We start from the raw sequence: 72,089 nt of genomic DNA, 5'->3' as shown, positions 1-72,089 counted from the left end.
CATAAGCAAGAGATGGTAATTATTTTAATGATTCCAAAGATATAATAGATTAAAAAATCTGCTTTTTAGAAGTCTTAACTTAGGAAACACATAAAGCCATTGTGATGTGTTTAGATAGTTGCATTCTTTCTAATTAGTTCTCAATATGACAGTTGTGTTATTTGTAAACTTTTTTGTGCAATTAACTGCATTTGTTCATGTAATCAGCATCTGTTTGGTGTAGGAATGGGAATCCTGAACTTTAAATACCACTCAGGGATTTTCTAAACAGTTGGATTTTTGTCTAATATGTTCACCAGAAATGACTCTGAAAAGAGACTCCTGCCCAACTCCTCTCACTCTGTGCCAGCCCTCCTCAGTGATATTTGTTGAGAATTCAGCAATGATGTTGGTATTTAATGATATCTCAATGAAGTACTGAAAAAATGGAAGTAGCTGACGGGGGATAAAGGTAGGAACCTGCTGTTGTGGTAGTTTTGGACATCTTTTTCTATCAGCATTCTTGGTCCTTGCCATCCCTTTGCCTAAGAATATGTCTTCCGATTTTGGGAGAGTCCTGTCTTTTTCCAAAGTCCCTCCAAAGCCCACACTTTATTCCTTTATTTATTTATTTTGTTATTGTTGTTTTTAGTGCCAGGACCACAGCTTGAACTCAGCTGATGTCTCACTAATCTGAACCACGACACCAGTCTGTCTTTTTCTTGTTAAGTGGAGATAGATCTAAACAGAATTTTCTGCCTGGCTGGCTTTAAACGTCCATCCTCCAGGTCTCAGCCTCCTGAGTAGCTGATTATAGTTGTGGGCCACCAGCACCATCTTACATACTTTCAATGCAACTTCTCCTCATCTCAATGCCAGTCACCAAATGCAAAGCCTCAGGCAAGTACTCTACCACGGAGTTATACCCCTAGCCTAATACTGGGCCACACTCCTGCCCAATATATACTTAATTCTGTGGAAATTATTTGGTAGTGATCTTCCACCATTGTTTTCCTTTGTTTATGATGGTACTGGGGTTTGAGCTCAGCTCACTCAAACTTAGAAAGCAGGCACTCTACCACTGAGCCATGCCTTGGGCCCTGCTTTCCCTTGACTGTTTTCAGGGAGAGTATGGTTTCCTGCCTGGATGCATGCCTGAACTACAATTACCGATTTCAGTCTTCCTGTCATTGTTAGGATCACAGACACTTGCCACTGTGTCCAGCCTCTCTGTTGAGATGGGATCTCCTAAAATTTTCTGCCCAGGCTGGGCTGGAACTGAGATCCTCTTAATTTTGGACTCTCACATTAGTGTAGGAGGATAAGCACATACTAATGTAACAGGCTATGGCTGAGAAGGGATCTCACAAACTGTGCTGCCAAGGCTGACCTCAAATTATAATCCTCCATTCTCAACCTCTCAAATAGCTAGGTTTATAGGCATGAGCCACAGCAGTGACCTGCCTCATTTTGTTCACAACACTTACCAAAAAAAAAGTTTATTAACACTCAAACATAATACATTGTATATCTGAACATTGTAAATTAAATGTATATATTGGAATATTATTTACATTCTAAGTATACACTAAATAATTTTTAGAACAGAATGAGATAAATATAAGTGAAAAAATTTCTGCATGCTATTGGATCATTTTGTCAATATTTTGTGATATAGGTATGTCATTATGTTTTCAGATTAATTTCTTGCACCCAGTAGGATTTAGTTGGATGACAGCCTACGACTCAGGTTTTAGATTTTTTTCATATTAGGATATAGTTAAATGTTGCTTAAATGAGTTACGTTGGTAAGCATGGTATTAATGAGATCACCTTCACAATCCATCTTATACTTGGGATTGCTAAGTCATTTTAATTCTTTCTCTTAAATGCCAAGGGAGAGGCACAAATGAGCTATGATACATTCCTCCCCCCAATCCCGGGGATTTTGGGGGACAATGGTCAGACAAAGCAGTAATAATTTGCCCTTTGAAGCTATAGACTGCTGATTAAGAAATATATAGATTCTAAAGGCTAAAACATTAGGCTGGTCTCAAAGTGAGTGAATGGATAGGACTTAGGTGTGTAAAGAGAGAAGGAATATTTCCTGACAGTTTGTTTGGCTGTCTTGATTATAGTTTGCTCTTGACTTACCCATATGTTTGCATGTTTCTTCAGTGAGGTGTTCTGTTTTCCCATCATCAAGATAACATTTTCCTTAGCACCCTTCCAACATTAATCCTTTCTCCCGCTGATTTAAACATCACCTTGTCTCACTTGGATCATGGATTATTGCCTCAATTTTACTTACTTTTTTGTTCCTAGATTAGTGCTGACCAGTTCTCCATTCAGCCACTAAAATGATCTTCCTTTGATTTAAATTTGATCTTACTTGTCTCTGTTCTAAAAATCATTCAGTAGTTCCTCATCTCTTTGGTAGAAACTTTGAAATCTTACTTGAGTGTAAAGTCCCAGTCTTTGCTGGATCCTACTTTGTTGCTTTTTTCCTTTGTTTACATTAAATGCTGTGACCATACTAAACTTCCTGCTATGCTTTCACCCCCTAATCTTGGCACTCATTTTCTCTTCCTGAAACTCTTCCCATAACTTGAATTCCATTTTTTTTTTTTTTTGGGGAATATACAAATATCCTTTATTGGTGAAGAAATAGACTGCTTTCATCCATACAATGGAATGCTATTTGACAATAAGAAAAGTAAAATATTGATACATGCAACAACATGGATAAAACTCCATTGTGTTACATAGAATATGCCACACTCAAAAGGCTACATGGTGTGATCCTGCAAGTAGGGCCTGAGGCTACAGGGACAGGAAATAATTCTGGAAAGGGATGGAAATGTTCTATATTTTGATTGTGGTGGTGACTACAAAACTATGTTTTTATCAAAATCTATAGAACTATACACTAAAAATGGTGAATTCTAGGTCATTCTCATTTTAGAGATGACTTGCTTTCAGTATATTGAAAATGTATTTTTTCCTAAGAAACTTTCCTATCATTTTAATAAAAAGATGAGCTCTAAGAATGCTGGGGGAGGGGAGAGAAATAAATTTTATTTTATACAAACTATACCTCAAGAAACCTGGATATTACAGAATCTTATTGGTGAGCAGGTCATGGTTGTCATATTTATAATCTCAGCATCTGGGAGGCTAAGGCAAGAGGATCATGAGTTTGAGACCTGGACTACATACTGAGCCAACAGAACAAGTTCACTGGTAATCACAATTCTCAAAAGCAGAGACATGAGCCAGCTGCTAGAGGCTCATACTTGTAATCCTAGCTATTCAGGAGGCTGAGATCTGAAGATCATGATTTAAAGCCAACCCGGACAGGAAAGTTCATATCTCCAATTAACCACCAGAAAACCAGAAGTGGAAAACCGGAAGTGGAGCTGTGGCTCAAGTGGTAGAGTGCTAGCTTTGAGCAAGAGAGCTGAGGGACAGCACCCAGACTCCGAGTTGAGGCCCCAAGACTGACCAAAAAAAAGAAAGGCACATGTTGTCACTGCCTTATTGATCCTTGAGGTCTGCTCCTCTGCTGAGCTTCTCAGAAGTTGGCTCCTGTGGACAGGGGGAGACAGCTGGACATGGGGAGGTAGAGGGAAGGCTCCAATCTGCCCAGTGGGCCTGAAGCTGGGTACTCTCATCCACAAGCCTGGACTTGGACTATCCAAGTCCCAGAATTCTGGGGGCAGTCCCAGAATTAGGTAGTTGTACTCTTTTGGCCTCCTCTCCTTCAGTGTGATGTCTGGATGTGGTGCCACACAGCTCACCCATGAGCACAACAGTGACCTCTATACAGATAACTGCTTTGTAGCACGAATTATCTCAGTGTGTACTTTCAAATTTAATTGAAGTCATTCAATCTATAGACTTTTGTTTTGCTAGTAATTTTTGTGCCTTCTTCCATTCTCCCTTCTCATCTAAAAGGAACTATTACTGTTTCTCACATTTATCACACTCAAAACGTCTTTCTTGGAAAATCTTTTTGATATGAATAAAGTATCTTTCAGATCCATCATTCAATAGGGACTTGTCTCCACCAGGAGTTACCTGGTGTTGAATAAGGGCTGAACCCCCACTAACAGCCTTTGCACATTCTTGGCATTTATAAGGTTTGTCCCCAGCATTGGTTTTCTGATGCATAGTGGGCTGGGTAGGGCTGAACGTTTTCCCACATTCATTACATCCCAGGGTCTTCCAACCAGTGTGAACTGTCCAGTGCAAAACAAGGTTTTCACCACGGCTGAACGCCCTGCCACATCTCTCTCTAGTAGATGGATGGCTGGAGTCATGAGCGAAAGCTGGGTTGCATTTTCCTCCAAGAGGAATCTTCCCTGTGTGAACCCGCTGATGCTGAGTTAGGGTTGACCTGCGGCTGAAGGCTTTCCCACAGCTTCCACATTCATAGGGCTTCTCTCCAGTGTGGACACGTTGATGTAGGGTGAGCTGGGAGCTCTGGCTGAAGGCTTTCCCACACTCAGTGCACTGATAGGGCTTCTCCCCTGTGTGCACTCTGCGGTGCTGTACAAGTGTAGAACTCCGGCTGAAGGCTTTGCCACACTCATTGCAAACATAAGGCTTCTCTCCAGTGTGAATTCTCACATGTTCAGTAAGGTGAGAGTTGAAGCCAAAGGCTCTGCCACATTCACTACACACATAGGGCTTCTCTCCCGTATGAACCCTGTGATGGAGGAAAAGGCTAGAGCTCTGACTGAAGGCCTTCCCACACTGATTGCATTTGTGGGGCTTCTCTCCTGTGTGGATCCTCTGATGTTGAATAAGGCTGGAGCTGCGACTGAAGGCCTTCCCACACCAAGTGCATGCATGGGGCTTCTCGCCTGTGTGAATTCTCTGGTGCTGAGTCAGCTGAGGGCTCTGGCTGAAGGCTCTGCCACAGTCGTTACACTTGTAAGGTTTCTGTCCTGTGTGTATCACACGATGCTGAATAAGAGATGAGCTGCGACTGAAGGCTTTCCCGCATTGGTTACACCCAAAAGGTCTTTCTCCAGTGTGAATTCTCTGGTGCAGACGAAGGTGGGAGTTGAGTCCAAAGGTTTTCCCACAGTCATTACACTTAAATGGTTTATTCCCAGTGTGAACTTGACGGTGCATATTAAGGCCTGAGCTGTGAGTAAAGGCTCGTCCGCAGCGACCACATACATAAGGCTTTTCCCCGGTGTGGCCTCTCCGATGGCGCTTCAAGTCTGACTTATATTTGAAGGCTTTGCTGCATATGCCACATTTAAAGGCTCTGTCCTCTATTTTATTTCCTTGAAGTCTAACAATACTTTGGTTTGGTTTCAAGTGTCCATCAGACATATCACACACCTCAGGTCTCTGTTCTGTAGGTTGCTCCTCTCTAAAAGCTCTCCTGTGAAGACAGGATTTCTTCACGTTCTGCTCAGCAGAGCATCCCTGCTTCCTTTCTGTCTGACACTCATGGCCCTGAGCTTCCTGGGACTCAGGTGCCTGTAAATTAGGTTTTGAGCATCTGGATATAAATTCTGGAGTTTTTAATTCTTCAGAGTATTTCTGGCTTAGAATGGATAGCTCCTTCTTGGTCCCAATCTCAGAATCTGTCTGGCAGGTTCTCAAGACCTCTGGTTCTTCAGCCCCCAGAAGATCCAGGACCCATAGTTCCTCCCCTTGCTCCAGTTGGGAGATCAGCTCTGGCTTAGGGATCGAGAATCCCAGCGAGGCCATGTTCCCGTAGTTCTCCAGCATCACGTCCCTGTACAGCGCTCGCTGCTGGGGCCCCAGCTGCTGCCCCTCGGCCTGGGAGAAGTACACGGCCACATCCTGGAAGGTCAGCGGCATCTCTCCCTTAGTCCCGCCCTCCCAAAAGGACCCGCAGGCGCACCGGCCGCCGACCCGCCGGGGGCGGGGCCAGAGCTGAATTCCATTTTTTTAATTCTTTTTCTTTTCTTTTTTTTTCTGGTCCTGGGGCTTGAACTCAGGGCCTGGGTTCTGTCCCTGAGCCTCTTTGTGCTGAAGGCTAGTGCTCTACCATTTGTGCCACAGTGTCACTTCTGTCTCTTTCTGTTTGTGTGGTACTGAACAATCAAACCCAGGGCTTCATGCATGCTAGGCAAACACTCTACTACTAAGCCACATTCCCAGCCCTGAATTCCATTTTCTTTATACAATATCTGCTTCATACTCTCTATTCATTCTTCTGTAATGTGATGCAAAGAGCATTGAGAGTGGAGGCCAAGGTTTAACTCCTAACCTTTGCTAAGAAATCTTGTGGAAATTCTTGACCTCTTCCAGCCTTCATTATCTTTATTGCCAAAGTGTGATAATGCCCACCTCTCTTATAAGCCCATTAAGAACATCTATCGACATACTATGCACAAAAAAATTCTATAAGCATGTCAGCCAAAGATGTTTGGTATGGCAACGTGGGTGATGACAACAAGAATGATCCACCCAAGGAAGCATTTAGCTTCACTGCTCTGGTGACCTTCCTGGACCATCCAGGCCAAATCAGTGCTAACTATGCCTCTGTCCTGGATTGTCATTCAGCTTAAATTGCTTGCAAGTTTACTGAGTGGAAAGAGAAACTTGAACAGAGATCTTGTAAGAAGTTGGAAGCTAGTCCTAAATTCCTGAAGTCTAGTGATGCTGTCATGGTTCATATGGTTCCAGCAAGCCTGTGTATGTGGAGAGCTTCTCTGACCATCCTCCTTTGGGTCATCTTGCTGTTTGTGATAGGAGACAGTTGCTGTGTGTGGCATCAAAGCTGTGGACAAGAAGTCTGCTGGAGCTGGCAAGGCCACAAAGTCTGCCCAGAAATCTCAGAATGCCGAGTGATTATTATTATCCCTAACGCCTGTAGCTTCAGCTTAACCAGTGGTGGAAGAAAAGTCTCAGAAATGTTTGTCTTAATTGGACATTTAAGTTTAATAGTGAAAGGCTGGATAATGATAACAATGCATCATAAAAACTTGAGAAGGAAAGGAAAAAATTCTATAAGCACTCATATTCCATGCTCATTAAATTGTTATGCATACTTCTGCTGCCTTCACTCCTCTTCCTTCTCACCTTTCTTGTGATCCTCAGCAGTTTTTCTGGAATGTTTTTCATGTAAAACTTTATTTTTTTCAGGGGATGAAGATTTTTCTGAAGAGATAACAGAGATGTTTTTCCCAACACATCTCCTGCAAACCAGACAAACTGGCCAGGGTAAGTTATTACTTCTTGGTGATTTTGATTCATTTATTTGTGACACTTCAGTGAATAAAAACTGAGATAGTAACCATTTATGATATGGAAGTAAGAGCCTTGGGCAAAGCCTTGCTCTTTGTTGTTGACTTGTGAGCTATGTGCATATTCAAGGTCAGAATGGGCAGGGAGGTTCTATATCCAGAGAAATATTTAATACAACATATATTCCATTGCCTGCTCATGCACAGGACATGGGATGCTTTTTTCTTTTATGCCTATCTTTCCCAGGCTCAGGAGACATTTTGTAAACCAGTAAGCCCCAGGCACACAATGCTCTCTGGACAGAGGGAACTGATATAATCAGGATGTCCTGTTTGCTCCTAAGTCCTAGGGTAAGGACCCTAATACTTGATCTTTTTGGTTGTTGTTGTTATTAGAAAATAAATTTTGTTATGGAATGTCTTGGGTAGAAGAAAGACATTCCTCAAGCAACAAAGTAGCAGAATTGCAAGTTCCAGGCTGGCCTGTGCTAGCAGGGTTTTACCTCAAAAAGAAAAAAAAAACATAAATACATGAATGTAAGAAAGAAAGAGTACAGTTTTCTGTGAGTATATAATGTCAGAGAGTTTCCTGGAAACAGTAGCCTCTAAAATGGGATGATTTTTTTCTTGATAGGGAAATAGTAATAAATTTATTATTATAACCACAATTCAGTGACATTCATTACATTTCCAGTATTGTAGAACCATCACCTTTATCTTATCCCAAACATATCCATCACCCTCAACAAAAATTTTGGGCCATTAAACCATTCATGCCTCTTGCCTTCCCTCAACCCACAGTAGCCCTGAGTTATTTTCTGTGTCTGTGAACTTACTCTTGGTACTTTATTGTTGTAGTCTGAATGTTTGGATTTCCATAATTTTTCATATAGTAACACTTGATCTTTTATTCTTATCCCCTAATGTTTGCATTCTCCATGAAACCCTCTCAGAACACTCCTCGGAAACTCATCTTCTGCAGTTCAAGTGCATCTCTTCACTATTCAATCTAGTATGGTTTAAAAATGGTCAAATTTAAGAAAAGTCATAAAAAGAATATAAACAGTATTTGTGTGCTTTTTATGAAAATTCACTATAGTTAACATTTTCCTTAATTCGCTTAATCACTTATTTGCGTGTATGTTCTCTTTGTGGACATACATTTGAGATTAACTTGTATATATCGTAGTCCTCTATTCCTACATATTTTAATCTTGCTCTCCTCAGGATAAAAATGTCCCGTTATTACATAGCCACAGTAATTACCGGCTTCAGTAAATTAATCACAATGCCATACTTTTGCTTAATCTTTGTCTATATTTCAGTCTTGCCAATTGGCTCAATTCTGTCCCTGTCATTTTTTTTCTCCAGTCCTAATACCAGTACATGATCATGAATTATATATAGTTGTGTATACTTGATCTCCTTTAGTCTATAATAATTTCTTGGCTTTTCCTTATCTTTATAACATTACTATTTTTGAACAACACAAGCACCTGCTTCCCTTTAGTAGCTAGGATGACAGGTATGAGTGACTGCTGACTGGCAAATGTAGAGTTCTTGAGGGTTAAATGTGTTATTTGTTTTTGTTTTTTACAAAGTATGAGGCTCATTGTAAAAAATGCTCAGTGTTGATGACCCCATATAAACTAGCTTATTATCCCAAATATACATGTAGATGTTCAATAAGCAGATATGTCTCTATATTTTTATTCTAGTTAATTTGCTAGGTGCTAGGGAAGTAATAATGAGAAGGACATAGAAAAATCACAAGAATAAAAGAAATCATGTTAATAAATATTTTTGAGGTCAATAATTCTCAATGTGGTCCCTATGTGGCAATTCTCGGAAGGCAGTTTTCAAATAATTGAAATTGTTGGCACTGAGATACAGGATATAGCTGGGGCATTGGCCTGGTTGTCTGCACACTAAGGATGTAGGCAAAAGTGCACTGGAGCATGTGGTTCTGGAAATAATTTTTTAATATTTTTGTTTACATTTTTTACCTTTTTTCTCCAGGTTAGCAGGCTTCATACCTTGAGCCACAGCTTAATTACTCACTTTCTTTTTTTCTTTGTTCCTTTTTGCCGGCCTTGGGGCTTAAACTCTTCTGACTGGGCCCTGTCCCTGAGCTTCTTTTGCTCACCACTTCAGCCACAGCACCACTTCCAGCTTTTTCTGAGTAGTTTATTATGTTTCTCGGACTTTCCTTCCTTGCATCAAACTGTGATCCACAGAACTCAGCCTCCTGAGTATGAGTAGCTAGGATTACTGGTGTGACCCTTTGGTACCTGGCTAGGCTTTTCTTAGTTTTGGTTCTGGACCTAGGGCTTGAACACAGGGCCTGGTCAGTGTTGTTTAGTTTTTGTTTTTGATTTAAAGCTGATAGTCTATTTGAGCCAAAGCTCACTTTCTGCCTTTCTGTTGTTGTTTTTATTCTTTGTGTTAATCCCAGGGCTTCAAAGTGGCCTGGCCAGTCTCCAGTCTCCATGCTTTCTCCCCCTCCGCCCCCCCCCTCTAAGTTAGCAGGCACTACATCTTTAGCCAGTGCACAACTCTTCCTTTTTATTTTTGGTGGTTGTTTTTATTTCTTTGTATTTGGCTTTTATTTATTTATTTATTTATTTTGGCTGGTCATGGGGCTTGAACTCAGGGCCTGGGTGCTGTCCCTCAGCATTTCAGCTCCAGGTCCTCTACCATTTGAGCCACAACACCAATTCCAGCTTTTTTTTCTGCTTATGTGATGTTGAGAAATCGAACCAGGACCTCATGCATCCAAGGCAAGCAAGCACTCTACCACTGAGCCACCTTCCCAGCCCTGGTTTTTATTTTTTTTTATGGTGATCCTAGGGCTTGACCTGCCAGTCTTCTTGAGGTGTTGGGCTTTTCCCTCCTTCTAGGATGGAAGTTTTACAATTTGAGCCATAACTCATCTTTTTTTTTTGGTGGGGGGATGGTTAATATTGTAAGGTCCACTCCTGGATGGCAAGCAGACTCCACCCTCCTCACAGCAAAGTCTCCACCCAGTACCTGCATTACCTAGGCAACTGGGACACCTGGAAGAGGTCACATCTGCATCCACTGAGGTCACATCTGAATTTGATGTGGCCACACCTTTCTCCTCCCATACCCTAGATAAGGCCTAGCCCAGGCCCAGACGCCCTCTCTCTGCTCTCTGCTCTCTCTGCTCTCTCTCCTCTCTTTCCTCTCTCTCTGCTCTGTCTCATCTCTCTTCTCTCTCTGCTCTTTTCTAGCTCTTTCCTCTCTTTCCTCTCTTTCCCAGCTCTCTCTCATTCCAAGGCCTTTCCCAGCCATGCGGAGTGCCAACCTTGCCTGGTCCCAGCAGGTCTACTGAATAAACCTACCCCTTACCTGAATACCACGTGCATTGTGCTGTTCTTACTCAGCTATCTCTTTTTTAAAACCTAACAAATATGAGATAAGTGTTCTATGGCTCTAACTACTCAGGAGGCTGAGATCTGAGGACCTCAGTTGGAAGCCAGCCCAGACAGAAAAGTCCTTGTGAGACTCTTATGTCCAATTAACCACTCAAAACCCAGACGTGGCGCTATGGCACAAATGGTAGAGCACAAGGCTTGAGTACAAGAGGCTCAAGGACAGCACACAAGTCCTGAGTTCAAGCCCCACAACTGTCAAAAAATACAGAAAGGAAAAAAGTACTACAGGAAGCCAAGATGACTATATAGAGTCTTGAAAGTTGAGAGCCAAGGTTCAAAGCCATCCTAGGCATGAAAATCAATGAGGCGTTTTTCACCAATTAACCAGGAACAGGTAGGAAGCAGTAGAGCTCTACCCTTGAGTAAAACTCAAGTTTAAGCCCAGGAATAGCATAAATGAAAAGAATTCTCATTTACTTTCCTGCCCAGGCTGGATTCAAACCACAAATGCTCAGATTTCAGCCATTTGAGCAGGTAGGATTATAGGTGTGAACCATATTTTTAAAATCTTGAATTGGCTCTAATATTTTTGCCCTTCTTTTCACTTAATTTATTATTCTTTTTCTCTTTTTCGTAAGTTCGGGTCATCTAGCTTATTATTAGGGCTGGCCGCTGTTTCTGAGGTTTTTGTTTTGAAGTTTTTTTTGTGGATTTTTGTCCTGACCTGCAGGACGTCAACCAGGGCAATGAACCTAAGCGAGAAGGAATGAAGGGACAAGAGACACGAAGAATGACAGCAAGACAGGGATCCTGATCAAGCTGCAAATTTTTATTTTTCACACAGGGGTATTTATATGCTTGGAATAAGGAAGCTTTTTCATTGGCTATAGCAGCTGCAGGATGTTTGCATAGGGCAGGGTGAAAGGGTGGTCATTAGCAGCTGCAGGATGTTTGCATAAGGCAGGATGAAAGGGTTGGATTTCTGAGAGTGGTTCTGTAAACTCAGCCACAAGATGTTCTGGTGAGATAGTCAAGCCTATCTTCATGTTGAGAGACTCCTTTTGGCTCCTGACAGATTTTTTTTTTTTTGAGCTTGTTATAGTACTTGAACTCCAGGCCTGGTCATTATTCCTAATTTTTTCTCAAGACTAGTAGGCTTCCCACCTCAAGACAGTTCAAATTGTGGCTCTATATGTATTTTTCTTTCTTTCTGCATTTATTTTAGGTGCTGCTCTTATGGCTTGTACTCAGGACTTGGGCATTTTTGCCGAGTTTTTGTTGTTGTTGTATTTTTTTTTTCTTCATTGCTGGTCCTAGGTCTTGAACATAGGGCCTTCACTTTTGCTAGTCATAAAATCAGGGCAGAGTCACTGTGTCTGAGGTTTTTCCCTTTTCTTTCTCAAGACTAGCAGTCTCCATGGCTTGAGCCACAGATAAAGTTCTGGCTTTATTTATTTATTTATTTTAATTTTTGTTGCTAGGGCTTCAACTCATGACATGGCCACTCTCCTGAGGCTTGAAGTCAGGGCAGGGCCACTGTAAATGAAGCATTTTTTGTATTGTTTTTTCTCAAGGCTAGCATACTGTAACAGCTTGAGCAACAGCTTCATGAATGGCTTTGTTTACATAATGTTCTCTACACCCCCTCACCAGGCAAAAGTTGTAAAGTTCATTTTTTGAAATAATTTCTTGTACATCTCATTGTTGCAATAGGTCTAACTGTATCCCTATTTAAACAATTTGTTTTTTTCCCTTCACCTTCACAAGTTACGCCAACATCAAATACAGTGAAAATGGGGGAGTTATTTATTTATTTGGTTCTGATCCTAGGGCTGGAACACAGGGAGTGGTAACTGTTCCTAAACCAGAAATCAGGGCAAGGTCACTGTGCTGGAGTCTCTCCCGTGTCCTGAGCAAGGCTGGCAGGCTCTAAAACTTAAGCCACATTTCAACATCTGGCTTTGTAAAACAAATTTGGTGATTCATAAGGGTTAAGTGTCTCATGACGGAGCTGGGAAGTGGCTCAGTGGTAAAGTGCTTGCCTTGAGCTGAAGAGCTAAGGGACACCATCCAGAGCTGGAGTTCAGGCCCCACAACCCACAAAAAAGAAAAAAGAAAAGAAAAAAAAGCTGAGTGCCAGTGGCTTACACCTGTAATCCTAGCTACTCAGGAGGGTGAGATCTGAGGATTGCAGTTCAAAGCCAGACTGGGAAGGAAAGTCCATGAGACAATTATCTCCACTAACTCACCAGAAAACCAGAAGTGGCCCTGTGGCTCAAGTGGTAGAGCACTAGCCTTGAGCTGAAGAGCTTAGGGACAGTGTGCAGGCCGAGTTCAAGCCCCATGACCAACCAAAAAAAAAAAAAAAGATTCTCATGGGAAAACAGGGACATTAGCCAGGTTCTAAAATCAGAGGATGGTGGTTCAAAGCCAGCCAGGGCAGGAAAGTTGTTGAGACTCTCATCTCCAATTAATCACCAAGAGCTGGGAAGTAGAATAGTTCTAGTCTTGTGCAAAACAGCACAAGTTCAGGCCCCAGGACTGGCACACATAAAACCAAGTGTCATGGAGCTTCCTGCCCAGGCTGACTGTGAACCACAATCCTAAAATTTCAGCTTCCACAGTAGCTAGGATTATAGGCATGAGCCACTACTTAAAAATATTTCATTGACTTCTCTCTTCTTCTTTTGCCTTCTTATTATGTTGTTCAGTTCTCATTTGTGTGTGTGTGTGTGTGTGTGTGTGTGTGTGTGTGTGTGTGTATGTGTGTGTGTGTGTGTGTGTGTGTGTGTGTGTGTGTGTGTGTGTGTGTGTGTGTGTCCTGGTGCTGGTTCTAGACCTTGAACTCTGGAGCCTAGCCACAGTCTCTGAATTTGTTTTTCTTTTATTTTTGATGCTGTTTCTAGGCCTTGTATTCAGGGCCTAGTCCCTGTCCCTGAGTCATTCTTTTGTTGCTGGTGGTGGTCCTAGGGCTTGAACATAGGGCCTGGTCACTTCCTGGGTTTGAAACCAGGGCAGGGCCACTGTGTATGAGGGATTTTGTTGTTCGTTTTCCCTCAAAGCAAGCAGTCTCTGTGGCTTGAGCCACACAGATCAACTTCTGGCTTCTTTTACTTTTTGGCAGTTCATGGAAGATAAAAATCTCATAGAAGGTAAGGGTACTGTATCAGCACCTGAAATCTGAGGATTGGGGTTGAAAGCCCAGGCAGGTAAGCCCATAAAACTTATCTCCATTTCATCCCCCAAAGAAAGGAAGTGGTAGAATGCTACCTTTAAGAAAAAAATTCTATTTCAAGCCCTGGGTTCAAGACCCATACCTGATACATACTCACAAATTCCTAAGGGACTTTTCTGCCTGGGTTGCCTTGGAACCCAGATCTTCAAGTTCTGTCTTTTGTGTAGCTTGAGCTCCAGGTGTAAACCACCAATTCTCTTGGCTTTTGTGCTCATCTTCCACTCTGATTTTTATTTATGTATTTGTATTTAATTAATTAATTAGTAGTAGTCCTACCCTATGTATCTGGGCCTGGTCACTGTTATTTTGCTTTTTCGCTCAAGGCTGTTGCTTTACCACTTGAACCACAGCTCTACTTCTGGCATTTTTGCTGGTTAGTTGGAGATCAGAGCCTCATGGAATTTCCTGCCCAGGTGGGCTTTTAACCACCATCTTGAGATTTCATGCTCCTGACTGGGATTACATGTCAGCCACCAAAAAGTGCCTGGCTCACTCAATTTTAATATTCTTTTTTTTGGTTGGTCATGGGGCTTGAACTCTGGGCCTGGGCGCTATCCTTCAGCTCTTCAGCTCAAGGCTAGCGCTCTACCACTTGAGCCACAACGCCATTTCCGGCTTTTTTCTTTTTTGCTATATGGTGCTGAGGAATCAAACACAGGGCCTCATGCATGCAAGGCAAGAGCTCTACCACTGAGCCACCTTCCCAGCCCTCAATCTTAATATTCTTAATAGGCTCTTACAGTCTTTTTATTCACATGATGATGATGATGATGATGATGATGATGATGATGATGATGATGATGATGATGATGATGATGATGTGCTGGTCATAGGTTTGAAATCAGGGCATGGGTGCTGTCCATGATCTTCCAGTTGAGCCTCAGCTCAAGTCCTGGACTTTTCTCTTTTTCTTTTAGCTTCTTTCTTGGTGGTTAATTTGAGAGAATTGTCTCATGAAAAAGCTTGGCACTACTCAGGAGATTGAAATCTGAGGATTGTGGTTTCAAGCCAGTCTTGACAAGAAAGTCCAAAACACCCTTTTCTTTTTCTTTTTGTTGTTGTTGTTGTAATGACAAAGGTGAGGTGCAGTGGAGTTGCAGTTTCATTAGCAGGTAAAGAGGATGTTTGTTTTTGAGCAATGGCCTCCCAAAGTATACTGCCTCTTGACTAGGGATGGTCCACTGATGGGTAGAATGACTTGTCTTCCTTCTATGATCCTATTACCCTGGTAACCGATTGTTTACAAAGATGTGATCCTGATTCCTTAGCAACATGAGAAGGGACAATATCATTCCTAGGTTGGGATGAAAACCAAGTGGATCCCCCCATTTGGTGTGCTGCCTTGCTCTAGGGGGCCAGGATGATAGTGCACCCTTCTGTGAAGATGGAAAATGACTTGAACAATTCTGTACTCTTTGTTCATTTCTGACAGATGAGGGCTGTGGATATATTCATGGACTCATCCAGGGACAAGCAGGGAATAGTCTAGGATCTCCATTGTGTCTAGGAAGGAAGGGCCTCAGGTTTTGCTGCAGAGAGATGCATCCTACAGTGTGGTTGCAGCAGCCCTGGCTTGCTCCAATGCCAGTGATTTCCCAGATCAGCAATATACCTGGACCCAGGAAATGTCACCTTATGCAGATGAAATAGCTCTCAGGACATCTGTCCTGATGACCACGGAAGCCTATGCCAGTGCAAGCAATGGTGACACAATGCTGCTCATGTGGCTGGGAGTATGGAAGTGGCACAGGTGTGGATTAGAGGTGTTGGGTAGCACACGTGGTGGATGCCTTCTGCTCTGCCCACCACAATGCTGGATTCTGTCTGAATTTAACTGGGGTCTGGGGGACTATGGATTTTCTGGGATGCCAAAGCTCCCAGGGGGACACAGATTTAGCTGGACTAGGTGAAAGGGAGTGAAGGAAACCTCCAGAAAAAAGGAAGTCTTGATTCTCTTTAAAAGTTCCTTTAACGCTTAAATTTTAATCAAAATGGGAAATAAATGGAAAAAGTGATTCTAGATCTCAGTTTCCTGAATAGCTAGCATTACAGGTGTGACACTAGTACCCAACTCACTCTTTTGTATCTATTGAGTTTATTAGGTTCTAGACACTGTAGCAAGGAAAAAAAGAAAAGCTTTGTTTTGAAGGTCTATGCCTTTGTGTGTGGAGTTGGGGGAGGGTTGAGAATGTATACACATAAATATGTTTAAATATATGATGGAAAAAATATATTGAGAGATGTGCTAAGGAGGAGTGTTAGCAATTTGCAGTGACGTATGAGTTCAGAAAAGCCTCATGTGGTAAAATGACTTAGAAGAGATCAAGGCAGCTCATCCAGGCCCCAGAATCAGGTAGAGTCATGAGCTCGAAGTATGAGCACCTACACCTGGGCCCCCTCCCATTTCTGGAGTTCCTTCCATACAACTGGCCCCTCCCTCTCTCTACCCAGACCCACCTGGACTCCCATCTACCTCACTTCCTTTTCCCTCAGATCCTCCTGCTACCAGGATAGTGATGGAGGTCATGTGCTCCCTCTTGGGGGAAATATGGCTCCTCTAATAAACCTTGTAATAATCTTTCTCCTTTGCCTGCCTGCTTCTGCATGGTCCCCTCACATGGATTTTTGTCTGATCCTCTTACATTGGTCACCCCTGTGGGGATAGGCTCCCCAGTGGGTTTGATCCGCCCTCCACTTCGGAAGGAGGTTCAACCAGCTTCCCTGGGACCTATCCTGAGATCCTATATGCCAGTCACCAGAGGACCACCAAGGTAACTTTCTCCTGACTGAGCGCTCTACCAGCCCATCCAACACTGCTAATTAAGTCCCACTCCAGGGTAATGACCTGTTTATCTGAGGTCTGGGTTTCTGATTCTGATATCTCAGTGGTAAGGCCACCTGGGCCTCTGTGACTAACCGAGCCCCAATTCCCCCCATCAGAGCCAAACCTTGGCCAAGTGCCAGGGGCCTACCTTGGCCCAAGGACTCCTCCCGCATGTCCCAAGTAATGGGCATGGACAAACATGAAGACATTCTCCACTGGCAGGGCCACCACCCCCTTTGGGAGCCGACCTGTACTGTGGAGAACACTCTACTATAGGTCCATGGCATCAGGTCCCTTACCATGGGAAGGACACTAAATTTCTTTACATTAAGGCCACCTGGGCCTTGGAGGGCTGCTGAGCCCATTCAGTCAAATTTGGCCCCAAATTTAAAACTCCACTTCTGTGAGTGCTTGGGCAGATAGCTCTGGCTCTCTATCTCCCTCTCTACCTCTCTTCCTCTCTCCCTCTCCCTCTCCTTTCCCTCTCCCTTGCAACTGAAGGTAAAGTATGGATGAGTTTAAGTTTAAACTCCTCCTCTGTGTACCTCCTTTGCAGTTTCCCCTCCTCTGCAGTCTCCCCTGTGAGGCCCTCCCCTCTTTTGCAGCCTCCCTCACAAGGCACCCTCACTTCTGCGGCCTCCCAGTGAGGTACACCCCTTTTTGCAGCCTCTGCTGTGAGGCCCCCTCCCCGAAGGACTTCCTCTGTGAGATCCCCATTCCTCTGCGGGACCCCTCCTCTGCCTTTGTAATGGGGGTGGAAGCTGAAGCTCCAGTTTTGCCAGAAACAATGCATAAAGCATAAAGTGACTCCATTTAGGGTATCATCTCTTACTCTTTTCCATGGTTTTCCATAGTCAGGACTGACTTTGTCCTGGCCATTGTCTCAACATCCATTGCTGGGATAGCTTGTCCCGGTTGGCATTTACGGTTTGGACTCAAGGCCTGGGCACTGTCCCTGAGCCCTTCTGCTCCAGGCTAATGCTCTACCACTTAGAGTCACAATGCCACTTTCAGCCTTTGGCTGGATACTCCTGGGTCTGTGCTGATTAGTAGGGAGATGGAGTTTTAGAAGGATTTTTTTTTTTGTGCCCAGGATGGCTTTGAACTTTCTTACAAAAGCCCTTTTTATTTCCAGTTAAAGCAACAAGGAGATCAATGAGATGGAGGTTACCTATAACTTGTTAACAATTGACTAACAATTACTTGTCAGAGTTTTTTAAAAGAAAGCCCAATAGATGCTTTTAACCTGAGACTGATTGGTACTCTGAGTACGGCCTACTGCCTCTGGGTAGCCTGTTTAAAGTGGCTTATAGACAACATTTAACCTTTAACAAATGTACAGGCCTTTTCTTGGGCTACAGCAGCATAGCCTGTTTAACACCCTGGTTTATAAAAGCATTTTCTGTCTGGCAGAGGAATGCCTACTTATGTAGGCCTTTAGACAGATCTCAATAGGAACATAATCTCAGCTCTACAAGCTTTTCAACAGATGAATTTAACCAGCTCAAAAGTTACTGCCAATTAGGACTTTGAGCAGATACAGGGGGTTTGGGATTTCCATTCTACAATCTTAGATTTACTACCCACTATCACAGATGACTGGAAAGTTTTGCCCAGTTACACCAACATGGGTGATAGGAATGTTTACAAACTTATCTTTCCACGACCTTCTGGCTTGATCAATTTTTTGGAAGACCAAGCTCAAGTAACTCAGGACCTAATACCACTTTTGTCATCCAAACATTTGTTTGTAATTGCCTCTGAATGTTTTAACATTGTCAGGGTCCCTGGAGTGCCTTTCTTATGTTGGGATAAATACATCTTTGGCACTTTCCTTGGTCAGTCGCTGGACTTGAACTCAGGGTTTGAGTGCTGTCCCTCAGCTCTCCAGCTCAGCGCTAGCACTTGGCCACTTTAAACTCCAAAACAACTCAGCTTTGAGCACTCTGTTGGCAGATTAGAGATGACAATCTCACAAGGACTTTAGTCTGCCTGTTCCTGGACTAGCTTCGAACTGCAGATCAATGAGTTTTTTTTTTTTTTTTTACAAACAGTCACTTTTACTCCAATTAAAAGCAACAAAGATGGTCATTGGAAGTAGTTTTATAAGCATGGTTTAACTTATTAAATTACACTTGACAAACTTGTCCTATCTTTTACTGTGGGCCTTCTGGCAACTGTTACAAAAAACTTTAGGGGCAAACTGGAACAAAAAACTTTAGGGGCAAACTGGAATAATCCTATTTTTTTTTTTTTACTTTGAAATAAACCTTTAGGAAAATTTTATCTTTTAAACTTTTGTCTGGGAGGCCAGCCACTCCCCACAACTTCTCAAATTTTTACAAGGGGGATGTCATTTTAATCCTTTTTTGTAAAGTTATTTTAATTTGCATTTAAATGCATCATTGAAACACTAGGCTGTATATTCTTTGCCTGTAGGCTGTCCTGTGGGCAGTGAATAGAAAGAGTGGTCATTTTTTTCTGCCGTCTGAGTTACCTGTAGGAATTTACCTCCAATTGTAAAATAGTATAGAAATCAACTTCTTTTTTTTTTAATTTATTTTATTTCATTTGTGAACATACTGTACAGAGGGGTTACAATTACATGGGAAGGATAATGCGTACATTTCTTACCAAGCATTGCAGCCTCCTCCTTTGTTTATCCTTCACATCCCTTCTCAGCCTCCCCCCTTCCCCCCAGTCCCAATCCTTCCCCCCCCACACCAACATTGTAAAGCTCATTTTTGACATGACAACTTGTACTTCTCATTTTTGCAACAGGTCCACCTGTATCCTTAAACGACTTGTTTTTCCCCATCTCCTCCACAAGTTATACTGACATCAAATATAGTGAAAGCAGGGGTTATACCGTGGGGGAGGGACATACAAAGCAACAAAGAAATAATCTTATAAATGCGTTAGAAACACATGCATGAAAGAAAAAAAACATTAAAATACATATCTAAGGGTTCATTTTCCTAACATCACATTATCTGACCTTTTCCGCTTGACTCATACATATACTAGATATTGCAAATAAGGGAAACCATGGGGCCTATGTTTCTTTGGGCCTGGCTTTCTTCGCTTAATATAATTTTTTCCAAGTCTTTCCATTTCCTAACAAATGGGGCAATGTCATTCTTTCTGTTGGAGGCATAGAATTCCATTGTGTATATATACTACATTTTCTTGATCCATTCATCTACTGAGGGGCATCTGGGTTGGTTCCATATCTTAGCTATGGTAAATAATGCTGCAATAAACATAGTTGTGCTGGTAGCTTTAGTGTGGTCTTGTTTGTAAACATTTGGGTAAATGCCCAAAAGTGGGATTGCTGGGTCATAGGGGAGTTCTATGTGGAGTCTTTTGAGGAACCTCCATACTGCTTTCCAAAGTGGTTGAACAAGTTTACATTCCCACCAACAATGAAGTAAGGATCCCTTCTGTCCACATCCCCTCCAGCATGTTGTTGTTAGAGTTCTTGATTTTTGCCGTTCTAACTGGAGTGAGGTGGTATCTCAATGTTGTTTTGATTTGCATTTCTTTTATGGCTAGGGATGTTGAACATTTCTTCCTGTGTCTATTGGCCATCCTTCTTTCTTCTTCAGAGAAGTTTCTCTTTAAGTCTTTCACCCACTTGTTTATTGGGCAGTTATTTCTTTGAGGATTTGTTGTTGGGGGATTTAATTTTTTGAGTTCCAAGTATATTTTAGATATGAGACCCTTGTCCATTGTATGGCTAGTAAAGATCTTCTCCCAATCCGTGGGCTTTCTATTGATCTTGCTAGCTATGTCCTTTGCCATGCAGAAGCTCTGCAACTTTATGCAATCCCATTTGTCCAACCTTTCTTTGATTTGTTGTGTTTCCGGGTCTCTATTCAGAAAATTTCGGCCTGAGGCAAGGAGACCTAGGGTTTCTCCTATTCCATCCTGTAATGTTTTCAGAGTGTCTGCTTTGACTTCGAGGTCTTTGATCCATTTGGAGTTGATTCTGGTGCAGGGTGATATATAAGGATCTAGCTTTAGTTTTCTACATGTAGTTAACCAATTTTGCCAGCACCATTTACTGAAGAGGCTGTCTTTGTTCCATTCTATTGTTTTAGCTCCCTTATCGAAGATTAGATGGCTATAGGTCTGTAGGTTCATTTCTGGGTTTTCAATTCTATTCCATTGGTCCTGAGGTCTGTTCTTATGCCAATACCAAGCTGTTTTGATTACTATGGCTTTATAGTAGAGTTTGAAATTTGGTATTGATATTCCTCCAGCAGTGTTCTTTCCGTTGAGGAGCGTTTTTGCTATTCGGGGTCTTTTATTGTTCCATATGAATTTTTGGATTGCCTCTTCTATTTCCTTGAAGAATGAGGTTGGAATTTTGATAGGTATTGCGTTGAATTTGTAGATAGCCTTGGGCAGTATTGCCATTTTCACGATGTTAATCTTTCCAATCCAGGAGCATGGGAGGTTTTGCCATTTTTTAAGTGCTGTGTTGATAGAAATCAACTTCTATCCTTTGCTCATACACCCGTATGGTCGAATTCCTGGCAATTAACATTTACAGAACCAAATATCTAATGTGGCTTGTGTTTTACCCTTAATTAACAGGCTTTTGATCATGTGAGATGAAGCAAGGCCAGAGTCTGAGAGAGACTGTGGCATCTCCCAGCATGTATGGACTTTTGCACCTGCTGTTGGTAACCTGCAATATTTCTACATATACTGGTTTGAGACCTGGTTTACACTGGCTTTTGCAGGCTGGTGCCACTGGTTTAGGCAGCTGTGCCTGGGCATAGTGACTCTGGTCCCTTGATCTTAATTGAAGTTGATCGGCACACAGGGGAGAAAACAGAGAATGAAACCCTTAGCCTTAGTTTACTAGCCATGGTCAGTGTACAATATTTAACTCTGAGCATAGATGGACATAGGAATGACATAAGTCACAGCCAACTTAGTTACCAATTTCATTTACTGTGTAAAGGACATTGTCTTTTTTAAGTCCTTTTCCAAGGCCTTTTAAAACTGCCTGTTTTTTCTTTGGCTTAGTCAGTTCACAAAGTTTTAAAGCAATTTAGATTAATTCACAGCTTCCATTGACAAAGATTTTTAGTAGGCAGAGTACTTGGTAACCTTGAAACCATAACCACTTACATATAGTCAAATAAGACACAGACAGACATGTTTGTGCAGAGATTATAGAGCGTGCTTAGATTTTAAAATAGGCTGTTTTAAAGTTTTGAAATTTTAGTGGAACTACTTTTCTAATTATGATGGAACCATGTGGTCAGTTTAAAATACAAAACTTTGCCAACAAGAAACCTAGTGAACAGGAGGCAATAGGAACATACACTTGGCCTAGCACAATGGCGCCACAGGACAGGGGAGGGGGAGGGAGTAGTACCAAGCTGAAGTACCAAGATGCCAATTTGGCACATCCACCACTTGCTCAATGCTAAAGAGAAGATTAATACACTTTTGGTAATATCCAAACTTGTTGACCTTTATTTCGGGGAGTTTAGATTTAAATTCATCCATTTTCTATCTAATGAGTAGAAACAAGCAATTACTGGTTACATTCTTCCAGGGCTTAATCAAAGCATTTAGCATATGAAATACTTGTGAAAGAGGTTACAAGCAGGTAATTTTGGCAAGAGGCAGAGTTTAAGGGGAGGGGGAGAGAGAGAGAGAGCTACCTGCTCAAGCACTCTCAGAAGTGGAGTTTTAAATGTGGGGCCAAATTTGACTGATGGGGACTCAACAGCCCTCCAAGGCCAGGTGGCCTTAATGTAAAGAAATTTAGTGTCCTTCCCATGGTAAGTGACCTGAAGCCATGTGCCTATAGTAGAGTGTCCTCTACAGTGCGGGTTGGCTCCTAAATAGGTGGTGGCCCCACCAGTGGAGACTGTCCTTATGTTGGTCCAAGGTGGGTCCTTGGGCCATGGTAGGCCCCTAGTGGCTAATTCCAGCACTTGGCCAAGTTTTTGGTCAGATGGTGAGGGTGGGGCTCAGTTAGCCCAGAAAGGCTCAGGTGGCCTTACCACTGATATTGGAATCAGAAACCCCGACCTCGGACAAACTTGTCACTTACCCTGCAGTGGGAATTAATTAGTGGGGCTGGATGGGCTGGTAGAGCGCTCAGTCAGGAGAAAGTTACCTTGATGGTCCTCTGGTGACTGGAGTGAAGGATCTCAGAATAGGTCCCAGGGAAGCAGTTTGAACTCCCTTCTGAAGTGCAGGGGGAGCAAATGCACTGGGGAACCTATCCCAGTATGGAGCCACCAGTGAAAGAGGATCAGACACATCCATCCTATGGGACCATGCAGAGGCAAGCAGGCAAAGAAGAAAGATTATTACAAGGTTTATTAGAGGAGCCATATTTCCCCCAAGAGGGAGCACATGACCTCCATCACCATCCTGGTAGCAGGAGTATCTGAGAGAAAAGGAAGTGAGGTAGATGGGAGTTCAGGTGGGTCTGGGTGGAGAGAGGGAGAGGCCAGTTGTATGGAGGGAACTCCAGAAATGGGAGGGGGCCCAAGTGTGGGTGGAACTGAGGACCAAAGGTGAGCAATCTACAAACTGCAGTTCAAAGCCAGTCCAGGCAGAGAAAGATTATCATCTCTAACTAGCCAGCAGAGTGCCAAAAAAGCGGGCAGAGTTGCTTTGGAGTCCGAAGTGGAAAAGTACAATCCTTGCACTGGAGAGCTGAAAAACAGCACTCAGGCACTAAGTTCAAGTCTAGTGACCAAGGGAAATGTCAAGGTTACATTTTCCCTAACATAGAAAAAGGCACTCCTGGGGCTTGGGCAATAATGTTTGGCTCTTCTAAAATTGATCAGAGCTGGAGGTCATGGCAAGCTAGTTTATAAGCATGCATAACTGGGCAAGAACTTGTCAACCATTTGTAATGCTTGGCTGTAAAAGGCTGAGGTTGTGAAATGTGGGGAATAGCTTAAAACCAAACTGCTCTGTATTAGCTTAAAACCCTAATTGGCAGTAAATTCTGGGCTGACACTAACCAAATAAATTTGTTTAAGAATAAAATGTGAAATTGTTAGGACCAGATCAAAAGTAAACAGATAGGGTATTAGTTAGAACAAGGAAGGAGAAAATTCAAATTTAACTGAGACAAATAAGTCCCAGGTAAGCAGAGAAACATTGGTACAAACACCAAAATAAAACAAAATTGTGGTTTGATAATTAGTAAAACGACCATTTGTATCAAGATTTAGACCAAACGTTAAATTTTCAAAGATAAGGGCTTAAGTAGAGAGTTAAGCACCAGGAGCTACACTAAACATCTGTATTCCAAAGGATGGCCCATCCCACCTAGGCTATTTGAGGAGCTAAACAATGCTTTCCCCCATTTGGGGAGGTAATGTTTTCCTTGGATTTCAAGGTAAGACTTGTCCCACCTCCAGGCCTTGAAGCTGGGTGCAATGCCCCCATCTCCAGCCTAGATACCAGGATGTCTACAGGCAGTTGTTTGGACTCAACCACCCTATTTGCCTTGATGCAATTTGTAATTACTAACTGTTAGTTCTGCTTTTATAACTTGTTTGTCAATTACAAAACTGCCACTGACCACCTACAAGCGGAACTTCTTCTGGATCTTACCATTAAACATCCTAGACTATTTAAATCTTTTACAAACCAAAGTACTAAACAGGCTATGCTGCTATAGCCCCCCCAAAATGGTCCATACAGTTATTAAAAGTTAAAAAATTATGCCTAAACTCTAGTTTGGAATAAAATGTAATTAGTAAAAAGTTGTCACCTTGACAAACTACCCCACACCATATTATAAAAGCCAGTGTACAACCAGAAAAATATTAGGGGAGTTTACTAAAATTAGTCCCTAGGTAAAACTTCTTTAATCAACCTGTGTAGACTAATGCCAACTGTTTACACACCCATAAAACATTTAAGCTTCAATTATTAAAAAAACAAAAAAGGGGAATCACCAAGGGAAACTTTTGCCTTAACCTTATTTACTCTAAATTTTTAAAATTTCACTCAAAGTGATCCTTTCACTAAAGCTGAAAAGCATTTTATCCCTCTAGCACCACCTCACTATCTATTCCCATATGGTTTAAAAAATTTAATCAATGAAGACCAAGACTAATGACCCATAAGGGAAAACAGTGTTTATATCATTCCAGATGGATCCACTGGCAACATCTGGGTCCCTTTTTGACTCATCCAACCTCCAGAGAGGCAAAAACAAGACAAAACAACCCTGAGGAAGAAGATCTAGTACGCAGCTTTGCAGACCTAACCTTGAAGTTCCGAGGAAGCCATCATCCTTATCATAAGAAAACCAGCTTGACCCCACCAACATGGGGTCAGAATAAGGTGTTGACACAAGACTGAAGCCACCCTGGTCAGTACAAAAACCCCTAGAATACCTGAATATCTGTTTTGGCCATGATTGCACTGCTTGCGAATACTTTGGCAGTGAATAGTGAACATGCATATTGGTCCTATGTCCCTCACCTACCATTGTTAAAATTAGTGGATTAGCTAGACCAAGGTCCTGTGGCGTATACAAATGACAGCACATATTTTCCTCCACCATTGGATCATGCAGACCATACTCATCCAGGTGAGGAAGGAATACCTTATAATATTTCTTTAGGATTTGAGTCTTTACCACTGTGTTTAGGGACATCACCTTGCTTACCAACCAGAAGACAGGTATGGGCATACATCTTGCCTGATGATAAGATCAACAATCATATGGGGCTATTCAGCACAATTTCCTTAAATTTTATTGGTCAGGATCATTCTTATACAAATAAGACTGGGCGACCACCTCACCTAGTATGCCAGGGCATTAATTATTGAATTGGGTTTATGTTTCTATTCAGTGGTCTCAGTGTCAAAACCCTAGAGGAAAGATTATACAGCATAATGATAACATCTCATTTATAAATTGAGGTCCTCATGGATGTTTCATTGCCAATTATTCTGAAAAGCATGTTGGTGATTGGTATACTAATAATTCTTCTGACGGTGACTTCTATACAATGGAGTTATAAATCATGTAGAATCCATTGGCTTGCTCACCTGGCATGATGGAGGCCTTATGCCTCGTAGGCCACATATACATTTCAAGGGAGACTTGGGGCCTGAGCAGTGGCATTTATAAAAACTTGCCACCCCATTTTATACAACTCAGAATTGGATTGGTCACTTTACTAGGGCCCATGAGGCAAATTATACATTTTACAGGAACCATTCTTCTACTGTACAGGGTTGTGTTAAACTTTCCTATGTACTAGCCCACAGGGACAGTGTCAATCAATGAGAACCCACACAGCCTGGACTCTTTACATGCTTAAATCATACTATTTCTTTTAATATGCCTTCTAAGTCTCTCCTGATATTAAGATCTCGCTTAGGGGTCTGGGTGCCTGTTAACCTCACCCAACCTTGGCAGGAGAGCCCCACTGTTGGTTTGTTGACAGGAGTCTTCCAGCAACTGCTGAAGAGAACTAGGAGATTCCTGGGTCTGAATGTAGCTGTGATCCTTGAAATGATTCCTATCACCATGACTGCTGTGACTGCCGGAGTGGCCCTGCATTCCTCCAGCCAAACCAAGGACTTTGTAGAGAAGTGGCTGGACTGTCACCAACTATGGACTCATTAGTACAATATTAAACAGGACATTGAGTCCCGTCTGAACACCCTGCAACACATGGTGTAGTGGATGGGAGACCAGATAATTGATCTGCAGAAACAGCTAACCTTCAAGTGTGATTAGAGCTCAACAAAACTGTGCATCACTCCTACTTGATTCAACACTTCTAACATTACTTGTCAGGGACTTCCACCTGCCGGTCTTGCAAGGAAATTTGACTTGGGACATACACTAGTTACAGCAGGAAGTCATTGAGATTTTCTTGTCACAACTCCCTGGGGTGGGATATGAAGGTCTGGCTGAGGGAATTGCATCTGTGCTAAACCAATTGGACCCTCGTACCTGGTGGCACAGTTTTACCCATAGTGTTTCTACAGGATTGATTGCATTATGTCTTGTCAGGATATTGCTGTCTCCATTCCAAAATAGTTTCTGCAAATCCCTGCTGCAAAGGGATCTCTTGCTTACAGTTGTACTTAAAAAACAAAAAAAGGGGGGAGATGTCAGAGGCATTGACCGGCATAACGCCATCTGTTGCTGTTTCCACAGTGGGATCTGGGAACACGAAGTGTGGTATAGGCAAGAAGGGACTACACCATATGGGTATAGACAAAATTTATTGAAACATCACATGCTTATATACAGCACACAAGCAGGAGAAGTAAATCTTCAGTTAGGGGCAGAGAGTTAAACAGTTTTATGGGAGCACACACAATGAGAGTTTAAGCAGGAAAAGCTAATCTTTGTCAACAAATGTGGAGCAGTTCCACTAATCAAGGTTGTAAAAGTAGGTAAAGCACAGGTGAGTACACATGGGGGGGGGGGTCTCCAGGCATTGTTCTACGGGGCTAAGTAGATGAAGCACGAATGGCACTTTGAGCAAACCCTTACCTGAGTCTGGCACCGGGGCAGAACCTTTGCCCAGCATTGAGGAAGGGGTGTCCCTTCCTCCCTCAGAAGAATTGGAAGTGGTGCTGTGGCTCAGGTGGTAGGGTGTTTGCCTTGAGCTGAAGAGCTGAGGGACAGCGCCCAGGCCCAGAGCCAACCCCATGACCAACAAAAATAAATAAATTGGAAGGAAGGAATGCATGCCTGCATGCACCCTCAGGGCACACAGGTGCTCAGATGGGGTTTTGCAGGTCTATGCCTCCAACACCCATCTGAACCCCTCTCCTTCTGCTCCCGCTCCAGCTCCCAGATCTTAGGCAGATTGGGTGGAAGGGGGCTGTGTCAGTCCTGGAGTTTTTCTCCGCCTCTGGCTGTGCCTGAGCAGCTGCAGGAGCCCTGGCCCACGCTGCACGAGGCAGCAACAACTGCTGCAGTCGCTGCTGCAAGTTTGGCCATTTGGCTCCACTCCTGCCTGGTGGCCCTGACACTGGAGGAGTCTCGCTGGCTCTTTTGCTGTTTCACACTGCACTTCCAGCCTAGGGATGAGCCCAGAAAGCTCAGCCCTGGAGCCTTTGAGGCCTGAGGTCGGCAGCTTGAGGGATTTGGAGGGGCTGCCTTGCCTGCAGGGTCTGGCCTGAGGAGCCTGTGCCCCAGCCATGGCTGCTTGCTGCTTCTCACTGCAGCTCAGAAGAAGTGGTGGTGGCGCTGGCCTGTAGCCGGCTTGCTTGCTCCCTCCGAGGCTCTTACAGTTGTGTTACTGGCAGAACAAAATCCCAACTGCTCTAGTACTATTTTATTGTATTTAAAAATAAAAGACTTCATGGGCCCCATAAGTGCTTTGTAAAATATGACTGGCAGCCCGCTATTTAAATAAATGTGAGAATTCATGAGTTCATGAGTTTATTACCTTCCTAAGTGATCTTTTTTTTTTTTTTGGTCTGTCTTGGGACTTGAACTCTGGGCCTGGGTGCTGCTGTCCCTTAGCTCTTCAGCTAAAGGCTAGCACTCTACCACTTGAGCCACAGCACCACTTAAGTTTTCTGGTGGTTTCTGGTTGGAGATAAGAGTCTCATGGACTTTCCTGCATGGGTTGGCTTTGAATCTCGATCCTTAGATCTCAGCTTCCTGAGTGGCTAGGATTACAGGCTGGAGCCACTGGCCTGAGTTCACTAAGTGATCATTTTTAAGGCTAAGCATGATAGATAACTTCTGTAGTCCCATCTACTTGGGAGGCATAGATTGAGAGGATTGCAATCCAAGACCAACCCAGGCTAAAAGTGAGATCTGATTCCAATAATCTCAGCTAGATGGGAGGCTTGTCCTGGGTTGGGAAGAAAACAGGATGCCCTAACTTAAAAACTAAAGTACAAAAAGGCCGTGGTGTGGATTAAGAGTTAAACACCTGCCTAAGCATGAAATCCTTCATATAAACCCTAGTACTGAGAAAAGGAGGGAGGGAGGAAAGCAGGAAGGGATATAGGAGAGGGAGAGAGATATTATTTCATTAATTTTATATTTTTCCTAACACCATTCATTTTGAGTTTCTTTTGCTCAAGACTAGCACTCTGCCACTCAAGATTCAGTACCACTTCCAGCCTTTCCTCTTTATGTGGTACTGAAGAACCAAACCCAGGACTTCATGCATGTGCTCGGCCAGCACTCTATTTACTAAGCCACATTTTCAGTCCTTATTTTATTTTGGAAGATGTGGTTTTGTTTTGTGTTCTTCTGTTGGTGTGGAACTTAGGCTAGTCTCAACCTAACTTCTGACTCAGCCTCCTAAATTCAGAGATTGTAAACATAGACCACCATACTCAGCTCAGGATTCCTTGTGAGAGAATCATCTTTTCAGAGACAGAGTTATTCTGTCTTCCTTGGATTGGATGGCCTTTTGCTTCTGGCATTGTGTTAATCCCATTTCTTGTCATGGTATATTTCTCCTTCTAGATCAATAGAAAATTTTCAGGTTCCCAACTTGAAGCCTATTGGTGTCATCCAATAATATCACAAAACTTGTGAATACCATTACCTGGCATCATGGGTGAAAGACCCCAATAACCTAGGATGCTTTCATCAACGGGAGGGTGCCCCAGAAACCCAGACTCCAAGCCAGTAGATGCAATGAGCAAGAGGAGTTTATTGAACGTTTGCACAAATGGGCTCTCTGCCTCGGGAGGAGGGAGGAGCCCTGAGCAGCGGTTACAGGCATTTTTAAAGGCAAAAACCACAAAATTAATATTTAACACAGGGTGCCCTGTGATTGTCCCACTTAAAGGTCACTGTACGTCACCCCTGAGGAATTTTTAGCCGGGAAATGACAGTAAGGAGTGGGGTTGTTCTCAAAAAACCCGTCTTGTTTGTTCCTTGACTGAAACCACCAAAATCACAGACTGTTTCATGACCTAATCCTGGGTCCAACACCTGGACTTTAAACTTTACCTGCTTCCTTGTTTCCATGGAGGGGGCCCTTGTATTTATTAAAATCATTCAATGGGCATGCCAGCCAGCTAGAACTCAGCTATCAGATGGGCTTGGGCTCCAACAATGCAGGCATTTCTCTGCACAATCTGAAAACTGTCATAGATAATGTTGGCTTTTTCCATCCTGTTTTCAGCTGCTTGCCATTCTGAGTGTTGTATGTTTTTGCTTTCTTTTATTTATTTATTTATTTATTTTGAGTTATAAGCCTTGATCTCTGGGCTTGGCTTGGGTGATGTCCCTGAGCTTTTCAGCTCGAGGCTAGCACTCTGCGACTTGAGCCACAGAGCCACTTCTGGTTTTCTGGTGGTTTATTGGAGATAGGAGTCTCACGGACTTTCCTGCCCAGGCTGGCTTTGAACCACGATCCTCAGATCTCAGACTTCTAAGTAGCTAGGATTACAGGTGTGAGCCACCTGCACCCGGCCTTGAATGTATCTTGAAAAGAGAAGACAGGACTAGGTCAAGAGACACACAGTATCAAAAGGGGGATGGGAGGGATCGGGAGTCCTGACTGATCAGTGGATCCATATAAAGTCTGACAGACTTACTCCAAACATGAAGGAACATCTTCAGTCTGGATGTGGAATGCCTATAAACATTGTCAGGGACATGAAAGGAGCAGGGTTGGGATGAGGGTTTTAGGGAGCACTGTGGGATGAAGTGTCATTAAAAACTCTCAGCTCTGACAGCACAGATCAAGTGTGTGTCTTGGGAGTCCCCTGTTGTGCTGTGGCAATGCTTTTCCTGTGTATGTCTGCCTAGAGGGGGAGGTGTTTGCTCCTCATTTGTCATTAATTCTAGAGGACAGAGGAGCCCCATGAGTCCAGTAAACAGAAGCTTTCTGGCAGCTTCTCACAGTGTTCCCTCCAGGTAGCACCAGGCTCTTTACTTGCTCTGATGAGGCAGCTGCATATGGGTCTGCAGGAATTTCCTGTCAAGAAATTAGAGAGTCATTCATTCATTACTCTAGAACAAAGAGTGGCAATGCCTAACTATAGGTTGCTTTGTTATTCCAATGTGTGTGCTGCTGGCACTGGCTTGTCTCTTCAGTCTGCACAGGCTCCGGCCAATACCATAGTCAGCTCAGACACACCAGCTTACACCCAGTCACTACTCAGAATGTGATGTCAAAGCTACTCCTGGTAATAGATGACAAGGCTGTTTAAGTCAGAATAAGATCACAGCAGTATGCACTATGATATCTTTTTGCTTCTCTGATTTAACAGCTTCTAAGCTAGTGTTTCCTGGCTTCCTATCCTTGTGGCCTAGTATGAGAGCCATCTAGGATGTTGCAATGCATCAGCCAGGGGAAGGGTGTCTATAGTCAGAGTATGACACAAAAAATAGCATCTGTGGTGGAGGTAAGACTTGGTGTTCGATTATAATTAAGCTCTTGCTGCAAGGCTGGGAGCCATGGAAATGGACTACCATTGTGAAATGGACATGGGATAATTTAGGAGACAACAAGGATCTGAGTAGCTCTCACCTGTAATCCTAGCTACTCAGGATGCTATGCTCTGAGTACTGAGGTTCAGAGACAACCTAGGCAGAAATATCAAGAGAGTTTCTTTCTTCTAATTTCCTAGCAAAAAGCTGGAACTAGAGCTGTGGCTGAAGTACTAGCCATAAGAAAAAGAGCTAAAGGTCAGCACTGAGGCCTTTTGTTCAAACCACAATGCTAGCATGAAAAAAATGAGAAAGACAGAAGAAGGGAAATTACAAGAGAAATTACAAGGGAAATTACAAGAAACTTACCTTGAAGAATTAGACCTCTAATTATCTTTCTTTTTTATTAGCAAGTATTAGTTGTACAAGAAGGAGGTTGTGAAGTTCCCATACATGTATACAATGTATCACAGTCATACCCTCTCCATCAACTACCCAGACTTATTTCCAGTTAACACTAAAAAGCCAGAAGCAGTGAGGTAGCTCAAGTGGAAGAGTCCCAGCCTTGAGCAAAAAACTGAAGGGACATTACCAGGTCCTGAGTTGAAGCCCTAGTACTGAAAGACCCCAGCCCGTGCTTGCCCACTAGGTACCCCAAGAAAGTTGCTGCCCCTTACCCTGCATACCTAAGGGGGTGGTGGGGCAGGATAAGTGCAGGCCGCTAACCAGGAAACGAAACCTCGAGCCTCTGAGTCACCGCCTGCAGACCCTAGCCTGACCCTAGTACATGCCTTAAAGCCAGACATTCCTAGAAAATAGCCGACCCACCTGTCCCTTCCTGTAAAACTTAACCCTAATGGCAGGGTAGGGCAGGATGTAATAAATCACTTGTCAAAATTAGGGAACAAACAGTTTCGGTGCATAACGACCCGCACAGACTTGTCCGGGCAAGTACCGACACGTCAGCTTTCCCCCCAACCCCACCTACCCCATCTGGCTAGCTTAACCTGACCAATCCTCACCCTGAGCGTAATTTGAAATTAACCAATCATCCCCCTGTAACCACGCATCTCGCTTCTGTAACCTCGCTTCTGCTGTCCATAAAAAGAGGGTGCTTTCAAGCACTCGGCGCGCAAGTCTCCCGATAGACTTTGTCGCCCCGGGTACCCGTGTAACCGGTTCTCAGACACTTGACTCGAACCTTGTGGATCTCGTGGTTAAGTGCACCTGGGAGCCGAGGCATGCCCGAATAAACCTCTTGCTGATTGCATCCGCACAAGTGGTCTCGTTGTTCCTTGGGGAAGGGTCTCTTCTGATTGAAGGACACCCCAAGTCTTCGGGGGTCTTTCATGTGGGGGCTCGTCCGGGATAGAGACCCCCCACCCAGGGACCACCGACCCATTTTCGGGAGGTAAGCTGGCCAGCATCTGTGTGTCGTCTGTGTGCGGTCTGTAAGTTGTCTGAAGTCTTGTGTGGCCAATTTCTGTGCGCTTGCGAATCTGGTGAGTTCGGCCGTTCTCGTCTGTATCAGGCGGACCCGTGGAGGAGCTGACGAGCTCGTACTCCCGACCGCGGTCCCCAGGAGACGTCTTGGGGGCTTCTGGGAGCCTGAAAAAGTGGCTCATCGGAGGGCCTGAAAAAGTGGCCCATCTGGAACCCGGTCCTTTTGGACGCGTGGTTCATCAGGGGAGACGAGAGATCCGGACTCTCAATAAAGTCTCCATCGGGTTTTGCTTTCAGTTTGTGAGCAAAAACGCGCAGCGAAGCTAAGTGTTGTCTGTCTCGTGTCTGTGTTCGTTAAAGTCTTAAAATGGGACAAACTGTCGCGACCCCACTTAACCTTACTTTACAGAACTGGAAAGATGTGCAAACATCAGCTCACAATCTTTCAGTAAAAGTTAAAAAAAGAAAATGGATAACCTTTTGTTCATCAGAATGGCCCACTTTTAATTGTGGATGGCCACGAGAAGGAACCTTTAACCTAACCATTGCCTTACAGGTTAAGGCCAAAGTCATGGATCCGGGACCGCACGGACACCCAGACCAGGTCCCCTATATTGTCACTTGGGAGGCTCTTATTTCTGATCCTCCCCCGTGGATAAGACCCTTCCTACCCGCCCCGGCGCCCCAAGTCCCTATTCCCTTGACCCTTCCATCTGCACCGTCCCCGCCCCTTCCGTCCTTGGCTCCCCAACCCCAACTCCCTCCTCCTCACCTCCCCTCTCCAGCTCCCCAACCTCCCTCACATTCCTCACTTTACCCAGCCCTTGTTCCCCTAGAAAGTGAAAAACAGGTGCCCCCGGAGAAAGGCAGGCCTGCCACCCCAAAGGTTCTGCCACCAGGGGAAGAAGTTCTCCTGGATTTGTTGACGGAAGAACCGCCTCCCTATCAGGGACATGCTCAACAGCCTCAGGAAGCAGCGGCTGCCGCCCCTCCACCGCCTGCCGACCCTGCACCATCCCCGGTGGCCGGTCGACTCCGCGGACGCCGAGAGCAGGTCCCGGACTCTATCTCCACCTCTCAGGCGTTTCCTCTGCGTGCAGGGACGAACGGCCAGCTGCAATATTGGCCCTTTTCGGCCTCAGACTTGTATAATTGGAAAACTAACAACCCTCCCTTTAGTAAAGACCCCTCAAAACTAACCTCTTTAATTGAATCTATCTTAGTGACTCATCAACCAACTTGGGACGATTGCCAGCAAATATTACAGGTGCTGTTGACTACCGAGGAAAAACAGCGTGTTTTCCTCAAAGTGAGAAAGAACGTCCCTGGGGACCACGGGCGTCCCACTCAACTGCCAAATGAGATAGACGCTGCTTTTCCTTTGGAACGGCCCAATTGGGACTTCAATACGGATGCAGGTAGGAACCACCTACGCCTTTACCGCCAGTTGCTGATAGTGGGTCTCCAAGGGGCCGCCCGGCGGCCCACCAATTTGGCTCAGGTAAAGCAAGTAGTTCAGAGGGTAGAGGAGTCGCCTTCGGCTTTTCTTGAGCGTCTTAAGGAGGCGTATCGCATTTACACTCCTTACGACCCTGAGGATCCAGGGCAGGCTACGAATGTTGCTATGTCTTTTATTTGGCAATCGGCTCCTGATATCAGAAAGAAGCTAGAGAGACAGGAGGATCTTCAGACATTGTCCCTCCAGGACTTGCTTAAGGAAGCCGAACGCATTTATAATAAGAGAGAGACTCCAGAAGAAAGAGAGGAAAGGCTGAGGAAGGAAGCTGAAGAGAGAGAAAGCGTACGTGATCGCAAAAGAACAAAGGAGATGAGTAAGCTATTGGCCACCATAGTATCAGGGCAGCGACAGGAGCAGGGAAAACAGAGGGGAGACAGACCGGGCCACCCATTGGAAAAAGACCAGTGTGCATACTGTAAGGAAAAAGGACACTGGATGAGAGACTGTCCAAAAAAACCCTGGGGACATCGGAGACCAAGACCCCAGACATCCTTGCTAACCCTAGACGATTAGGGGGGTCCAGGCCAGGAGCCCCCCCCTGAGCCTAGGATAACTCTGGAAGTTGGGGGGCAACCCGTCACCTTCCTGGTGGATACGGGGGCCCAACACTCGGTATTGACCACGACCCCCGGACCCCTGAGTGACCGATCAGCCTGGGTGCAAGGAGCCACTGGAGGGAAGCGGTATCGGTGGACCACCGATCGAAGAGTGCAACTGGCCACCGGTAAGGTAACACATTCCTTCTTGCATGTTCCCGACTGCCCTTACCCTCTACTGGGAAGAGACTTGTTAACCAAATTAAAGGCACAAATTCATTTTGAGGAGACAGGGGCACGCATTACTGGACCCAAGGGACAGCCATTGCATGTACTGACCCTCGGAATAGAGGACGAGTACAGGTTGTATGAACAAGAACAGGACAAAGAGGACGCCCACATACGACCTTGGGTGCGAAAGTTCCCGCATGCGTGGGCGGAGACGGGAGGCATAGGCTTAGCCGTCCACCAGGCTCCTTTAGTTATCCAACTAAAGGCCGCTGCCTCCCCTGTGTCTATAAAACAATACCCGCTGTCCCAAGAGGCCTGTCGGGGAATTCGTCCTCACATAAAGAGACTGTTAGATCAAGGAATACTAACCCCCTGCCAGTCTCCCTGGAATACTCCACTCCTCCCGGTCAAAAAGCCGGGAACTCAAGATTATAGACCAGTACAGGACTTGAGAGAAGTAAATAAGCGGGTTGAGGACATTCACCCCACGGTCCCTAATCCATACAACCTACTGAGCAGTTTGCCCCCCACTCATATCTGGTATACTGTCTTGGACTTGAAGGACGCGTTTTTCTGCTTACGAATCCATCCCAATAGCCAGCCTATTTTTGCCTTTGAATGGAAGGATCCAGAGCTGGGAGTGTCGGGGCAATTGACTTGGACTAGACTGCCCCAGGGGTTTAAGAACAGCCCCACACTGTTTGATGAGGCATTACATCGGGACCTAGCCGACTTTAGAATTCAACATCCCACGTTAATATTGCTCCAGTACGTAGATGATCTCCTGCTGGCAGCCCAGACACAGGAGGACTGCAACTCAGGGACTGAAGATCTCCTGCAGGCCCTGGGTGCCATCGGCTACAGGGCCTCCGCCAAAAAGGCGCAAATTTGTCAGAAACAAGTAACGTATCTAGGATATCAGATCAAGGACGGGCAGAGGTGGCTGACAGAGTCTCGCAAACGGGCAATTATGGATATTGCCCCACCCCAGAGTCCAAGACAGTTGCGGGAGTTTCTAGGAACAGCTGGATTCTGCCGACTGTGGATTCCCAGCTTCGCGGAGATAGCCGCCCCTCTGTACCCGTTAACAAAACCAGGGACGCTATTTGTCTGGGAAGAGATCCAACAAAAAGCCTTCCAAAACATTAAGGAGGCGCTCTTACACTCCCCGGCTTTGGGGTTGCCAGATCTAACCAAACCTTTTGAGCTGTTTGTAGATGAAAAGCAAGGATATGCAAAAGGAGTCCTGACCCAGAAGCTGGGGCCTTGGAGACGTCCTGTGGCCTATCTCTCCAAAAAGCTGGATCCGGTTGCTTCCGGATGGCCCCCGTGCCTGCGGATGGTCGCGGCGATTGCAGTCCTGGTAAAAGACTCGGGTAAGCTTACCCTAGGCCAGCCACTTGTCATCCTGGCCCCACATGCCGTAGAGGCCCTGGTCAAACAACCACCAGACCGATGGCTCTCTAACGCCCGCATGACCCACTACCAAGCCATGCTCCTAGATAAAGACAGAATACAGTTCGGGCCTGTAGTAACTCTGAACCCCGCTACCCTGCTGCCACAACCGGGGGAGGCGGAGCCCCATGACTGCTTGCAGATCCTGGCCGAAGTACATGGAACTCGACCGGACTTGACCGACCAGCCCCTCCGGGATGCTGATTTCACTTGGTATACAGATGGGAGCAGCTTCTTGGACCATGGTGAGAGGAAGGCCGGAGCTGCTGTCACCACCGAGACTGAGGTAGTTTGGGCGGAGGGACTTCCGCCTGGGACGTCAGCACAGCGTGCCGAGCTGATCGCCCTGACCCATGCACTCAAAATGGCAAAAGACAAGAGACTTAACGTCTACACCGATAGTCGCTACGCTTTTGCTACGGCCCATGTGCATGGAGAAATCTATCGCAGGCGGGGCTTACTGACCTCAGAGGGCAAGGAAATTAAGAACAAGCCGGAAATTCTGGCCCTATTGGAGGCCTTGTTCTTGCCCCAAAAACTGAGCATTATACACTGTCCGGGACACCAAAAAGGACAGACCCCGGAAGCGAGAGGCAATCGACTGGCTGACAGGGCGGCCCGGGAGGCAGCGCTAGCCGGGACTCCAACCACCCCGGTCCTCCTCCCCATGACAACCAAGCCACAAACAAAGAGACTCAGTCCGCTCCCCTACAGTCCAGAGGACATGAACGATCTAAAGAAAATGGGGGCCACCTTTGACCCTGAGAGAGGGGCTTGGACTAACGATGGGAAGACTGTTTGGCCAAGAAAGTGGACCCGTCAAATGATAGACCGCCTCCACAAACTAACCCATCTTAGCAACCGGAAAATGAAGACCCTCCTTGAGCGTGAGGAAGGGCTAATGCATCTTCTGGGAAAAGAGGACAGCCTACAAGCAGTGACAGATCAATGCACAATATGTGCCCGTGTCAACGCTGGAAAGACCAAAATAGGGCCAGGAGTGCGGGTACGAGGACAGCGACCTGGGACTCACTGGGAAATCGACTTCACGGAGATTAAGCCTGGACAGTATGGTTACAGATATCTCCTAGTATTTGTGGACACCTTCTCAGGCTGGGTAGAGGCTTTCCCTACCAAACATGAAACCTCCAGAGTGGTAACAAAGAAGCTGATGGAAGAAATTTTTCCCCGATATGGTATGCCACAGGTATTAGGGACTGATAATGGGCCTGCGTTCGTCTCCCAGGTAAGTCAGTTGGTGGCCAAACTGTTGGGGATTGATTGGAAATTGCACTGTGCTTACAGACCCCAGAGCTCAGGGCAGGTAGAAAGAATGAATAGAACGATTAAGGAGACTTTAACCAAATTAACACTTGCAACTGGCTCAAAGGACTGGGTGTTCCTCCTGCCCCTTGCCCTTTACCGCGCTCGCAATACCCCTGGCCCACATGGCCTCACCCCTTTTGAAATCTTGTACGGAGCTCCCCCGCCGGCTGTCAATTTTCTTGACCCTCATATATCTGACTATGCTAATAGCCCTTCTTTACAAGCTCACTTGCAGGCACTTCAGATTGTTCAGCGTGAAGTCTGGAGGCCTCTTGCGGCAGTGTACCAGGATCAACAAAACGACCCTGTCGTGCCTCATCGTTTCCAGATAGGAGATTCTGTGTGGGTCCGACGCCATCAGACCAAAAACTTGGAACCACGGTGGAAAGGACCATACATCGTTCTCCTCACCACTCCTACAGCCGTAAAGGTAGACGGGATCGCCGCCTGGATCCACGCGTCCCACATCAAGGCCGCCCGGACCCCGGAAGAGACCTCAACAAACCCGGACTGGAAAGTGCAGCGCACTCAAAATCCTTTAAAGATAAGACTTACGCGAATATGATTTCCTTTACTTCCCTTGCTTACTTGCTATTCCTATCCCTCTTGAGTGTTGCTTCTCCCAATCCCCACCAGCCCGTGCGACAAACCTGGCAGATTTTGTCTGGCACAGCGGATGTAGTCTGGCAGATCAGCTCCGACCGCCATCCGTGGGGAGCTTGGTGGCCAGATCTAACCCCAGATGTTTGCCAATTAGTAGCCGGATCGCCCCGCCCCTGGGACCTGCCCGGTTTCACCTTTGATAAACTCCCGGTAAAAGACTGCTCGGGCATACCCAATATGGGGGGCTTTAATGCAGGATGCTGTTCTCCTGACAAAAGGACGAGTTTAGCCAAGGTTGATTTTTATGTTTGCCCTCGAGAAGGTAGAGCAGCATCTAACCAGTGTGGACAGGAGAGTGACTACTTTTGTGCCTCTTGGGGTTGTGAGACCACGGGTGACGCATATTGGAACCCAAGTTCCACTTGGGACCTAATTAATGTAAAAAAGGGACGGCCCTGGGGTACTTCATGCTACTTCAAAAGTACGTGCCTGCCTTTAAAAGTATCCTTTACAGACAGAGGAAGAGCTTTACTTCCTGCCCTATGGATGGCAGGCAGACAGTGGGGAATTAGATGGCATACAATTGGATCGGGGCCCTATGGGGTGACATTCCAAATCAGGCTACGCAGGCAAACAATAACACCCATCCTGCCAATCGGGCCCAACCCAGTTTTATCAAAACCCAGGGTCCTCACTGCTAGAAATCCTCCGCAAACCCCCTTGCTCAGTGCCCCCGTTCCACCCCCTTCTGCGACCAGTTCCCCCTACCTATCCGCCTCAATGCCGGTCCTGGCCGCATCAGAGGCAGGGGAAAGACTCATTGACCTTGTAAAGGGAGCATATACTGCTTTAAATTATTCTGATCCCAGTCGCACCGAGAGCTGTTGGCTATGCCTGGTCTCCAATCCTCCATACTATGAAGGCATTGCTGTAAAAGCCAATTTTTCCATCCACCCCAACCCCCCTTCCATCTGTAATTCACTGCCTTCCCACCAGCTAACTCTCCCAGAAGTATCTAAGAGCGGGACGTGTTTAGGTAATATCCCCCCTTCCCATCAAAGACTGTGCAATAATAACCAGGCTGTATCCCCTAGATCCCATTACTTGGTTCCCCAAACTGGGCTCTATTGGGCTTGCAATACAGGCCTAACCCCCTGTGTGTCGGCAGCTATTTTTAATCAAAGTAAGGATTATTGTGTATTAGTACAGATTTGGCCTCGCATCACTTACCATCCTGACAGCGCTGTCCTCCAATACTTTGACCGACCAACTCAGAGAAACAAAAGGGAGCTCGTGTCTATTACATTGGCTGTCCTTCTAGGTATAGGAGGGATATCGGCTGGGATTGCCACAGGAACCACCGCCCTGACAAGAGTGGATTACTATTCAGACCTCCAACAAGCCATGAATAACGACTTAAAAACTTTGGCAAACACCGTCCAAACACTGACGGATTCGGTAAACTCCTTAGCTGAAGTGGTCCTTCAAAATCGAAGGGGATTGGACTTACTGTTCTTAAAGGAAGGGGGCTTATGTGTAGCCTTAAGAGAAGAATGTTGTTTTTATGTCAATAAGACAGGAGTAATAATCAAGTCCCTAGATAAACTTAAAAAAAGACTAAACAATAGACAGCGAGAATTTGAGTCTCAACAAACTTGGTATGAAGGGTTGTGGAATAAGTCTCCGTGGTTTACCACCCTGATATCCTCATTAATGGGACCATTAATACTCCTCATGTTAATCCTTACTGTGGGCCCCTGCATCATCAATCGCCTGATACAATTTATAAAGGACCGCCTGTCGGTCATACAGGCCCTAGTATTAACCCAACAATACCACCAACTTAAATTGACGGAGGAATCTCCAGTTGAATGAAGGATTTCATTCATACAAAAAGAAAATGGGGGGATGAAAGACCCCAGCCCGTGCTTGCCCACTAGGTACCCCAAGAAAGTTGCTGCCCCTTACCCTGCATACCTAAGGGGGTGGTGGGGCAGGATAAGTGCAGGCCGCTAACCAGGAAACGAAACCTCGAGCCTCTGAGTCACCGCCTGCAGACCCTAGCCTGACCCTAGTACATGCCTTAAAGCCAGACATTCCTAGAAAATAGCCGACCCACCTGTCCCTTCCTGTAAAACTTAACCCTAATGGCAGGGTAGGGCAGGATGTAATAAATCACTTGTCAAAATTAGGGAACAAACAGTTTCGGTGCATAACGACCCGCACAGACTTGTCCGGGCAAGTACCGACACGTCAGCTTTCCCCCCAACCCCACCTACCCCATCTGGCTAGCTTAACCTGACCAATCCTCACCCTGAGCGTAATTTGAAATTAACCAATCATCCCCCTGTAACCACGCATCTCGCTTCTGTAACCTCGCTTCTGCTGTCCATAAAAAGAGGGTGCTTTCAAGCACTCGGCGCACAAGTCTCCCGATAGACTTTGTCGCCCCGGGTACCCGTGTAACCGGTTCTCAGACACTTGACTCGAACCTTGTGGATCTCGTGGTTAAGTGCACCTGGGAGCCGAGGCATGCCCGAATAAACCTCTTGCTGATTGCATCCGCACAAGTGGTCTCGTTGTTCCTTGGGGAAGGGTCTCTTCTGATTGAAGGACACCCCAAGTCTTCGGGGGTCTTTCAGTACAAGGACCATCACACCCAACAAAAATAAAACATTCCATGGGAATGAATGTAGATCCTGTAACATACAACTAGAGAAAATAGTAATGTCTGGCATTGAGCTCCCTTAAATTATAAATAACATGAGGAAACAAAGGTCCAAAGCTATTTTGAATAGCATTTTATTTTCTGAGGATAACAGAATAACAAGACATTTTTATTGTCTGTTCTGTCACATGGTGTTAGATACAAGTATGGGATACTCTGCAGGAAGAACCTCTGTGCAACTTCTGAGGAAACAGAAGTTGGCTGTTCTTTTAAGGGTGAAGGAAATACTTCGTATCTTTTGATGGCTGTGAATCTATGGGAAATCATCAACCTAGTAAAAAAAACTAGATATAGTTATAGAATTATATCATCTTATAATAATAAAGGTCATTAAAGGCACTTTAAAACTAAACAAAGAGGGGCTGGGAAGGTGTCTGAGTGGGAGAGTGCTTGCTTTGCATGCATGAGGCCCTGGGTTCAATTCCTCAGAACCACATAAGCAGAAAAAGCCAAAAGTGGTAGTGTGGTTCAAGTGGTAGAGCGCTAGCCTTGAGCTGAAAAGCTGAGGGACAGCTCCCAGGCCCTTTTTTTGGGCACCATGGCAGACAAAATACATACATACATACATACATAAACTAAGAATAAGAACTTTAAAAGAGTAAGTTAATAGAAATTGAATATAACTTAAATAGGAATCAACAAATTTATCCTGTTAAATTCATTGAGCACTTAAATAAATGGGGAAATTCAATTCTTTCCCATAATAGATTGTTAACTGAAGAATACAAATTGAGTGAGGGAATTTTGTGTAGATGCCTATTACATATCATCTAATAGAAATGCTGTGTATGCCAGAACACATAAGCCTTCCACAGGACATAGTGCTGTCTGAAAATGAACTCATGGAAAAATGGTACAAAACCTCATTCAGAAGTCATACTAAAATTTTTCTGTGTATATGCTGATCCTGGGGTTACAACTGAGGGCTTGGGTGCTGTCTCTGAGCTAATTTTGCTCAAGACTAGTGCTGTGCCACTTGAGTCACAGCACCACTTCCAGGAGAGTTTTAGTAGGTTTTGGAGATGAGTCTCATGGACTTTCTTTCATGGGCTGGCTTTAAACATTGGTCCTCAGATCTTCACCTCCTGAGCAGCTAAGGTTATAGGCATGATATAGCAGTGCTGGGCTCCAAACTGACAATTTTCTCTCAAGAAATATCACTTCACACTGAAATAGTGAATCCAAATAGCTCATAATGGAACAAGGAATAATATTTCAGGAGCAACCCATAGTGCATCTATTCGCATATACTGTGACAGATATCAAATGTTCCCAAATCAAATCTACCCTAACCATTTTTTTGTCATAGATCCTTCTTAAAGCAATTTCAGCAAGTTTTCTTAGTTTGTTTTGTGCTTATTCTAGGTCTTGAACTTGGGGCCTGAGTACCATATCTGTGCTTCTTTTGCTTAATCATAGCATGCTACCACACGAGCTACACCCCATTTCCTTTCTTTTGGTAGTTTATTGGAGATAAGACACTGATTTTTCCTGCTTTCAACCTCCTGAGTAGATAGGATTAAAGTTGTGAGCCACTTTCCCCCACCTTCATTGTTTACTTTTGTATGCCCACATAAAGTACTTCGACCACATTTGTCCATTTGCCCTTCTCCTCACAATGCTACCCCCACCAAAAACCTTACAATAGCTTTCTTAATCCCTTGATTAAAGTAAACCAAGCAAAGAGACAATTAAAAATGACATGCTACTTCTTAGGTTGCCTTGATCTTAGCAGAGTATCACTTCAAGTTAAAAACTGATTAACAAAAATTAAAGAAAAACATCAAGGAGACTCAAATTAAAATTGAACTAAGTAAATCCTAATCTTCAAGTTTCAGTTCTCCAAGTAAAAGGAAAGCAGAAACTGTTGTTGGGAGTTCCAGGTAACCAGTGAGGCTTGATAGTCAAATGCGATGTGTGATCCTGAAGTCTGAGGGGAGTATGAGCAGTAGTAATGTATAAGTGTTTAAAATCCCTGACTTCAATGGTTATGCTGGGGTGAAGTTGAGAATGTCCTTGTTCAAGGGTATTGGGTATCATCATATTTATGACTTAATGAAATTCTGTAACATCATGATGCCTCTTCCTAAAAATTCATTGAGTTATCCTAACTACTCAGAATGCTGAGATCTGACCATCATGGTTCAGTTATCTCCAATTAATCACCAAAAAGCTGAAGTGGAGCTCCAGCTCAAGTGAAAAATCACTAACCTTGAGGGGAAAAAAGCAAACAAGAACAGATTCTAAGCCCTGAGTTCAAGCCCCAGGAGTGGGGGTGGGGGGAGTTTGATTGAGAAGGAAGACAAAAGACGGTCAAAGCCAACAGTAAAGTAGGTCGTAAGAGTTTAGAGATTACAACCTAGAATGCCTTTAACCAAGGATGCTTGTCTTAGTTGGGTTTTTCTTATTGTGATTTTTATAGGCAAACAGCATTGAATTGGAGAAAAAAATAGCTTTCTCAACCTAAATCAAATGTCAAAAAGAAGAAAAAGCCTATCTTGCGCAAGCCTATAAGACAGGAGTTTCTTGAGGGGAATGAAGAAAGCCTAAAGAAGAGCTCAGCACCCACAGAGAATGGTGTGTCAGACCAGGAAGGCAAAGAGGAGGACCAGGAGCCAGAATCATCATGTGGCTTCAATTCTGTGGATATGTGCAGTCATGTGTTCACTCACTAACTCTTAGAGGATTTTTTCATGGCTAGGACACTAAACTCTCTCCTTATTCAAATTTTCCCTTTCATCTGCTTGATCTCCAAACTTCTTAACTTTTTGGCATTTTTTTGTGTTTTTGAAAATTTTATTATTTCTCAAAAAAAGATAGCCTTTGAAGTGTTAAAAGGACATCTGGGTGAATGAAGTGGAAATATTAAAGTTTGTTTTAAAAAAGTGAATGAACTGTGGCAGTTGGAAGACATGGAAAGAGGTGTAATAAGAATAGTCTCTTCCGTGGGAAAAGTCTTAGCAGTTTTACATCTTCAACTCCATCTATAAGAAACCATTGTTCCTTATAAATGATGGTCTTGGGAATTGCCACTCCAGTGGAAACTTCCAAGTCTCACTATCTTTCCTAGAGCTCATTCCTGTTTTTTATTTTTTGTCTTCTTAAAGAAGACAAATAATGCTTAGAAAGAATTATGACAGTTATTAGGGTCTTAAAGTCACTTAAGCTAGAGTACAAGATCTTAGATTTCTCACAGAACAATCCATCACTACTTTTCCACAATGAATCCAAGTTCAAGAGAAAAAAAAAACCTGTTATTTAGTAAAATAGCAATTTTATATATTTACAGTATCTGGTGATAATGACTTGAAATGAATAAATAAATATAGCAGACAACATAAAGAGACAGTGTAAATTATTTATACTTAATCTAAAAGAGAGAAAGAAAGTAGAAAGAAAGTTTTTCAGTGGTGATCCTTGGGTTGGGACTCAGCCCTGTGCTTTCCAGGCAAGTTCTGTACCTTCTAGAATCACACCTCTTGCCCTATGTTGAAGTGAGAAAATTGAAGTGGCAAAAAGGCCTGGTTTGCAGGCATTTCTGATCCTCTATCCTAAATGGTGGCTGTTGGACCTGTAACTTGGATAAATAAAGCTTTATATATTTTAGGTTTATCAAAATGCTACTATTTCACCATATGGCTGCCCAAGATATACTTCATTGTTTTGATCAGCAGATGGTGTTTTTTTATGTTTGTTTTCTTTAAGATTGTGACTCTATATCAAACACAATTAACATTCTCTATTAGTAGAGTTATTATTTGTATAATTAAATTTGCAATTGGCACTTGATGATCCAAATATTAAGTACCATGTCCCCTGAGCAAAGTTTTGGTTCTCTGATATAAAGTTGAAGAGCCTACAATTTTAAATTTTTCTTTAATATAATAAGTAGCAGACTATTTTCCAAAATCTACTTGGTATGGCGAACTTGAATTGCTAGACCTGGTAACACTTTTCATTGTAGGATCAACTAGCTTTTCTATATAGCTCTTACCCTATACCCTGATGCCCTACTCTGCTTTGTTAGCCGTGTCCAATACTTTGGGATGTAGTCCTTTGGTTTATTTTTATCATTCTAAATCCAATCTCTATCATCAAAGATATGTCAGAATTGGCATGTTGGTCTAAATATCTGGGAATAAATCTATTTCTTCCACTGTTCTCCCCACAGACATCTTTAGGTAGAAAAATGTTGTTTCTTGCTCTTGGCCTTAGCGCCATCTTCCTAGAAAAAACTGCACCATGAGAGCCAAGTAGAGGAAGAAGCTAATGCGCAGGCTGAAGTGCAAAAGAAGAATGATAAGGCAGAGGTCCAAGTAAACCAGCTTGTGCACCAGTCGAGGCCAGAGGAGCAGGAGGAATAAGGAATGCCATAGGCTGGGATGCTGAGATGTTGGACTACATGCCGCTGTGATTTCCCAGTGGATCCAGAACTTTCATTGCCAAGATCATCTCTGAAAGACACACCTTGCTCATAACCAAGCATCCCCTAATGGTCCCGTGCCCCAGACCTGTGACATTCTGGACTAGTTCTGTTCATAGTTGTGGCCGAGTGTGACACGTGTACAATAAACCATATCTTTTGCTGTTGCAAGAAAAAAAAGGAAAGAAAAATGTTGTTTCCTTATTAAAAATGCACTCATTTCAAATATTTTGTGGAAGTTTTTTTTTGTTTCTTGTTTTTTGTTTTGTCAGTCATGGGACTTTAACTCTGGGCCTAGGCACTCTCCCTCACTCTTCAGCTCAAGGCTAGCACTCTACCACTTGAGCCACAGTGCCACTTCCGGTTTTCTGAGTAGTTTATTGAGGTAAGAGTCTCAGGGACTTTCCTGCCTGGGCTGGCTTTGAACCATGATCCTCAGATCTCAACCTTCTGAGTAGCTAGGATTGCAGGCTTGAGCCACCAGTACCTGGCTGGAATATTTTTATATGTGGATTTATGGAGGGGTGTACTTGTTTTCTACTTTTCAAACTGTTATTTAATGACCATTATATTGGTACTGGGAAATTTTATTATTTTAATTTGGGTCATTGCTTTATTTTGTTTTGTTTTTGCCCATAATGGTATTTGAACTCAGGGTCTCATACTCACCTTACTTGAACCACTGCTCAAGTCCAGCTCTTTGCTTGTTGAAGATGGAGTTGCAGACTTTTCTGCTTGGCCTGGCTTTGAATCACCATTCTCCAGATCTTAGCCTCCTACTTGAATTTTATGTGTTCAGTAGTGTGGAATGTAAGCCAGGCATGGGAAGCTCACAACTATAATTCTAGCTACTCAGGAGACTCAGATGTGAAGCCAATCCCAAACATAAAAGTTCACAAGTCTCTCAACTCTAACAAACTTCTCAGAAAAGGCTAGCAGTGGTGCCATGGCTCAGGTGGTAGAATGCTAGCTTTGAGCAGAAGAAGCTCAAGGACAGCACCTAATCCCGGAGTTCAAGCCATTGCCTGTTGTGGTGGGGGGCAGAAGAGTGGGTTTCAAACAGTCAATTGGAAACTCTTCTTCCCAACATTTCATGACCAGTCTTCCCTCTCCTCCTTCATAAAGGCCACAGTATTACAGGTTTTCTACCAGAGGCATAGAAACTGGTAATATTAAGTGCTTTTTGTTTTACATTCAATTCACTTTGGAACTTTAAAAAACTTCTATAACTTACAATAAAGATTTATACTACTGAAAATTAACTGATTTTTTGAAAAGTATAGAAAAAAATCTTTGTCAAGGGTCCCACTGAATACTAAGGAACATTCTTTATTGGGAAATTTTTACTTGTTTGCTTGTGTGTTGCATCATTTAAACACATGTGGAATTTGGGGTTTTTCAACATTTTACCACCAAATCTTCAACAAACTACATTGCCTCATTGGATTTTGCTTCAAAAGTTATAAAATATTTTAACATGTTTTTGGTTTGGTCTTTTGGGGATTTTGGCTTTTGGTATGCTAGTGGGCCAGTACATAGGTTTGAACAGAGGTCTGGAATCTTGCTTAGATTATTTTGCTCAATGAAGTCATTGTGCCATTTAAGTCACATTTCCACTTCTGGCTTTTTGCTACTTAATTGAAATAAGAATCTTGAGGATTTCTTTCCTTGGGTTGGCATCAAACTGTGATCTTCAGATCCCATCTTCATGAGCAGCTGAAATTACAAGTATGAGCCAAACCCTGGATATATTGTACTACCTATAAAACCAAAAAATGGACAAAATTCTGAAGCAAGTGTGTATGATATGTATTTTACATAATTATATAGAAAAACATAACCATGTAAGTGTGTATGTGTGTGTGTGTGTGTGTCATTTTAAATGTGTAGAGGGAAATGAAGATGTATTGAGGAAAGATTTCACCTAGGGTTTTTCACAGACTGGGCTACAATACAGTCATCATCCCATCCATCTGCATCCTTCCCTAAGATATGCACATCCTGTGGTGGTATCATGGTTATTTTTTGTGTGTGAGAGCCACTACTGGGGCTTGGATTCAGGCCCTGGTTAGTGTCCTTTAACTTTTGTTGTTGTTGCAAGGCTGGTAGTCTGCCTTTTGAACCATAGCTCAGCTTTCTGTCTTTTGCTGGTTAATTGGAGGTAAGGGTCTTTTTGCATGGGTTGGCTTTGAACTGGGATGCTAAGATCTCAGCCTTCTGAGTAGCTAGGATTACAGGCCTGAGCCTCCAGTGTCTAGCTTTTCATTATTACTTTTACAACCTACATACTCATACACATCCCTTGCATCCAAAAATCTGACAGTTCAGGCTAACTGACAAGATGTGAGGAAAGATGGCTGAGTGGATAAGTTTCCAAATGGGCATCTAGCCATATTAATATCATTTTGGTAGGTAACTTACCCTTTAGTGAGTACATATTTCCTCTTTCACTCTTTCTTTAGAAGTCAGTGAAATATTTTTCATATATCTTTCAAATATTATCTCCCAAACAGGAGATAATATTTTAATATATTTGACAATATTTCAGATGGGCGGGTCTTGGTTGTCTGGAGCTCTGTGGGAAGAAGGCATCCAGCTGGGCTGTGGGCACAGAGCTGATGTTTCCTATCTGCTGGTTGCAGAGAGAAAGGTTTTCTTCCTGGGCAGGCTTTGAATCCAGACCCTCTGCTTTCAGGCTTCTGAGGATTACAAGCATAAAGCACCACCAACTGGCTCATTTTAGAAGCCTTAGTTGTTTTTCATTCATCCCTTTTTTCCTGCAAGGTTAATCTAGGCAGCCTGGTTGTACCTCATGATAAAGTGATTTTTATAATACTTTGCCTCTGCCATTTCTGAAACTTATTTCCTCAGTACTGGGTATATGAAGTTAATCTAAACCCAGTAGCATTTTCATTCTGAGATGTTAGGTAGCTTATTTAAATCATTTATCCTTTGCTTTGGCAAAGCAATCAGATGTTTCTGTAAAACCCTATTTCATGAGAGTATTATAGTTAGAAATTATCATATGCACACTTAAGTATAGTCTCTGCTTTATTTATTTATTCATTTATTTTTTATTTATTTATTTTGGTCAGTCGTGGGGCTTGAACTCTGGGCCTAAGTGCTTTCCTTCAGCCCTTCAGCTCAAGGCTAGTGCTCTACCACTTGAGATACAGCACCACTTCCAGTTTTCTAATGGTTTATTGGAGATAGTTTCACAGAGTTTCCTGCCCAGACTGGTTTTAAACCATGATCCTTTGCAGAGCACATGGGCAGCAAAGATGGAGCTGAGAGGGAGTTGAGTGGGCAGAGCCCAATTTACTGTAGAGCACATGGGCAGCAAAGATGGTGATGAGAGGGAGTTGAGTGGGCAGAGACCAATTTGCCTTCAGATCAGTGCCTAACCAGCCCGTGAAGGCTTAGGTGCATGATAGGGTGTGACCTTGACAGTGATTCATTCCTTTTCCTCTCTTGCCATGCCACCCGCCCTTTTTGGCTTTAAAAAGGGCTGCTCTCTGTTAATATATCAGTTTTCTACCTGCTGGATTTGGTTCCCCGCTGTGTCTGATTGTCTCCCGGGCTGAGGGAGGGTGGGGAACAGGCTAGTGCCACACTTACCTTTCCTTGGAACCCGCCCAGACCCAGAATTCAAGTCCCACAACCGACAAAAAAAAAAAAAAAAGAGTCTCAAGGGCTTTCCTGCCCATGATCTCAGACTCCTGAGTAGTTAGTATTATAGGCATGTGCTACCAGCACCCGGCTCTGCATTATTTCTTGAAGCTTAGTGTTCTACTGTGCAATCTATATTGTTGAAATTGTTTTCTTTTTATTTGTCTGAACATGGGTCTAGGGCACTGTCTCACTAGCACTCTACCATTTTGAACCACAGATCTGCTTCTGGTTTTCTGGAGGTTAATTGGAGAAAAGAATCTCATGGACATTTCTTCCCAGGCTGACTTTGAACTTTGATCTTCAGATCTCAGCCTCCTGAATTGATAGGATTACAGGCGTGAACCTGATTTTATTTTATTTTATTTTTTACTTAAGGCTGAATAACATTCCACTGAATGTATATGCTCTCTTTTTATTGGTCCAATGATGTACACCTGAATGATTCCCTATCTTTATTGTGAGTGGTGCTACCGTAAATGGAAGTACATGCAGACAAAAATAAACAAATAACAACAACAAAAAACAAGTATTCCTTCACTGGAGTCTGATGGCTCATGGAATCTTGCCTTAGTAGGAACTTGCATGAGACTCTTTTCTCTAGTTAATGACCAAATACCTAGGAGTTGAGCTCTGGCTTAAAGTAGTTGAGCATTAACCTTGAGCTAAAGAGCTCAGGGACAGCATCATGGCCTCAAGTTCAAGCCCCACACCACCACCACCAAAATCACTAAAATATATTTGTGAAACCGGCTGGGAAGGTGGCTCAGTGGTAGAGTGCTTGCCTTGCATACATGAGGCCCTGGGTTCAATTCCTCAGCGCCACATAAGCAGGGGGGAAAAAGCCAGAAGTGGCACTGTGGCTCAAGTTGTAGAGCACTATCCTTGAGCTGAAGAGCTGAGGGACAGCGCCGAGGCCCAGAGTTCAGGCCCACGACTAGACCCAAACCCCCCTTCCAAAAAAATATTTGTGAAAATCAACTCTCACACAACTTACCCATTTTGTTGTTTGGTTTGGAAATAATATAAATAATTTCAGATTGACTACATTTAAATTCCAAAGCAAGTGACCAACCCTTCAACAGAAAGGCACAGGGGGGCTGAGGGGTGGTCTTCACCCACCCTGACTCCAAAGACCCTAAAATGAGCCAAGACACGACTAGAAAGATCCACAGCCAAAGAAATGTACATGTGTTGTTGGGAGAGAGGCCTCAGGACCTAGAAGAAAGTTCTAGCTGGTCTCCTGAGCCTCTAGTCTCCATTTTCTATTTGAAGCCTCTGGTACCTTCTATGTACAGATGTTTTTGCCAATCTGAAAGTCATTCATAAACTGACTTCCCACTACAGGGTGTTATGTCAGTGTCAGCCCTATTGAACTGAACCCAATTCTCAGCATCACTGTTTAAAGAAAGAACAAGAACACAACTTGTTTTCCATACAATACTTAGAAAGCAATCTTGTTCCCCAGTTATAAGCACCATAAAGACATCTCCAAGGAATAAGAGCACACAAAGTCTGTCAGATGACAGTGTACAGAATGAACTCAGCCCTGGCTTGAGCAAGCACGCACTGCCCTCTGCTGGTCACAGATAGGCAACAACTGACTCTTGGGAGATCTGACACAGGGACTTTTGGTGAGCCCAGGACTTTTGGTGTGAGTGATGGTGCTGCTTTATAAAGTTCTTTTCTCCCTGTTCACCCAGCAATTGCAGGGACTAGGTTTGCTCTGTTTGAGAAAGCAAAAATTTCAAAACTTACTTTCCTCCCTTTGAGACATCGGCAATCTCTCTTGTTACCATCTCTTTTATTTACTTATCCTAAGCACATAAGTTTATTCAGCAAATATTTTCTGATTGCTACTAGTAATGTGCAGACTCTTTCTGGTTACTAGGAATATCTGTAGAAAAGATAGACATAATCTTTGTTTTGGTCTTTTAAGTGCCCAAAGAACATGAATGTTAGTAATTATGAGCAAAGTTTACCAGTGGCAAGCAAGGGTGCCAGGTTCACATACTCCTCCCTGTAGAGCTGAAACATGAAAGAAGTATGATATTCTTCCTTCAAGGCCATTCTGGCATTTTGGGGGCTTTTTTGTTTGTTTTGTCTATCGTGGGGCCTGAATTCAGGGCCTGGGCATTGTCCCTGAGCCTTTTTTCTTCAGGGTTGCCCTCTACTACTTTGAGCCACATCCCTGCTTCCAGTTTCCTGGTGCTTCTTTACAGATAAAGAGTCTCAGGATTTCCTGCCCAGGCAAGCTTTGAACCATGATCCTCAGAGCTCAGCTCCCTGAGTAGCTAGGATTATAGGGATGAGCTGCCAACTCCAGGCTTCCCTTGTTATTTAAAACAGAATCCCCTAAATCACAGAAGACTTTCAACTGAAGTTGATTCAAAGTCCACTAGATGGCAGGATTGCCCACTTTAATGCCAAAGGCATGCAGGTTACCAGATTCTCCTTTACAACTCAACACAGAGTCTCAGCCCTTCTGACAACTCTGGGATGTCCACTTGACTTTTTTTTTAAATCAATGATCAATCATTAAGAGTCAAGATACAGTGCTATCACAATTACACCTAAACTTACAAAGAAAAATTGCTGTGGAGGCAAAAAGTAGTAAGTAGGGAAATACAAGGTTAGTATTTCTATTTCTTTTTTTTTATTGTGAAAATACGGTACAGAAGGGTTACAATTACATGAGCAAGGTAAAGGTTAGTATTTCTAACCTTGTCTCTAATCCTCTATTTTCCATTCTTCATGGTCTTCTGGTGAACTCTGAAGTGAATCACACGTTTCCTCTCCTCGCAATCCTTTATGTAGCTGGAGGACAGATTGCTAAGAGTGACAAGGGGGCAGGTGTAGAGGATTCCTTTGAGTTGGAAACAAAAGTTAGTCTAAAGCTCTGGCCTGCAAAAGAACTGGGAGCCAATGGCTCATGTCTGTAATCCTAGCTACTCATGAGGCTGAGATCTGAGAATCACTATTTGAAGCCAGCTCAGGCAGCAAAATCCATGAGACTCTATTTCCAGCAAACCACCAGAGAAGTGGACCTAAGTGGTAGAGATCTGGCCTTGAGCAAAAGAGCTCTGGGACAGACCTTAGGTTCTGAGTTCAAGTTCATGACTAATAACAAACAAAAAGAAGGGGAGTGTGTTTTATCACCATGGTTGTATTGGTCAGCTTTGCTTTACTACAGTAACATACTTGAAGCAATTAGCTTATAACTGAAAAGTTCCCTTAGCTACCTACAGTTTGTGGGTTCTAGTCCAAGGTCAAGTAGTCTCTTGCTTTGGGCCTCTGGCAAAGATTGCATATCCTGATAGGAACATGTGTCAGAGCAGATGCTCAGATAACAGGCAGAATAGGGGAGCAGGAAGCTCTTGACCTGAAGACCTCCCCATAAAGACTCAACTCTTAAAGGGCCCCCAATATCTCCAGTACTGGTGTTTTAGAGATGAAATCCTTAGCACATTCAATACCCAAACTATAGCAGTGACTTTGTCAGGGTGAGACCTTGAGAATTTTAACCTTTGAGCCACAACATCTCCAAGGCAAAGTTATAAAACTAGGAGACTGTAATATCCAGTGATTATGAGAACTAAATAATATCATAATAAGCATAAGGAAATCCTGCTAAAATAGAATTGGAGGCAGGCACTGGTGGATCACACCTGTAATCTTATAATTACTCAGGAGGCTGAAATCTAAGGATCCAGGTTCAAAGCCAGCCCGGGCAGGAAAGACCGAGATACTCTTATCTCCAATACACCACCAGAAAACCAGAAGTGGCGCTGTAGCTGAAATGGTAGAGCACTAGCCTTGAGCTGAAGAGCTGAGGGACAGTGCTCAGGCCCAGAATTCAGCCCCACGACTGACAAAAAAAAAAAAAAAGAATGGATCCAGGAGCCTTATCTCATCTCCATCCTGCCTGTACCTTTCCCTTAAGTATAGGGTCTTAGCTTCTCCCTCTGAGGCATGGCCTGGTCCATTTGGTGGGTATAGGGTTAGATATGTGCTGTAGGGAGTCTCCTTGTTTTCTCTGTCTCTACTGAGTCATTACTGCACTGTGAGATTTGCATGCATCATCTTGCTGGGTCCTTCTCCTCAGGCATCTTGTTGAATCATCTCTCTCCCATATTGGAGCTGGTCCTTGCTGTTATCCTTTACCTAGCCAGGGAGGCCTAACTCCTTCATGAAGGAATATGGAGGGAAACTCAGACACAAAGCCACCTAAGAGAAAAATCTCCTCTTAAGTATCTACCATATTAGGAAACAAAGGGACAGAGAGAGAGGCAGATTTGCCATAACTCCCCTATGTCTCTTCAAACTAACAGCAGTAAACATTGGTGGAAAAATGAGTCTTCGGGATGGACAAAGACCCAGCAATCCTCAGATCTCAGCGTCCTGAGTAGCTAGGATTACAGGCGTGAGCCACCAGTGCCCGGCAGTCTCTGCTTTTATAAACTTATGAGATTGGGTGGAAGAATGGTGATTGTTGAATTAATTTAGTAACTATTCTATAGATTTTAATCCTTAAGGCTTATTAACTCAGAAAGGGATTAAATACATTCAGAATAGTGGAATGTGGCTACTACTGATTTGATGTATGTGGACAAATGATCAGATTTCTTATGATTACTAAAAAGATTTCTTCAAATTTCCAGTGGTAGGCTGCTGTGCTAACTGGGAGGAGACAGTGGTGATGCTGGAGCTCTGAAAACTGGCTATGAAGCAGAATTTCAGGGGAGAGCATTTGCTAAGGATATAATTTCCAAGGTTCATACCAAATATATTGAACTAGATTGCCCAATGATGAACAACGGGGCATATTTTGTTTGTTGGTTTGTCTTGTGAAGATTTGAATTTTGGGCCTGGGTACTGTCCCTTAGTTTTTTTGTTCTAGGCTAATGTTCTACCTCTTGAACCACAGCGTCACTTCCAGATTTTTGGTGGTTAAATTGAAGGTCAGTCTTAACAAATTTCCTCTTTGGGCTTGCTTCAAACCTCATCCTCAGATATTGGCCTTGGTGGTAGTTAGGATTCCAAGGATGAGCCACCAATACCCGGCTAGCATCACATTTTAAAAGTATTCTCTAGGTTAGTCTGGTGTATCTGGTTACAATTTGACAACATTGGTTCCGGTAGGTCATGTCAGATTTAGAGTAAAATCAGAATTTTCCTTCCTGTAACAAGTAGCACACTAATTTATTCCTGTCTTCATCTTTGATCTCTTTCTTCTTCATTGTACCAGTCCTTCCTTGTTCCATGAACCTCAGCATGTCAGTGCTATCTTCCTTTTCTTAAACAAGGCAGGTCCATTCCCACCATTGGGGATGTGCTTGCTGTTCTTGCTGCCTGGAACATCTGCTCCTAGAAAATTGCATGGATGATGGGCCTCCTTTCAGATCAAATGTCCCTTCCTTAGGGATGTCTCTTCCTATCCCCACTGTAAAGTTGTTCCCACAATACCACCAATGTCATGCCTCTGATTTATAGAAATTATTATGATTTCTGGTTTTCTTCTCAGCATGAAATAGGCATGGAGGCAGCCACATTCACTTCTGTTTCTCCAACCCCTGCAATAGTGCCTGGTCTTTAGTGCTCAGGAGCCTTAGCATAGGAATGAGCATGTCCCAGCTCAAGTAATCCTAGCTACCAGTCAGGACAGCTCATCAAGCTGTAGCCTGTTGTCTAGCAGTCATTTCCTCTCATCCTTTGTGCCTTTCTGTGTAGCTGAGTCCACCTCAGGGCCAGATCAGTGCCTGAAACCTATCTGCTGCCATGGCAAAAGTATCTGTGATGTCGTAGAAGTTATGGCCATTGTTTTGTGAAGCTGTGAGGACACCCACCCCCACACAAGGTCATCCAGACAGGGATCTCCCATGCCCAGGAGTACATTAAAAAGTTCAGCAACCAAACCATCCCTCACCCCCTGATGCACTCAGTGTGTTTCCATTTCTTTATAAAAAATAAAAGAAAAATTCAAACATGCCTTTGATGAGTTGTCACAGAATTATTGAAACATAGTATATAATTTTATGTGAGTATTTGTAAGACTTTGTCCATCTCTGGAGCCATTGGCATATTTATATGTATTTGCAGCTTGGGAATAAAAATAAGTTTTAATTCAGCATAGTCAAAGACTATGTTCAGAAGGCTCTTTTGAGACCCTTTTGGAGGGAATACTAACTTTTCATCTACAGGTGGCCATCTTGGTACAGGAATTGAGTAGATTGTCATAGGATAAGAAGCTTGTCCTAATTTCTACTGACTTTCCTCCTGGGTCAGGAAGGGTGATCCCATGGCATATGTGTCTTTGATATACTGGAGGGGTCCAGACTTCCTCTCAAAGTCTAATGCCATGATGGTAAAAGAGGCTAAAACTCAGAACCCACCTACCTATACAACTAGGATTATAGGCCTGAACCTTTTACACTCAACTCATAGCCTTTTTTGGTATGTAATGTGGTCAACTTAATTATATTCACTTCATAGATAGATATACAAATGTATATACACATGTATTTATTCATCTATTTGTAAACAGTGTTATATCTACACACACAAATATGTATTTATATAATTATAATCAAAGTTATATCACCACTTTCCCCAATAATGTTTTACACAGTTTTGTGAAAAAATACAGTCAAGATTTAAAATGTTAAATGCTCTCATAGTTTGAAAAAAACATATTCAATCTTATGTAATATATTATATATAATACAGTGTAAAGAATATAACATGTATTTACATATAACTAATTTAATTATGGATATCCTTCCTGATTAATTAAGGAACCATTTAGACAATAATAATTGTCTAAATCTAAATATTTTACTGTTGTCAGGAAATACATTATTATAATAAGGCTTTCAAAATTCACATTCGTGAGTTACAAAGCCTCAATAATTAAAATTTATAACTAGGATGATAGAAACAAAATAATAGAAAAAGGAAGAATGGGAGCCTGTGGGAAGAAAAAAACCTCAACAACCCAAACCTCCACAACCCATGCCTTTTTTCCCCAAAAATCTTTAGAGACTTAATGTATTGGAATCAACACTTACAGGCACTACCCAAACAGAAAACAATCACAAATTTAGAATTCAGCTATTCTAGTCTCAATCCATGCCTTCTGACAGACAAGCAAGTATTCATCAGCAATCTTCCTTTTAAAAAAATAATTCATGTGTATATGAGTCTTCTCCATTAACAATTTGATATACCAGAATTTGCTCAGAGTAGGCACTTGTGGCTCACACCTGTACTCCTAGCTACTCAAGACTGACATGGAAAGAAAACATTTGACTTGTCATTCTTTAATGACAGAAAGGAAGCTCAGATGTGTTTAGTATGTAAACATATAGTTCATTCGTTAGTTAGTAACACATAGTTCATTACTCAGAAGCATAATAAAGAAATGGAAAGGAAGAAAAAGGGCAGAAATACATGTATATGTTACACTGGGTAGGTGTGTGTACATATGTCTATCTATATGCACATAGGCATACATATCCTTTAAAATGTGTATTGTATTGAATATTTGCATTTTAATCCCCCTTTCTATCATCTCCCTACCCTGTACCTGCCATTACCTCTGATTTCACTGTTAGTTCCCTACTTTTGTCCATCTGGAGTCTGTCCAACCACTTTTCTGGTGGACCTCTTGACATCAATCATTCATTTTCCTAAATTTTACAGATATGACATACAATGTAATTATTTTAGAAATGATAGGGAGGGACAACTTCAAAAAATCAATTTAATGTATGCTGGAGACTCATACCTGTAATATAAGTTCTGAGGAGGCTAGGATTCAAAGTCAGCCAGGGCAGAAAAGCCTATATAACTCCATCATATTCACTTAATCAGTTAAAAAACAGGAAATGGAGACATAGCCAAATTGTAAAAAAAAAAAAAAATACTGTAAACCTAAGAAGAATTTTATAAGAAAAGCAATATGCTGACCTCTGCAATTATGGAGTTGGGAGCATTTTGTGAGCACTCAAGACTTGAGTTCTAATCCCAGTACCAGATCAACAAAAGCAACAAAAACCATTTTCTATTACCAAAATAGTCTTGACAATTAATAACCTAAGTTGGTAATGTGTATTTAGTCCAGACAATGCTTATCCAGACTCAAGGGTAAACAGACTGAATTAGGAAAATTGAGACAGAACGGGAGCTAAGGAAATAATACAAAAATAAAGGACTAAAATCTGAAATTAAAATTTAAATAAAATTATAGCAGTTTGAACAAGAAAAAGATATTTTTATGAATAACGGGGTTTTGTGTTTTCTTCTGGCCAAGGACTTGTACTCAATGCCTGTGTGCTGTCCATTAGCTTTTTTGCTCAAGACAAGCACGCTAGTGCTTAAACCACAGCTCCACTTCCAGCATTTTTTGGATGGTTAGAGCAGATTATTTCTGCCCAGGCTGGCTTTCAGTTGTAATCTTCAGATCTCATCCTGGTATCTACGACTACAGGTGTGAACCACAAGCAGCTGGCTGGAATAATAGTTTGAAAGATGCAGTTTTAGAAGAGTTGGAAGACTAATCTGAGTGAGCAGGTATGCTGAAGCCAACAAGCTAGAGGCTAGAGGTATGTAATATTTTTATTATTTGTTCTGATGTAGGAGAAATTATCTTCAGATTGTTTTGATCCTGGACAAAAACACTGTGGAAAAAATATCCAATGATGTAAGTAATTTTGTGTTCTCAATTTGGGAATCACTGAGAGAGAGAGAAAAATAATAAGCGGTCTTGGCATAGAGCTCAGAAGTTTAAGTTGACTAGGCAAGTATTCTATTACTTGACCCCTGCCTTAGTCAGTTGGTTTTCAGTTAATTTTCAGACGAGGTGTTCAGTTTTTGCCCTGGGATGGCATTCAGATTTGCCTTTATAGAAGCTGTGGTTGATTATAAGTATGCAGCTCTACTACCAGATTTACAAACCAACAATTACATAAATGGAACAGTTGTGGAAACAGAAGTAGAAATGTAGAAGTCCTGTAAAACTTTGTGTTCCTTGGAAATGGAGCTATAGATGATGGAGAGCTAATATGTTATAGAAATCTTGCCCATGTAATTGTAACCCCTCTGTAGAGTATTTTCACAATAAATTAAAAAAAAAAAGAAATTTGAATCTCTGGACTCAGAGCCGATAGCACAATTGAACAGTATTTTAGTAGGTCATAAATGTCTGATTTCTACTCCCAAAATGACAATAAATGCCACCCAGGATATTAAATTGCCTCAATCTGGCAAAATTCTTTGCTTGTCACATTTAAGTCAGGCTTCAAAACTTTGCTAGGACCTAGTTATGTGATTTTGTAGAAACTCAGATTTTTCCAAATATTGCTGGCTGGGCACCGGAGGGTCACACCTGTAAGTTGTTACCTGAAGGTCAGATCTGAAGACAATGGTACAAAGCCAGTCCAAGCAGGAAAAACTGTAAGGTTCTTATCTCCAATCAACCAGCAGAAAACTGGAAGTGGAGCTGTGACTCAAAATGACAGAGCATTAGCCTTGAGCAAAAAGAGCTCAGAGACCATGTCCAGGCCTGAAGTTCCAGCCCCAAAAGGAAAGACAGATCCCTGATAACTTGGTTTAGTAAGTGTATCTGCATATCTGAGAAGTTTTTCCTAATCTTCCACACTTCACCACAATGGTACCACATCATCCTTATCCACATTTGACTAAGAACCTATTTTTTTTTAATTTTATTTTATTTGTGAACATACTGTACAGAGGGGTTACAATTACATGGGCAAGATAATGCATACATTTCTTACCAAGCATTGCAGCCTCCTCCTTTGTTTACCCTTCACCTCCCTTCCCAGCCTCCCCCCTCCCCCGCACCGACATTGTAAAGCTCCTTTTTGACATGACAATTTGTACTTCTCATTGTTGCAACAGGTCCACCTGAATCCTTAAATGCTAAGAACCTATTTTGTGCTTTATAATTCATTCCATATGCTCCTGTAGAACTCCAATAGCTACACAGCCACTCACTAATGCTTTATTCTACATTTAGGCCAATAATGTCTCCACACCATGTACTAGGTCAGCTATATAACTTTTATAGAAATATCGTTATATTTGTTTTAAGCCATGCAAATGTAGAGTACTCACAACTAAACCAGTTGCATACAAAACACCCCTGGGTTCTTTCAGAAAAATTCTGTACCACTATAGCAAATATATTTCAGTGGTCCTCATCTTCAGCCTCTTTTCTACATAAAGTATTGTAGAACAAAAGACAGAATAGAACAATAAAACTCTGAACATACAATGACTTGAATCTCATTTAAGCAAAAAAATATTCCCTATCTTTATGCATATTGAAAAAAATCATTAAGCCATTGAAAAATATGTATAAATTGCATAATTTCTTTTGTGTGTTGGCGCTGGGGCTTCAAGTGCCTTAGCACTATCCCTGAACACAAAAGTACGCAAGGCTAGCACTCTAACAGTTGAGCCAAAGATCACTTGTCCTCAATTGAGACACATGTGATTAGCATTTCAGGATGTTTTCTGAAAAAGAGTTTCACAAAGTTAAAGTTTCAATAATGGCTTATTTTAGTATCCAGGTTGAAGCAGGTAGAGATAGGAAAAAAAGAAACATTTCCTGATCCCCATAATGAAAAGTGAAAAGACTCAACATAGCAACTGTTGTTGACAGGCTTCTTTGTTGTCATGCAGGAACTGGGTAATGAACTTCAAGTTCTCACTTCCTTTCTGTTCTTGGCTGTGGCTCTCCATTTGAGCCAGGCCCCAGTTCCTGCTTTGTGTTGATTAGAGATATTATGACTTTTTATTATTAGAGCACTGAGTCACTAAATTTCTACATTTTACCTATTTGAGGAAATTAATGGACAGGAACTAGTGTGTGAGGGAAAACACTTTCTTTTTTCAATTTGCTATCCAGATCTAATGCATAAGTCTGGCCTTTGTGATTAGATATATAGTTTTCCCATTTTCTATATATCTATATTTCCTTTGTTTAGAACTGCCATTGCCAGAATTTCATGTCTTTGATTTATCTTCCTTTTGTGCCAGTAGTGAAATTTGAACTCAGGGCTTTGAGCTCTTGTGTATTTTATTCAATGTTTATAATACAACTTGAGCAACAACACCTATAGTTCCTGAATTTGCTGGCTCATTGGATAAGAGTCTCTCAGATTTGTGTGCAGATGCTGCTTTGAACCTCCATTCTTACAATAGGGCACTGGTTGCTAGAATTACTGGGATGGGCATACCTCGCATGTTTTTGTCCATTTATGCAAGCCTTCTTTCTTCTATTGATGATGACTTTTACTTTGCAGTATACATATTTCCATTGTATTTTGACAAATATTTTCTCCTCAGAGTAGATTTTTGACATTATTGGAGTCGAAATTTTCTTCCATATTTTCACACAGCAAATGGACTTGAAGTCACTGTTGGAAGAGAGTCCCACATACTACTACAATTATTCTGGCATTTGTCCAATTGACAGAACACCTTTCTAGGGTATCTGTTCTGGTATTTCCTAGATTTTTTGTAGCCACCTTATCACCTCATCCAGACATGGGCAAGATTCCTTGCCACCCCCTGTGCATTTAACCCATAGGTTCTCTTGTACAGCTCTAGGTCACTCTGTGTTTTCCCCCACTCAGGACACATGTGTGTGGTGCTTCAGATTGTAGGTTGACAAATACATGTTTAGCACTCATAAATTGTAGAACATAACCTAAACATTGATATTTTAATAAAGTTAGAAGAATAAATAGAATGAACATTTTGCAACAATCAGGACAAAAAGAATAGAGATTTTCCCAGGGAGAGGGAAAGGAATCTCTAAGTCTAGATTGCCCTCTAAGTTGCCTTCAGGGAGAAATTTTATCTCAGAGTCCTCAAAGGGATCTACCTGCTCATTACAGATAAGATTTTCTTCCTGGGTTGAGGGAGGGGCAGATTCTAATTTCAACTGGTAATTGGTTGTTCTCCTGCAGCAGGACAGATTTGTCTGCATATTATGTGAGGACAGATTCACTGTCCTAACTGAATCTAGTTTTTGGACCTCACTTATTGACTCCTGAACATAGACTGGGGGCATTTTCCATTAACCCCATGGGTAATACTTTATCCTGCACAACAAAACAAGTGCTGATTTGACTAGTTTGGAGCCAATCTAGGTGGATTCTAAACGTCAAGGGAAGACATTCTAGATCATGTTCTTCCTTGGTGGTTCATGCAGGTACACCTGCATCACATGTGGGATTCAGAACCACTGGAATGTGCCCAGGACTCAAAACCTGTTTGGGCTTTGCTACAAATGAAACAACCCCCTCTATGTTCACATGCTTTCTGGAGTGCAGGGATGACTCCAGATCTCCATTGGTCACCATCACCAACATCACTAATAGATTCCTTATCTGGAGTTCAGGAGAAGCTGCTCTAAAGTAATGCTAACCTGAGAATGGAAATAGGCACAGGATTTTAGAGTGGACTCTAGAAGTTAAGGTGCAATTAAACTTCCATGAGGATCTAATGGGGGATCAGTATAGTTTGAAGTTGGACTGAACACTGATGAGTGGCTATGTTCATGTATTTTCAAAAAGAAAAATTACCTGGCAGAGAATATCCATAAAAGAACATTTTGCCAAGCCGGGTAGTACTAGGGGCTCTTGGCCATTCAGGCCCATTCCTAGATACCCAGGTTCCATCCCTACTCACAGGCTCTGAGGCATCTAAACAAGGACTTCTTCCTCTTTTTCTTGGACTCACTGGTCACACACTCCTCCAGCTTGTCAAGAAGAATATGTAAGGGGAAGACCAGTCCAAAGAGGGTAAGTTGAATTTGACATACTGTGTAAGTTCTTTCAGGGTGTCATGGTTCTTATGCTCATAGAAGTCATCATTATAGAAGTCTATCCACAGAGTGAAGATGAAACAAATGATGCTGTGGGCAGATTGGTGACAAGGAAAGTGAGAGCCTGACCTCCCAATCCTGAGCCTTCTACCACAGCCCCTTTCTGCCAGGACTCATGCCGTGGCTGTCCATCATATATGCAGACTTGCATGTTGAGAAAGGGAGGAGACTCCTGGGAGCAGAATGATCATCACAACACACTTCCAGGAGCTTCTGAAAGACAATTCTCCAAAATTCTCCCTGTGATAGGCAGTGAGAATGTTGATTCTGCACAGGATCTGATTTTCTGCACACAGCTCTCCCTGTCATCCATGAGAATCCACAATTATAACCACATTTAAACTGTGTCATTTGGCATTCACTGAAGTGCCAAGCCTCAACCCTCATAAGTGGTAGGCAAACAAACTTGCACTTTGGTTCAGAAGCCTCAAAGATACCCAGTTTTCAGGAACAGAACTTCTTTTTATACCAACATCCACTTACTAGTTTACTTGTTCATCTTCCTCCCAGTTATGGTGAAGGGATCTGTACCAATAGGAAGAGAGAAGGAAGTCAACTCTATGGTTCTCCTTTTCTGAACTAAGAGGACACCTATGGGACTGGCTAAGTCTTACATGGTAGTATAAAAGTGACAGAGAAACAGATGAGATATGTCTCTACAATTCTGTGAAAATTCTGTGAAGAGGCTTGTATGCATCTGTCCAAAGTAAATGCCTGTAATCCTAGCTAATCAGGAGGCTGAGATCTGTGGATCACAGTTGGAAGCCAGTCTAGTCAGTAAAACTCTAAAGCCACTCATCTTCAATTAATCAGCAAAAGGACAGAATTGGACCTGTGGCTCAAAGGGTAGAGTGCTAGCACTGAGCATCAAAAGGACAGCACTAAGGCCTTGAATTCAAGTTCAAGTTGCAGCCTTTCCTCTACCTACATTATTTCACAGGCCTGCAAGATGGCTACTGAAACCTTATTTATTAATGGGAAATGTGATTTCATAGGCCTCACTTAGGTAAGGGTCATTGTTAGGTGCCACTGGCTCATGCCTGTAATCCTAGCCTCTTAGTAAGCAAACTGCTGAGGCTCCAGTATCTTCTAAGGAAAACGAAATGTCCTGGTGACCCAGAACTAGCCAGGGTGTGCACTTCTTTGTCTTATGCCAACCTCCCATGAGAATACCCCAAGAAAACAAGAACTGTGAATTAAAGTGATAGAGTGCTACCCTTGAGCAAAAAAGCTCAGGGACATGACCCAGGCCCTGAGTTAAAACCCCATGACTGACAAAAAAAAAGATCACATTTGTAGAAAATAGCAGAGCCATAACTAAAACACAAGATGGTTGAGTGCTGGAGTTGAAGTTCTATAATGTTTTGGGGCATATTGTAAGATGTTATTAATAAGAAAATCAAAACTCCATGGAGATAATGTTTTTGGGCATATTGTTAGATGTTATTAATAAGAAGATCAAAACTCCATGGAGATAAACCATAAATCATCAAGTAGTTGCTTACCATTATTGGGTCAACTCCAGCTTTGCCGTGGGTGGTGTGCAGTTCCCCAGCAAAGGAGAAGAAAATACACCATAGAGGATTCCACAGCATAAGCAAGAAGCTATGGCTGGCATATGTGAAGCATAGAGAGCAGAATTTCCATGACTTGAGACAAACATGACACAGGATACATACTACAGGTGGTCAAAGAAGTCCCAAACTTCATTCCCTAAGAAAGTTCTAGGGGGTGATGAGATTTGAGCTGCACCTTGAGAGACAGATACAACTGTGTATAAAGAGAATACTAAAACCAGGCACCAGTGCCTCACTCTTATAATCCTAGCTACTCAGGAGTTAAGATCTAAGGATCAAGGTTCAAAACCAGCCTGAACAGGAAAGCTTATGAGACTCTTATCTCCAATAAACGACTAAATAAAAAAAGCCAGAAGTGCAGCTCAAGTGGTAGAGCACTAGCCTTGCCCCAAAACATTCGAGAACAGCACCATGGCCCTAAGTTTAAGCCCCAGGATTGGTACAAAAGAAGGAAGAGGAGGAGGAGGAGGAGAAAGAGAAGATTCTAGTAGACTGGAAGGAAATACAAAGTTGAAATTTTCCAGTTATCCACACTGTATAATTGGCCCTTCAAAAACTTAGATTAGCCAGCTAAGACTCAGCAGGAAGCAGGTGGTCAGTCACTGCACTACATGTGTATACCCTGGAAGAGAAAAGCAGAGATGCTATACCCCGGACTCTCAGAAAAGAGAAAACTCAGAAAGAAACTGGAATCTACCTATCCCCCATCTCTGTAGCAACAAGATGAATGAAAAACCTGGAAAAGGAGTGTGTGTGGGATTGTGACCCATATACCACTGTTTCGTTTTGGGTAGAGAAGGTAGGATTCCTGAGGTCTGGACACTCATCCATGAAATGGGGTTAAATGTATTTTCCCCCCTAGGGAGATCAAATTAGATAATCCATTTAGAAAGCATTCTAGCCTATAAAACAGAATAATATGAACATTCCCAGGACTGGACAACCTCCTTCTATACAAGTGTATGCGTTCTATTTGGGACCAACATAAATTAAGCTAAAAGTTGTTTCTTGATCTTTTTTTCTTTAATTGTGCATTGACCTTTTTAAAAAAGATTGTGTCTATATGCATGTGTATGTGTGCACGTGCGTGCACACACACACACACACACACACCACACGTGCACGTGCATACTGGAATTATGCTAGAACTCAGGGCCTGGACACTGTCCCTTAGCTTTTGATTTTTTAAATTTTTTCTCAATGATGGTGCTCAACCACTTGAGCCACAACTCTACTTCTAGCTTTTTGTTGGTTAATTGGAGATGAGTCTCACAGACTTTCCTACCTGGGCTGGCTACCACTCTCTTCATATATCAGCCTCCTGAGTAGATGGGATTATAGGTGTGAGCCACCAGTTCCCAGTTTTGCACTGGCTCTGGGTTTATCTTCTCTGCTGCACATAAAAGTATCTATTCTATTTTCATATCTTAGTTCTGAAGTATTTACAACCAATAATTACCACCATTTCCCCTCTCCCAACCAAAGTTCTAGACTATTCAAAACGATCCTTTGCCAGCTGCCAGCAGCTCACACCTGTCACCCTAGCTACTCAGGAGGCTGAGTAGTGGTAGGATTGTGGTGCAAAGTCAGCCCAAGCAGGAAAGCCTCTGAGATTCTCATCTTCAATTAACTACCAAGAAAAGAAAGGCAGAAATGGAGCTGGGCTCAAGTGGTAGAGTGCCAGCCTTGAGGAAAAAAAAAGGCTCAGACACTGCATCCAGGCCCAGAGTTTAAACCCTAGGTCTGTCCATGTATGCGTACGTGCGCATGCATGCGTGCACACGCACGCAGGCACACACACACACACACACGTATTCCATCTCCTTCTGAGGCTCTTCAGGGTTTCACACAAAGACAGAACACCACCTTTTGTCTGACACTTTCTAGAGTTTTCCATATGATGACCAGTAAGAAACATGAGTTCTAAATGTAGCCATACCTAGAAGCTAGTTGATCCTCCTACCATTCATGCTTCTGAACTACCTTACTTTCCTTCTGTAGCCAATCTAATTCTTGCTGGCTAGCTCAACATTCAGCCCACATCCTTGAATAAATAAAGCTTTTTCTGATGAAAGGTAGTGCTCTACCTCTTGAGCTACAGAACCATTTCTGGCAATTTCTGAGTAGTTTATTGGGATCAGAGTCTCATGGACTTTTCTGCTCTGAACTTTTCTGACTTTTCTGTTTTGAACTGCAATCTCCAAATCTCAGCCTCCTGAGTAGCTAAGATTACAGGCATGAACCACTAGTACCTGGCTTCAGTCTTTTTTCTTTGCTTTAGAATTCCTCTCATGTTGATCCTCATGCACTAAAAGACAATTCAATGTTACTGTCAAATGATGGCTTTTAAAATCAAATTTCTCTGCATACAGTCTAGACCCTTCTGTATCATAAGCCACTAACAAGTTATCTGAGATCTGATCATCAACACAAGGCAGGTGACACTAGTAATTTTTAGGACCATTGTCCTGAGGATTAAAGAAGTAGTAAAGTGGGCACTAGTGGCTTGTGACTGTAATCCTAGCTATTCAAGAGACTAAGATTGAGAGGATTGTAGTTTGAGGCCTGACTGAGCAAAAATGTCTGCAAAAATCCATCACCAAAATAACCAACAAAGAGCAAGGCTAGAGAAATGGTTCATACAGTAGTGCACCTAACCATAAGCAGCAAATTCAAGACCAGTTACTGGTTAAAAATAATAATAATTTTTACTTTTCACTGTACACTTGATCCACTCAAATGCATATCTCTAGAGAGCCTATTTTTAAATGGTTTTCCTAGATAATTAATATATAGACAGGGATGAGAAGCTCTGAAGTAATGACCTTGATACTTAAAAGGTTTTTTTAATACATCATTGTTGTGCTATATTTTTAAATAAGAGTTGATTATCAAAACCAGTTAATCAGTGAGGTATAGCTTTCACTGTCAACTATGTGTAGTTATTTCATTTATCATAATCCATGAGCTAGACAGTGTTTGACAGTGTCTTTATATTTCAATTTACATCACTTTCAGTATTTAGCTGTTCTGAGAAACATTATGTATGGGCTTAAGCATGTAAATAAGCCACTCAACTGTTTACCTAGGATAAATTCTGAGATGAGGAAGTACTGGCTTGGAGGGTAATACACTCTTTTAAGACTTTTGAACATGTCAAATTGCTATCCTTAATGGAATGGTCAATAGCATTTGGGATGCATTAGAGCTACAAATAAGAAAAAAGTACAGTTCAAATTGATTTAAACAATAAAGGGGATTTATGGGCTCATAGAACTGGCAAGTATGAATGAATTTAAATGAATTTCAAGGCTAGCAGGATTCTGCATTTTAATAATATCATGAAGGATCTGTCTATATCATTTCACCTCTCCCCTTAGCCCTGTGCGGTACCAGACTTTTTTGAGTTAAAATAGCTTTTTCTGTAACCAGCAATTGCAAATGCCTATACAGGTAGAAAATGAAGCTCTCTAGAAATGAATGGGCCTGGGGAAAATTATAGTTGTTTTTGTTTCTGTTGGATGGGGGCTTGAACTTGGGGTCTGAGTGCTGTCCCTGAGCTTTTTCTGCTCAAGGCTAGCCTTTGAGCCATAGTGACACTTCCAGTTTTCTGGTGGTTCATTGGGGATAAGAGTCTCATGGACCCTCCTGCCTAGGCTGGCTTTGGGCCATGATCCTCAGATCTCAGCCTCCTAAGTAGCTAGGATTACAGGTGTGAGCCAATGGTGTGAGGCTAAAAAATTATGTTAAAAGAAGTAACTCTGGTCCAGAAAGACAAAAGATCAAATGTTGTTTCTCATGGATGGAAAGCAGACCTCATTTATAAATATATATAAGCACACACTGGGTCATGTGCATATATACATATATATAGATATATATGTATATATACACACAAACACACATATACATACAGAGATATATACTACAAATGTATTAACTAAAGTATATGGTATATCATTAACGGAAATAACGTGGTATATGCAGGGGAGAATTCTTTGAAAAACTAATAGTCTAACAAAATGGATAACAGGAAGCTAGAATTTGAAGTGGGAGGGTAGGTGGATGAGGTGGTACGATGTGGAGGGATGGAGAGAAAAAGGGTGGGAGAATCCAATCATCATATTTAATGTACATCTGTGAAAATGGAACTAGGTAACTTGGGTGGGGTTGGGAGAGATGGGAAGAATGATGGAAGGAATGGCGTGGACCAAGATGCATTGTACAGCTGATAGCTGGTGGCTCTTGCCCATAATCCTAGCTACTCAGGAGGCTTAGATTTGAGGATAAAGGTTCCAAACTGGCCTGAGCAGGAAATTCCATGAGATTATCTCCAAATAACTACAAGAAAACCAGCAGGGGAGCTGTAGCTCAAAGTGGCAGAGGGCTAGCCCTGAGTAAAGAAGCCCAAGGACAGCGACTAGGCTCTGAGTTCAAACCCAAAAACCAATTTTTTTTTAAAAAGATGCCCTGCACTTCTAAACTGATGTGTTGAATTGAAACCTCTTTGTACAACTACTTAAAGATAGATAAATAAATAAATCCAGGAGGAAGGCTCTTTCTTCCACATTAGGCCTCACCTGGAATTGACTGATCAGAGATGGGATCATTCTAATTCACTTAAGCTCAAATATAAAGGAGCAGCCAGCTGCTCCTTCCAGACCTTATAGCTTTCAGGAGTGATGTTCAGATGTACTGGGGAAAGGAGAAGGTGACTAGAGGAGGCACCTACAAAGCCCGTACTGGATGAGCAACATGTGAGAAAATAAAAACTTGGTGCTGCTTACATATTTGAAAAAAGAAGGGAAGAAAATGGGCCTAACATTCAATCACAAAAGTCTACCGTAGGCCCTTTCCACAGGTAGTAAATCCATTAGCAGGCCTTATGCCCAGGAATAGAAAGCAAATAGACTATACTGTATGTAGTGTGTTACACTCACACAAGTGCTGTGGATGTAAAGAACTGTAGTATTGGGAGCTAGTATGCCTGTAATCGTAGCTACTCAGGAAATTGAGATCTAAGGATCAATACTCCAAGCCACCTCAGTTCTGTGAGACTCTTATCTCCATTTAACAACCAGAAAAATGGAAGTGGCATAGTCGCTCTAAGTGGAAGAGCACTCATATTGAGCAAAAGAGCTCAAGGACAACCCTGAGGCCCTGAGTTCAAGCCTCAGGACTGACAAAAAAGAAAAAGAAAGAAAGAAAGAGATATCTTGGAATAGGTAGATTAGTCAGGCAGAAGAAATCAGAAATAAGCCTGAAAGATTTCTCTTAAAAAAATAGAAAAATAGGGCTGGGAAGGTGGCTTAGTGGTAGAGTGTTTGCCTTGCATGCACGAGACCCTGGTTTGATTCCTCAACAACCATAAGCAGAAAAGGCCAGAAGTGGCACTGTGGCTCAAGTGGTAGAGTGCTACTCTTGAGCTGAAGAGCTGAGGGATAGCACCCAGGCCCAGAGTTAGGCCCCACAACCAACAAAAATATAAATAAATAAAAAGGAGAGAGAGAGACAGAGAGACAGAGACAGAGACAGAAAGAGAGAGATAGTAGATGATCTGAGAAAACTTCCCAAGTATTCTAACTTCCCTTTGACCCAGATAGGTTGGATAAAATGAAGGTAGGATAGTCCTAAATGTCTTCAGGTAATTCCATGCCCCAATAGCTAAAAGGGAATGACCAATTAAAAATATCATGGGTCGTGACCAATGAGCAAGTCACCTTCCAAGCATCTCATTAGCATAAAAGTTAAATGACACCTATACAGATTAAAAGAAAAAACCCACCATAGATTAAACCAGTTAGTTGACAAACCATTATCATGACACCTCTCACCCAGCAAGAACATTTTCTCTCTCCTCTTCTCACATGCATAAATTGAATACTTTTAACACTTACTCCTTGCTGTCTGTGGATTTCTTTCCTTGAGTTCTCCAGGCAGTGACACAGCAAGATAAGGATCTGCTGCAGCTCTAGTGGTGGCCACTGGTGGGGTGAAAGCGCTAGCAGGCATTGTTTGTTGCTGGGCTGAAGGCGGTGACATAATTGGGCCTCTCTGGCTATGAAGGAAACAGCAGGTAAGAAAAGTCAGTGTTCTAGGCTGTCAATATTCATGTGGCTAAAACTGGCATTGTAGCTTTAAGTCTAAGGTTAAAAAACTTCTATGAGAACTTCTTCATGTTTATGGTACCTTGCATATTTCATTCTTGAAATAGCAATTGCTCTTTCTTTGAGTTTATCATGTCAGAATTTTCTAGAAACATACACTTGGGCCCACCCAATTCTATCCCCTGTTCCCAGGCAAGGTTGTTTAGGCTGTTATTGCCTCCCTTTGAGAAAAGTTGCCACTGTGTATGGTCTTTTTTTTTTTCTAGTCCTGGGGCTTGAACTCAGCACCTGGGCCCTGTCCCTAAGCTTCTCTATGCTCAAGGCTAGTGCTCTGCCACTTGAGCCACAGCACAACTCCTGGTTTTTCTGAGCAGTTTATTGGAGATAAGAGTCTTAAAGGACTTTCCTGTGCAAGCTGGCTTTGATCCTTAGATCTCAGACTTCAGAGTAGGTAGGATTACAGGCATGAGCCACCAAACACCTGGCCTATAGTCCTTTTATGACCCCATAGAATAGCTTTGGGTCCAGCTAGCTGCTTATCAGCTATGAAACTGCTGCAGAGAACAAAGCATTTGCTTTTCCTGTCCCATTTCAAGGGCCTTTGACCACGTCATTATTAGGTCATTTACATGGCTCAAATAGAGCAAAACTCTTTTTTTTTTTTTTTTTTTTTTTGGTCTAGTCGTGGGGCCTGAACTCTGGGCCTGGGTGCTGTCCCTCAGCTCTTCAGCTCAAGGCTAGCACTCTACCACTTGAGCTACAGTGCCACTTCTGGCTTTTTTTTTTTGCTTAAGTGGTGCTGGGGAATCGAACCCAGGGCTTCATGCATGCAAGGCAAGCACTCTAACACTGAGCCATTTTCCCAGCCCCACAAAAAACTTTATTACACCCCTCCTCCTTCCCTCACTTCCTTTCTCAGGGCTACTTTCCTATCATGTGTCATTTTAGGTCACATATCACTCAAACACAACAAAGCTCCTCTCTCTCTTTTTTTCTCCCTCCCTCCTTCCCCACTCTCCTTCTCCTTTCTCCAATCCCTCTCTCCCTTTCTTTTCTTTTCTTTTTTGATGGTACTAAGATTTGAACTCAGGGCCAGGTGCTATCTTTTAGCATTTTTTACTCCAGGCTAGTGCTCTCTCACTTGAACCACTTCCAGCTCTTTCCTGGTTGATTGGAGATAGTAACATCATAAATTTCCCTGCTGTAGCTGGCTTTGAACCATGATCCTTAGATCTCAGCCTCCTGATTAGCTAGGATGACAGGAATGAGATGGCTATTTTTTGAAGAACCCTCAGCTCAGTATCATTAATAAAATTTGATTAATATCCATCTTTTCACCATAGTGTGGGGTTCATAAGGGATTTTTTTAAACTAACTAGTGTGTCTTCAGTGTCCTTCACATTGTACTAATACCTGCTTTAATTATATCTTTAAATAAAATAACATTGAGTAAAAAAAGCAACATATGTTCTTGAATTTGATTTTCATTACAACTGTTTCTCATTTGCAATCATGCTTAAACATGTTTCTTGAAGTTAGGGAATACAGGGTTTTGCAATTGCATGTATGAAATTCACTCCCAAATGGTAACAACTCCTCTCGTTGCCATGAGTATTTGAGTACAGATTCCTTCGACTCACTCACAGAGCTAACCAGGTTCACTGGTTCCCACTGATGGACAGGTAGACTTAGGAAGGCACTTCCAACTGAGGAACATGTGTTTCTATAGCTGCCAGATGGAAGCCAGTGTGGAGACCCCATTTAAGGAAACATGGTGGACAGAGAAATCACAATAGCCAGGAGAAAATGCACCAAGAGCAAGAAATGAACTAAGTGGAAGATGCTCCCAAGGTATTTCCCATGCATGCAACTTTCTAACCAGGTATGTAAGAGAGACAACCAATCAACAGGGTCCATGAAAAGGAGACAGCCAATCAGCAAAATCCCCACTCCACCATACTGGCTCAGTATCTAGAGCAACAGAACAGAACAGAACAGCAGCAGCAGCAGAGTACTAGCAAAAGCAGCTCTTTTGATTTGTTGTCCATTTGTTTTTGGTATATATTTTTTTAGTGGTATCATGATGTGGACGCTAAGTTCTCCCATTGTCCTATCTGAGTACATGCTTTTCCCAACCTGGGACTACAAAAAGAAATAGAAAATGCCACATGTCTGTCTCTGTTGGACGTTGGGCATAGGCATCAGGAAAAGGCCATAGGCTGGTTTGCTTTGAAAAACTTGGGTGGGGTGTGACCAGTTTCTAACTGAATTCCATCCTATCAGGAACGAGATCTTCATTTCTTCTCAGGGTGCCCTTGACTAGCAATTCCCTCTGCTAACATTGCAGTCAGCTACAGTTCTTTCAAACCCTGGGCCCAGAGGAGTCTGGGATGTGAAAGTATTAACATGTAGATTAATTTCTCATGGCAGTTGTGTTATTGGATTTCTCTCTCTTGCCAACTCACTTTAAATGGCTGTAACTACTGAGGTCTC

At 42.7% G+C, this 72,089-nt stretch overlaps 2 protein-coding genes and 1 long non-coding RNA gene across 3 annotated transcripts; 2 read left to right on the top strand and 1 right to left on the bottom strand.

Annotated features, from left to right (window-relative positions):
• Window positions 1-3,427: 3,427 nt before the first annotated feature.
• Window positions 3,428-5,888, bottom strand: LOC122128317 (zinc finger protein 251-like). Its single transcript, XM_042702557.1, has one exon. The coding sequence runs from the start codon at window positions 5,824-5,826 to the stop codon at window positions 3,943-3,945; it is 1,884 nt and encodes a 627-aa protein (XP_042558491.1). The 5' UTR covers window positions 5,827-5,888; the 3' UTR covers window positions 3,428-3,942.
• Window positions 5,889-19,132: 13,244 nt separating this feature from the next.
• LOC122128301 lies at window positions 19,133-32,781 on the top strand. Its single transcript, XR_006151407.1, has 3 exons — window positions 19,133-19,144; window positions 31,695-31,697; window positions 32,397-32,781. It is a non-coding gene; the product is annotated as an uncharacterized LOC122128301 (long non-coding RNA).
• A 92-nt stretch (window positions 32,782-32,873) lies between these two features.
• LOC122128290 lies at window positions 32,874-40,051 on the top strand. Its single transcript, XM_042702537.1, is given in 2 exon segments — window positions 32,874-38,134; window positions 39,622-40,051. Coding segments are annotated over 2 exon segments (5,691 nt in total).
• Window positions 40,052-72,089: the final 32,038 nt, after the last annotated feature.

This window comes from Dipodomys spectabilis, unplaced genomic scaffold (assembly GCF_019054845.1).
Source record: "Dipodomys spectabilis isolate Male_0828 unplaced genomic scaffold, ASM1905484v1 ptg000011l, whole genome shotgun sequence".
Classification (NCBI taxonomy): domain Eukaryota; kingdom Metazoa; phylum Chordata; class Mammalia; order Rodentia; family Heteromyidae; genus Dipodomys; species Dipodomys spectabilis.
The sequence above is the reverse complement of the archived record's forward strand: the minus strand, read 5'-3'. Positions and strand labels throughout refer to the sequence as shown.

What these genes read in the sequence shown, in the direction of transcription:
- LOC122128317 (XM_042702557.1), bottom strand. Translation starts at nt 5,826, where the DNA reads ATGCCGCTGACCTTCCAGGATGTGGCCGTGTACTTCTCCCAGGCCGAG.